Source organism: Pinus tabuliformis, chromosome 9 (assembly GCF_031772625.1).
Source record: "Pinus tabuliformis cultivar Carrire ecotype Pingquan chromosome 9, CPIR1, whole genome shotgun sequence".
NCBI classification, from domain to species: domain Eukaryota; kingdom Viridiplantae; phylum Streptophyta; class Pinopsida; order Pinales; family Pinaceae; genus Pinus; species Pinus tabuliformis.
This window is the reverse complement of record NC_142307.1, coordinates 783,351,016-783,423,104: the sequence shown is the minus strand read 5'-3', so window position 1 is coordinate 783,423,104 and position 72,089 is coordinate 783,351,016.

Below are 72,089 nucleotides of genomic sequence, written 5' to 3'. Positions count from 1 at the left end.
AGCTTTAAATAAATATTAAAAACTCAAATTGAAACCTTTTGCAAATTCAATTCAATTTTAAAGACTACAGATAAAGAATAAATATGAATCATAAATGCAAGTAAATGAAAGATAGTCGACTTCACTGCTTTGTGTTATGTTGATGCCTTGAAAAGTTAAACCATGGAAAAATGTCGATAGAGCTTTGGTGCGAGTCTTCCATGATTCGAGAGCAGAAGATTTTAAGTAGTGCCTATTGTTTGCCCATTCAATAACTGATTTGTAGTCTCCAAAAACAGAGAGGGACATGAGATCAAGACGGGCAGTATAGTGAAGGACTACACAAAGAGCAATAAGTTTGGCCTGAGTATTGGTACCCAAGCCACAATACCAATAGAATCTATAAAAGCGCTCAGGGTTGATGTGGATGGCCAAGCCACATCTACAAGGGTCAAAAGAGGAGGCTCCATAAAACAATCCCATGGAATAGGATGACAAAATGTCCTTAGGAGGAGAAGGACAAAGTTGTTTGGATGTCATAGAAGTTAGAAATTCATATTAGTAAGAGAGGATGCTACAACAAGTTCTCCAAATATTCGGCAAAATGCGTTCAAAGATTAAGGCATTTCTAGACATTCATATACCCCAAATGATAAAGAAATCCAATGTACGACCAGGTTTGTGGTCCAGTGTGCATCGACCATGGTAAGAGGGGACATCGAGACCCTCCTAATCAGCTTCATAGTTTATCATATGGAGCACCCCATTCCACACTAAAGAGGCAGAGGGGCATAGAAAAAAGAGGTGGAATGAATCTTCTCTAGAGGAGAGAAAATGACTACAGTGATGAGGGCCATGAAAACCTTTCTTACACAAGATTTCCCAAGTGAGGATGCGATTGTGGGCAACAAGCCATGAAAAAAATTTGAGTTTCAAAGGGAAATTCCATTTCCAGGCCCTAACCATTCACGAGTGAACCCTCATTTGTCTAGGGGGCGTAGGGATGAGATTATATGCTTCCTTTACATTTACTCTCCCCTGCATTGGCCCCGCATATCATATCAAGTTGTCATCTTTGAGGGATAGGACTATCCCAAAAAGTTTTAGATTGGAAATCTAAAGTTTCCATTCTGGAATCATTATCTCAGGAATCTCCAGCATTAGCTTATCTTTTGAGTGGGTATGAAAAGAAGAGGAGAGGGCAGCAATTGCTAAATATTTATTGCAAATAATCCCATGTTATTTAAGAAGATGACGAGATCAAGAGATAGTAGGTGTGGGCCATTCATACCTGCAAGTGAATCTAGGCCAATTTGTGGAATGGATCTGGCACCAACTACCCATCTGAGATTTCCAAAATACTAGTGTTTTGTGAACAAAAGGTTGCCCCAAGAGTGGGAGACATGTGAAGGATCAAGAGCCCCATCACAGATCCAGATAATGAAATCCCGTTTTTGTAAGTATTTTGCATGGATAACTTGTTGCCAGAGGCCTTCATTGGTGACTTCTCTCCATAAGGTTTTTAGTAAAAGAGCCAGGTTGAACAAGGAGATATCTTTTGTCACCTATCCACCCAAGGGAGTTGGAAGGCTAATCAGTTCCAAACTGAAGGGTGAATTGTTCGCTCTCTTTAAGTGCTCGCCAATAGAAAACAACATATGATTGAATTTAATTTCTTGATCACACACTTCGGGAGCTTGAAAATACACATATAGTATATGGCAATGCTATGTAGGATTGTTTTAATTAGAAAAAGAGCGCCCCCAAGTGAAATCCATGTGTGAGCCCAATGATTGAGCCGCTTCTTAATTTTCTTAGCGAGAAAACCCAAGTCCAGAGTTTTGTAACTATTTGATTTCAAAGTGAAGCCCAGGCATCTTAAACCAACATCCATGTGAAAAATTTTGACCACAAAAGTGGTAGCAATCTAAATATTCAATGTAGGGTCTAGGTAATCTCTAATGAGAATGGACTTGGATTTATTCATATATAGTCCCGGGGCAAGACAAAAGTCCTTTAGGATACAATAAAAGGTATTCCATTCTTTGGGGTCTGGTTTAACAATTTCCATCAGATCATCCACCAAAAACTGGTGAGAGAGGGTTATTGTTGACACTATTCTACAACCTGCTATCATGCCCTATGATCAAGTATCTTTGGTTTTCCTGTTGATTCCAACTATGATTAAGAGGAATAAAAGTGGGGGCATTGCACAACCCTATCTAATTCTTATAGATGCTGAGAAAAAATTCGTATGAAGGACATTGATCAAGATGGAAAAGGATGCAAACTTTATACATGCTTTGATCTAGTTAATCATTGTTCTGCCCAGACCAATATTCTCCAAAATCACCCACAGTTCCCAATCAACACAGTCAAAATATTTTGTTAATTCAATCTTCTTGAGACAAGCATCCATTTGGTTTCTTTTTACAGAATGATGGCTTCTTGGGTGATTTCAACCACATCATGAATCTACATGTGCTTAAGAAAACCAAATTGCTCCATAGAAATATATTTGGACAATAAGGGTTTAAGTCTATTTGCAATTGTTTTTAAAATCAATTTGTAAATAGTATTGCATAATGAAATCAGGTGATAGTCAGACAATGATACTCAATTTCTAATCTTTGGAATAAGGTAAATGAAGGTTGAATTTATGGCGGTAGATACCCAACCAAGTTCCTTGTATTTCTCAATCATCTTAGTCAGCTCATGAATTATTTTATCTTGAAAATGCAAGAAAACATCAATGGTTCATCTCTCTGGGCCCAGAATTTTAGCTCTCGCCAGATCGTTTAGAACTTGAAGGACTTCTTATTGTGTTACTGGGTAGTCCATTTGATTTATTTCCTCCAGATGCGCCCAAGACGGGAACATGTCACATACTTCAAGTTGTTTGCATAAATGAACCTCAGCTCAAGAGAAATATAGATTGTTGAAATAGCTTCTAGCCTCCTCTTTGATGTCTCATTGATTGGTCAAAGTCTCACCTGATTCCGATGTTATATACCAAATTGTGTTTTTTTGTCCTCTACAGGAAATCCGATTGTGAAAAAATATATTGTTATTATGACCAACTTGAACCCATAAGATTATGCTCTTTCATTATAATTCTTCGGCCTCACCAAGAAGAATTTTTGACCTACAGATTTCCAGCTGAAGGATTGCCTTTTTTTCTCATGTCAGAGAAGTATGTAGGAGAGCTCGTGCCCTCTAATATTTTCTCCTGTAAATCAATCATGACCAGTTATTGATATGAAAATGGGGCACTTAGGCTTCTTGTCTAACTTACAATAACTTCTCCCACTTGTAAAGCTTTAAATATTCCCAAGTCTTATTGATTAACCAATGCAAAATTGATAATATTCTTGACAATATAGTGTATCCTTATGTTTGTTTTAAATTGATTATATGCTTTAAAATCTATTGTCTGTGCTATAAGTTGATATGCTTAAACTAATATATAAATGCATATAACAGTAAACAATGCAGCAATAAACAATCACACAGAAACAACAATTTAATTAGGCATTCACCCACAACTCTTGCGCTACATCTCCATGAGCTCTAGTCAACTCAACTAGGCTCTCTCAGATTATGGTATAAGTCCTTTTTACAAGCTCTTGGCTCAACTCCTGCTGTTTTACACAAAAACAGTGGGTTCAAACACCATTTTATCGCCTGTCTCTTAAAGCTCTAGCTCTTGGCTCCTGGCTCTGACTCTAGCGCTTCAGCTCTAGCTTTGGCTCTTGCTCTTTGGCTCTGCCTCCTTTCTTCTCTCTGATAGTTTACAACCCTCTTGGCTTTTGACTTGACTTCCAAGTGACTCCCTCGGCTACTCTTTTTGCTTCTACGCTGCCTCCTTCACCTTAGCTTCCTGCTTTGGCTTCACTTTCAACAACAAACCCCCAACAACCAACAACCAACTACCCTCTCTATCTTTGACATTCATGTCTTTTTAAGCCAATTAGCATTGTCTGTTTGTTTTCCCTTTCGGGCTCTCTGTCTTCCAGCCTTGGCCTACTCAAATCCCCTCTCTGAGTGTTAGCAATCATTGCTAAATGCCCTAAGGGATGGTGGCCACCTATTCTGTAACAGAATGGAACCATCAGTGCTTGAAATCCCTAGAAATAGTCATTACATGTTTACACAGAGAAATGTTGTAAACCACGGGAAAAATCGCCAAATCTCTCTTTATCAGACTTCAAATCTTCATAAATGTGCACTATATTCCTATCGGGTCTCCCTAAAATCACTTATCGCATGTTGCCACTACCTTGTTTCGTGGCTTCCCCTTTGCATTTTAAAAATTCATTGAAACATGGAAAAATCTCGTAAATGGCTTTAGACGGATTTGAAATAATATGCATTTGCATTTTGGAACCCCTTCGGGTCTGGATTCATCACATCGATGCATCCCTTTGCTTTTTTTTTTATTAAATGAAATATGTGAAAATACATAGCAAAATGCCCTTTGGCAGATTTTAAAATATATCAACTATAGCCTATAGCCCTGTCGGGTCCGACCATCACATCGTAGATATATATATATATATATATATATATATATATATATCCCCACTCCTTTGGGTGGCTCCGATGCGATATTGTGATGTGACTTGTCGCAATCGTATATCACATAAGCCCCGGGCCGTTTGGTAAGCACTCCATAGTTATCGTCGATTGAGATATCGCAGTCGCAATAATCATATAACATGTTCTGATATCCTCCACCTACCACCGCTAATTGCGATTTGACGATCAGATTTGGACTGTTGATTGGCCAGATCCGACGGCTCCTGTTCATTGCTTTGTTGACTGTCAATAAGCTCGTTTTTCAATGTTTTCTCTATGGTTTTGCCTCCCGATAGTGTAATCTGATATTTCCAAAACTTCTCCTTTTGCAATGATTTTTTGACTTTTAGAAGACTTTGAAGACTTCGAGGGTTTTTAGGACTCATTCTTAGGGGATTTTGCCTCTTTTTCCAAAGGAAAAAGGGCAGCTTCATTTTGTTATAACTTATGCATCCTAAGTCAGTTTTTGCCCATTCAAGTTGCAGTAGATTCAGAATGTGGAGATCTTTGCAATGAGACTATTTCTGAGAGTAGCCTACAACTTTCATTTTCCTCTGATTTACAAATTATTTGTGCCATTTGACACCTTTTACCTCTTTTATGAAGTCTTTTAGACTTAGGGGTTTATCGAGGATACATTTTTGGGTCACGCCTTCCCACAAAGAGAACCTTAGGTCTGCAAAAGACTGATATACTGATCTAAATAGTACCTGAGAGTAACAACACCCTCTTCTTTCAGCCTCCATACACTTGCATTGCATAGTACCTTTAACCAAAGTTTCTGACAACTTCCCCTCTGGATGGGTTGGTCTTCCCGGGAAGAACTATCTTCCTCCTTGCCTTCCTGTAGAACTTCCGCTAAAATGGTCACAGAAGGTAGTTTGAATTTCCCTGCCTTGATCATTGATCCAAGGTGGCTCAAAGAAATGTGAATTACACCTGCTCCACAAACTCTCAATTGTACCTGTTTGGAAAACTATCAACAACAACTGTTAACAACAGCAGGCATATAGACAATAACTGGATGTACTAAACTCCTGCTTCAACAAAAGAAACATATTTCACATCATGTGAACACCTCCATGTGTTACATCTGCATACAAATGATGGAATAGACAACAAGCCCACAAAACATGCCTTTAAAACAAATGATTCTTCAAGTCAAGCATGTAGAAAAAGACCATTAGGACTCTTTTCAAAAGATGAAACATTTCATCACTATCTCCATCTTGGAGACCAAGTTAGCTTCTTTCAAGTCAACAATGCATGCATGTTCATATCAAAGAAATCAACCCTTCAGGTTCATTACCTACATATTCAAGGACAATGAAAAAATCAACATCCCTGTGTTCATGCATATCATGCTTATGCATGCATTTCATCCTTCAACTTTCACTTAAGTACACTATACTTTCGAAGCTGAAATGAAATATAATGTTGCAACAAAAAACTGAGTCCCCTACTCAACCTTTCTCCATTCACCGTCTTGGTAGAAACCTACAACTTGCATCTCACCAACAAAGAAATGCCAATATATGCATCAATAGACATGCAATCCTTAAATGGAAAAGAACTCTAACCATTTCTTACCAATCCAGTTCAAAGGGCTTGCCTTTGTCTACACATCAACATCAACATGTGAATCATTTTGACACACATCATTCATGGAAACTTCCTTTCCATTTCTGCCATCTTTTCTTTCCACTTTCTTCAACTTTTGTGGAAGCATCGCTGGATTCAAGGTCCAACATTTTGCAGCAAGATGTCCCTGCTTATGGCAGTAAGTACACTGCATGTGCATCCTCTTGACAGCATGATTTGCCTTATCCAATGGACCTTTGGCTCTTTGCTTATTTTCTTTGAAAAGTTTCCTGTATGTGGCCATTCTCTTCCAACATCTAGAAACATGATGGTTATCCAAACCACAAAAGGAACATGCAATTATTTTCCCATGCTTATGTGGAAATTTACCATGCTTTAAAAAATAAAAAGGAATATGATTAGAATCAGATTTATGCCTGCCTCTTTCACCTTTATTGCCTTCATCAGGAGGTGAAGCAAATGAAGAAGTGGCTCCCTTTGGAACACCATCAATCTCTTCAAGGCTGTCAGAGTTTCCACAACTCTCCGGTTCAAGTGTGTGCTTCTAAACACCTACATCCTGCAAGTGATGTTTCAAGTTATTGCATTCCTCTTGAATACAACCTTCACACTCTACAATGCAACCCCTTCTTGGAGTTGTTTCAATGGCCTTTATGGCAGCTTTAGAACTCTCTTCGTAAGACTGTCCATAGCCAAGACCCAAATACTTAGGCCTCTCCTCAACCATTATTGGTTCAACAATACCTTGTGCATGCTTTTCCAAGCCCTTTACTTCACAGCCCATCTTGGACATTAGCTTGGAACCTATGCCTCTAGTATGTTTTTCAAAAGAACCAATATAAGCATTCTTAGAAGAATTTTAAGACAAACTAGAATGGTTTACCTCTTCTTCAAGATGTTACTTGATTAAGGCTTCTTTGGAAACAAATAGCTATGACTCTAACTCATGCATCCTTTTTAGGTTCATATTTGCAAGATGAAGTTGCCTCTCCATTTCCTGTAGTCTGTCAGAAAGCAACTGCTTCTCTTCCTTCATGGAATTCAACTTCTCTCTAAGTATGCTACTCTTTCTTCCATCCTCATACATTTCTCTCACCTTGTCCGTGATGATAAACAAATCTTGCTTCAAGTTTCCATCAAAGAGTCTTGTGATGAAGAAGGGAGAATTCAAGGATACACATGAGGAAGTTGTCATTATGCCAATGAACAAAGAACTTCAAACAAGATTAATAAAGAGCTTATTTCAAAAACCTTTTGCAACAAACCTCTTGTGCTTTAAGGATTGCCTTGATGTCCTTGGGATAGGAGAATGCCTTTAGCCCTTCTTCCTATTTGTCCTTCCCACACTGAGCTATCAGTAGCTTCTCCTTTACCTCTGCAAACTCAGAAAGTAGTCAGTCTACAACACAAGCATATAATTAGCCTCTTGCTATTCAAACACCTTTCGGACAAGCAGTCTTTGCTTTGTCAATAAAGAATTCTGATATAACCTTCTTAAAGGTGTGGTTAAGAAAACTTAGGCTCTAATACCACCTGATATAAAAATGGGGCACTTAGGCTTCTTATCTAACTTACAAGAACTTCTCCCACTTCCAAAGCTTTAAATATTCACAAGTCTTATTGATTAACCAATACAGAATTGATAATATGCTTGACAATATAGTGTATGCTTATGTTTGTTTTACACTGATTATATGCTTTAAAATATATTGTCTTTGTTGTAAGTTGATGTTCTTAAACTGATATGTAAATGCATATAACAATAAACAATGCAGCAATAAACAATCACACAGAAACAACAATTTAATTAGGAGTTCACCCACAACTCTTGGGCTACATCTCCGTGAGCTCTAGTCAACTCAACTAGGCTCTCTGGGATTATGGTGTAAGTCCTTTTTACAAGCTCTTGGCTCAACTCCTACTGTTTTACACAGAAACAGTGGGTTCAGACACTATTTTATCCCATGGCTCTTCAAGATCTGGCTCTTGACTCTGTCTCTTAGCTCTGGCTCTTGGCTCTTGGTTTTGGCTCTTGGCTCTAGCTTTGGCTCTTCGGCTCTAGCTCTGGCTCTTGCTCTTTGACTCTGGCTCCTTTCTGCTCTATCAGTTTACAACCCTCTTGTTTTTTCAGTTGACTTCCAAGTGACTCCTTCAGTTGCTTTTTTTGCTTCTGCGATGCCTCCTTCACCTTATCTTCCTGCTTTGGCTTCACTTTCAGCAACAAATCCCCAACAACCAACAACCAACCCCCTCTCTTTCTTTGACATTCATGGCTTTTTAAGCCAATTGGCACTGTCTGTTTGTTTTCCCTTTTGTTCTCTCTGTCTTCCAGCCTTGGCCCTCTCAAATCCCCTCTCTGAGCATTAGTAATCATTGCTAAACACCCTTAGGGATGGTGGCCACCTATTCTATAATGGAATGGAACCATCGACGCTTGAAATCCCTAGAAATAGTCATTCCCTATTTACACAGAGAAACGATCTAAAACACAGGAAAAATCGCCAAATATATATTTATCAGACTTTAAATCTTCATAAATGTGCACTATATTCCTATCGAGTCTGCCTGAAATCGCTTATCACATGTCGCCACTACCCTATTCCATGGTTTCCCCTTTGAATTTTAAAAATACATTAAAACATGGAAAAATACCGTAAATGGCTTTAGACGGATTTGAAATAATATTCATTTGCATTTTGAAACCCCTTCGGGTTTGGATTCATCTCATCGGTGCATCCCTTCGATTTTTGTTTATGAAATGAAATATGCAAAAATACATAACAAAATGTCATTCGATGGATTTTAAAATATATCAACTATCGCCTATAGCCCTGTAAGGTCCGGCAATCGCATCGAATATATATATATATATATATAATATAATATATATAATATATATATATATATATATATATATATATATATAAATATATATATAAATATATATATATATATATATATCCTCGCTCCTCTGGGTGGCTCCGATGTGATATTGCGATGCGACTTGTCGCAATGGCATATCACATAAGCCCCGGGCCATTTGGTAAGTGTTGCATTGTTATTTCCAATTGTGATATCGCGGTCGCAATAATCATATAACATGTTTCGATATCTTCCACCTACCATCGCCGATTGCGATTTTCTGATCGGATCTGGACCGTTGATCAGCCAGATCCGACAACTCCTATTCATTTCTCTGTTGACCACCGATAAGCCCATTTTTCAATGTTTTATCTATGGTTTTGCCTCTCAATAGTGTAATCCTATATTTCCAAAACTTCTCCTTTTCGATGGATTTTGGAATTCTAGAAGACTTTGAAGACTTAGAGGGTTTTTAGGACCCATTCTTAGGGGATTTTGCCTCCTTTTTCAAAGGAAAAAGGGTAGCTTCATTTTGTTATACTTATGCATCCTAAGTCAGTTTTTTCCCATTCAAGTTGCAGTAGATTCAGAATGAGGAGATCTCTGTAATGAGACTATTTCCGATAGTAGCCTGTGACTTTTGTTTTCCTCTTATTTACAAAGGATTTGTGCCATTTGGCACATTTTACCTCTTATATGAAGTCTTTTAGACTTAGAGGTTTATCTAGGATCCATTTTTGGATTAGTTATTGGATTTTTTCCCACTTCTTTTTCTTATCCCACAGTCAGACCTTCTTTTTTAGCATACACAACTTGAGGTTGATTGGGTCCATCTTCTGACGAGTGAAGTCTTCACAAGGGAGCTGCCAATTTGAGTGAACCAGACCAAAAAAATTTGATCATTCAACCAAAAATGATTAAATTGAAATGGAGGTGCCTTATGGTTGAGCTAACTAGTCCAATTTAATAGGATGAGGAAGTGATCAAATATTTTGATTGGAAGGATGAACAAGTGCAGATCCTTTAGGAATTTTTCTAAAGGAACTTGTATATACAAATTATCAAGGTGTTTGTCTAGGCCCTACTCATCCTGCCTTCCATTCTGCCAAGTCAGTTCCTGTAGGAATTTACAGGGTAAGTTCCTTAGATAGAACAATAAAGGACACCACTCACAAATAGATCACAGATCAGTACACCAGTATTCTTGACATGGTTAAAACACTCAAAGAGGAAAACAATCCAAGGCTTGAGCCAACGCGACCACTTCAAGAAATTTATTAATGTAAAAGAAAGAAAATTTACATAATCTTCTCTCATGAATGGTCACCTTACAAATGACCCTCCATGCTCTTTAAATAGAGATCATGGACCGATCGGGTGTTAAGTGTTATGAAACCGGCTCACAAAAAGATAGAAAAGATAGATCAAATCCTTAGAAATAAGCCTCTTCGAGGGGGCAACCTCCTTTGCATTACACAAATGAAAATTCTTGGATGATACAAATGACACGACCTCTTTTTTGTATATAGGAGTCTAAGGGGTGATAATATAATTAGAGCCGACATAACAATAATAATGTAAGGCCACAAAAATAACAATAGTGGGCTTCTGGAATGGCTATGATAAGAAGTGCTTTCTTTAACTAGTCCTGAAAAATCACTGTCAAACCGGAGAGTGGAGCAAGAGACTAAGAAAATGGAGGGATGGGATTCGAGCACTAAATCTACTCTGTAGAAGATACCTCTGCTATCTACCACAGCAGGCCCCATGGATGGAGCTGCTTGGACCCAACGGCTGAAGGAAGAGTACCAATCCCTCATCAAATACATGGGTATGAACAAAGCCAACGATAATGACTGGTTCAGGATGTCAGCCAATGCAGATGGTACTCGATGGACTGGCAAGTGCTGGTACATTCACAATCTCCTCAAATATGAATTCGATCTGCAATTCTATATTCCTATCACATATCTAGCCACTGATCCCGAAATAAAACTACCAGAGCTCGATGGGAAAACTACCAAGGAGTGGCGAAGGTTTCTCTCTACGATGACAATGGATTTGATCCAATCTTCCTATGGCTGAAAAACGTCCGGTGAGTCCTTAAACCAGCAACCTGAATCCACACGACTATCATTGGTTAATAATGCGTCATCGAGAGTAGGGTTTTCTTATTCTCTGCTAAAGATAAGGTTTCTAAGTAGCTTGGAGGTGGAAACCCGGCCAGCTTTGTTGCATGTCGTGGCCCCTCTGTCGGAGCTTATAGCTAGTAAATCAATTGGCTTTAATAAGTTGGCTTTGCCTTTGAGACGCCTGCGGATCATGCCCTTGTCAGTGTGCACTGCGGTAGCTAATGATGGAGACAAAAACGTTGTCCCTTTGGGGATAACGAAGCCACTGCAGAGTTATGTAGATAAATACCCTGGCCCGATCATGGGTTTTTCCCTCTTTATGTGGTTTTCTAGACTAGAGATCGGTGTCATCAAAGCACTGGCAACCCAGGAAGGGGGATATAATGGAATAGAACAAAGCCTCCATGAGAAATTGAAAGATGGGCAGTTTGAATCTAAGTTGATATTAACAACAAGGCAACAACCTCCTTTCAGCCATGGATCGCAACATGTAGCACAACTTTGGGGATATATAACTGCCAAGATAGCCAAATGTGCTGAAGAAGAACAGAATGGTAAACAAAATGCAGTGAAAAATCTTAGAACCCCATTGACTAAATGGATTTGATGCTTAATAAACAGAACAGTCCATACCAAACCCAAATCTGGATGCTTGACAATAAAAGGTCTCCTTCCAGGTCTGGATCACAGGCCCAGATCACAGAACGGAGCGGGCAATGGAGAAACCCAAACAGTATGGGCGAAGACCGGATACAAATCTTCATCAAACTAATAGGGGGTAGACATCACTGCATGCGGCTCAGAAAGGGGCTGAATATTCTAGAATTAAAGAAGGAAATCTAGATTCAAATTGGAACCCCCACAAAATACCAAATTTGATATATACAGGATGCAGTCTACAAGATATCCATACACTTAAGGAATATGGTATCTGCAACGATTCTATTGCCATTCTTAATCTGATACTGTGAGGGGGATGCAATGGAGCCAATTCAAAAAATACAGGTACCTTTCACGATGCAGTCAAATGAAAGGAAAAAATACAATCTAAACCTACACCAGCATCAAAGCTTCCAGGTCCCTATATTGTGGAACAAAAACTGGAATCTCCAACGATCTAAATAACTTTGCGAGAGGTAACTAATCTACACACTGATCTATCCACAAATGCCGTTATCTGTAGATTTAATGGGTTTTGGCCAAAATCTGACGTCATGCATCAATGGATCCTCACAACATGGTCTCCTGACTATGAAATTCACCTATGCTCAAAAGGTTTTTTCATAGTTAGATTCAACACAGAACAACAACGTGAAAACATTATCAATCACGGGCCTTGGTTTTGGGGTAATGTTAGCCTCTTCACCACCCCCTGGTTTCCTAAGTTTGATGCAAATACTATGAAAATCTCAACAATGCCTGTTTGGGTGAGGCTACATAACCTCCCTCTACACTTCTGGCATCACAAAGTTTTAGCAGCCATTAGAAATTCCTTAAAATAGATAGAGATAGAGTCAAGCAGGGAATTTTCATATTTGCCAGAATATGTGTAGAAGTGGACCTAAGTCAGGAGCTACCTGATCATATTACACTGAACTATAACAATACACCGAGGACTCGACCACTTTACTATGAAAACACATCATTCAGATGCTATAGCTGCATGCAAATAGGGCATCTTCAAAACACCTATCCACTAGCCAGGAAGGACCCCAAAGGAATAAGAAACAACAAAAAATGCCCAAAGGATGGCAGCATACCGACTGGAGGGAAGAAGAGGACATGTAGACAAAACCTACAGTGTTAGAAAATTATATATTACGGAGCAATGGAACATATAAAATATTGCATAAATATAAACACAGAAAACGCATAAAACAAGAGAGACACAGATATATGTGGTTCACCCAGTTTGGGCTACATTCACCTCGAACAACCAGTCCTTCCTTTATATTATCCAACAAAATGAAGAGACACAACCTATAACAGATCCGCTGTAATATCCTCTATTTTCTCTCACAATCTCGCCTCTCTGTTTCTCGCTCACAGAATACACTTCTATTACACAGCCTCAAATACAATTCCCTCATACCAAGAGAGGGGGTTGCCTTCTAGGAAAAAAACCCTAAAATAAACATAAGTTCTACCATCAGATCATCCACCTAATGAACGGCCCAGATAGACTAGAAATTACTATACTTTTACAAGGCAATTTTACACCTGTTTTTAGCTTCGAGGGCGCTCCCCCCGAGCCCCCACCGCAGGACCACTGGCCCCCGGACCCCCCAGCCGGGGGGATCGGCCCCCCCAGACCCCTATAGGGGGGATAAGTCCCCCCCACACCCCCCCTGCGTGGATGGGTGTACAAACTTCCTAGCATATACATATGGCTGAAACAAAGACCTCTGAACAATCATGCTCCACACATAACAATCTCCCACTTGGAGAATGATTGTAGCAACTCCACTGCTGCTTCATTTGCTGGACAATGACTCCTCTTTGGACCTGGTTGTTTCTCATCTTCATCGTCATCCTTGAAGACTAATTGAAACTGAGCATGTTCTCAGTTTCTCCCTAGTTACAACTTTTGTTAGCATATCTGCAGGATTCTGGCTAGTGTGTATCTTTTCCAGCTTCAACTCTCCATCTTCCAACACTGATCGTATGAAATGGTACTTGAGATGTATGTGTTTAGTCCTGGAATGAAATGTTGAGTTCTTTGCAAGATGAATGGCACTTTGGCTATCATTGTATAACATGCCCATATCATGCTCCTTACCCAATTCACCCATAAACCTTTGTAGCCAAATCATTTCTTTACTAGCCTCTGTAGCAGCAACATACTCTGCTTCTGTTGTTGAAAGTGCAACAACACTTTGGATTTTTGAAACCCAACTGACAGTTGTTCCACCAATAGTAAATACATATCCTGTAGTGCTCCTCCTGTTATCTCTGTCACTTGCCATATCTTCATCAACATATCCCTGTAGGGAAATGTTTGAACCACCAAAGCATAATGCTTGAATTGTGGTACCTTTCAAATATCTGAGAATCCATTTCACTGCCATCCAATGTTCCTTTCCTGGATTGTTCATGTACCTGCTTACAACTCCCACTGCATGTGCAATATTAGGCCTTGTGCAAACCATTGCATACATTAAGCTTCCAACTTCTGATGCATATGGAACTTTAGACATATAACCCATGTCTTCTTGGGTCCTTGGGCACATTTCCTTACTAAGTTTGAAATGGCTAGCAAAAGGTGTACTAACTGGTTTTGCATTGTGCATGTTAAATATTTTGAACACCTTTTGTATGTACTCATTCTGACACAATGTTAATTTGTGATTTTTGCTATCTCTAGTTATTCTCATACCAAGGATTTGTTTTGCAGCTCCCAAATCCTTAATTGCAAATGAATTTGCCAATTTTCTTTCGAGCACACTTATTTCCTGCATGTTAGATCCCGCAACAAGCATGTCATCTACATACAATAACAATATAATATAGCTTCCATGATTTTGCTTTTTCAGATAAACACAATGATCAGAGTGACATCTAGTATAACCTTGTTCAGATATGAACTTGTCAAATTTTAGATACCACTACCTTGGAGCCTGTTTTAAGCCATACAAGCTCTTCTTCAACATTCACACTAGTTTCTCCTTCCCTTTCACTTCATATCCTTGTGGCTGCTGCATATATATCTCTTCCTCCAAATCCCCATGGAGAAAGGTTGTCTTTACATCTAACTGCTCAAGATGCAAATCTTCAACTTCCACTAGACTTAAAATAGTTCTGATTGAAATCATTTTAACAACAGGAGAAAATATTTCATCAAAATCAATACCTTTCTTCTGTGCAAACCCCTTCACCACAAGTCTAGCTTTGTACCTTTGTTTTCCTCCATCTTCTTCCTTCAGCCTGTAAACCCATTTATTCTGTAATGTAGTTTTACCTGCAAGCAACCTGACTATGTCCCAAGTCTGGTTATGCATTAAGGAGTCCATCTCTTCTTCCATGGCTACCTCCCACTTCTTCTTGCTTTCAACCTGCATTGCTTCTTCATAGCATTCGGGTTCACCGGAATCAGTCAACAATAAATAATATAATGAAGGAGAGTATCATTCAGGGCGTCTACTTATCCTGGTAGATCTTCTAACACCACTTACAGGTGTTGGTGCCTATTGCTGTTGTGGTGGTTGTTGCTATTGTGGTTGTTGATTATTATTATTTTTAGGCACCTTTACTTTTTCAGTGATTTCATCAAGAACTCCGTATTCCTTGTTTTCTTTTTCCTATTTCTTTTCCTGCAACTGATTCTTATACAAGACCTTTTCATTGAATATAACATCTCTGCTCCTAATGATTTTGTGATTTTCATAATCATATAAGTGATAACCAAAATCATTAACACCATATCTAATAAAGGTACATTTCTTTGACTTTGCCTCAAGCTTTGTTCTATTTTCTTTATCAATATGGACAAAGGCCTCATAACCAAAAGGCTTTAAAAAAGAGTAGTTTACCTTTTTACCTATCCATGCTTCCTCCAGAACACCACCATCCAAGGAACTTGAAGGCCCTCTGTTTATTAGATAAATAGCAGTATCTACAACATCTGCCCAAAACTATAAAGGAAATCCTGCATGCAATCTCATGCACCTTGCATGCTCCATGAACGTTCTGTTCATCCTTCCTGACACACCATTTTCTTGTGGTGTTCTTGGAACTGTCTTCTCTCTGCGAATTCCATGCTCTAAACAGTACCTATCAAACTCTTTGCTACAATATTCACCTCCATTTTCTGATCTAAGACACTTCAATTTCTTTCCTCTCTCAATCTCAACCAAATCTTTGAACTTCTTGAAAGTATCATATACATAATTCATTTAATCTTAAACAAGTTATTTAATTTTTCTAGTTTTAAAAGTAACAAAATAAAAAAAAAATCGAGAAAATGATGAGAACCAAGTCCCCCATATATCTGTAATACAAGATTAATTTTTTTTTTTCTTTTCTTTTCTCATTCTTCTAGAGAAATTTTTTCTTCTTTTCTCTTTCCAATATGAAAATTCAATTCTCACAGTTCATCAAACAAAATTAATTTTGAGTGAAAAACATTTTGATTGAAGATTCAATCCATTTGTCTTCATCATGAGCCTTATGATGCCATAATGCTGCATCTGCTCCTTTGGAAGTTAAAGCATTAACAGAGTTAGAAATACCATTGCATAAATACAATGTACCAACCTTTTCACTTTTTGCTATTACCAGGGCTCCTTTGGTGACCTTCCAAACTTAATCTGTGAAAGTTGTCACATAACCTTCACCGCCTAACTACCCTATTGCAATCAAATTTTTCTTTAGATCTAGAACATGCCTTACCTCCTTTAGTAGCCATTGGTTTCCATTCTGCAGTTTTACAAGAACCTTACCCATTCCAACAATTTTACAGGGTTTATCATCACCCAAATGAACTTGTCCAAAATCTCCTTGAACATAGTCATGAAAGTATTTCTTATCAGGTGTGGCATGGAATGAGGCCCCTGAGTCTACCAACCACAAATTAGTAATATTTTCAAAAGAAAGAATCAAAGCATCTTGTAACACCTCACCTGTCACATTTGTTTCATGATTGTTTTCTTGTTGTGAATCTCCTTCTTTTCCCTTTCGAGATCTATAGTCTTTCTTTAGGTGTCCTTTCTTTCCGCATTTCTAGCACACTATCCTCAATCTGGACTTGGATCTGCCTTTCCTTGATTTACTGTGATATCCTGAGCTCTTTCATCTTTCTGTTTTTCTTCCCCTAGACTCTACACTCAAAGCATTTCCCGATGTCTCACCAGAGCTTTTACGTCGCATTTCCTTGCTAAGGATAGCACCGACAACATCATCAAAATTTAAAGTACTAGATCCAAACACAGAGTTACTAATGGCCATTACTAAACCATTCCAACTTTCTGGCAATGAGCACAAGAATAACAGAGCTCTAACTTCATCATCAAAGTTTACCCCTACAGAACATAACTAACTTGTAATAGTATTAAAATCATTTAAATGATTTGCAACAGATCCACCTTTCGACATCTTCATATTAAATAATTGTTTCATAAGAAATACCTTGTTTAAGGCCAAGGGTTTTTCATATAGTTTCTCCAACATCTTAATCAAACCCTCTATCGTTGTTTCCTTCGAAATGTTGAAGGCGATCGACGCTGCAAGACACAACTGTATTGTTCTGAGTGCCTTTCTAGCGAGAAGGTTCCATTCTTCATCTTTCATACCTGTCGGCATCTTTGCTTTTCCGCCCAATGGTAAGTATAGATATTTCTGATACAAATAATCTTCCATCTGCATCTTCCACAGTGAGAAGTTTTGGCCGTTAAATTTCTCGACCCTAAACTTACCATCTTCCGCCATTGCTCCCACTTGAACGAGGAACCCTTCTTTCCTGCGTGTTTATCAGCCAAATAGACCTTCGGCTCTGATACCAGTTGTTAGAAAATTATATATTACGGAGCAATGGAATACATAAAATATTGTAGAAATATAAACACAGAAAATGCATAAAACAAGAGAGACACAGATATACGTGGTTCACCCAGTTTGGGCTACGTCCACCCTGAATAGCCAGTCCTTCCTTTCTATTATCCAATAAAATGAAGAGCACAACCTACAGCAGATTCGCTGTAATATCCTCTATTTTCTCTCACAGTCTCGCCTCTCTATTTCTCGCTCACAGAATACACATCTATTACACAGCCTCAAATACAATGCCCTCATACCAAGAGAGGGGGTTGCCTTCTAGGGTAAAGAACCCTATACTAAACATAAGTTCTACCGTCAGATCATTCGCCTAATGAACGGCCCAGATTGACTAGAAATTACTATAATTTTACAAGGCAATTCTACATTTGTTTTTAGCTTCGGGGATGCTACCCCCGAGTCCCCGCCGGGGGACCACTGGCCCCTGGACCCCCCAACCGAGGGGGATCGGCCCCCCCGGACCCCCGTGCGGGGGACAAGTTCCCCCTGCACCCCCCCCCCACGTCGAGGGGTGTACAAACTTCCTAGGGTATACATCCAGCTGAAACAAAGACCTCTGAACAATCATGCTCCACACACAACATACAGGGAACCAATCAGAACCTGACATACAAATGGTGCAGAAATATACACACAAAGAAAATACCCCAAATTCACATTTGGGGCCTGACAATATGAAACAACAACAAGAACCAACTGGAAGTAAGCGGCATCAAATGAACTCATGGATCTGAAGGATCGGAATCTGACAAAGAACAACTAATAAACACAATGGAAAACCAACTTGCTATAACTGCACCAACTTCCAACTCTGAAGGTTGGCGAAGGGTGGAGAAGAAGAAGGGTAGGAAAGTATAGGCGAATTTATTTTATTTATTTATTTATTTATAATTGTAATCTCTTTTCTCTTGTGATTATAGGGACAACCAACTGCATATGCTTAAGCATCTACAAAATGTAATTTTTTCATACGAATAAACTTACAACTTTTTCTACGGGGAAAAAACAATAGTGGGCTTCTATGGGGCATAATACAATATGGGGACTACATGGGCACAACAATATAATAAGGGGGGTGTACTAATAACAATAAGGGGTTACACTAGTAGTCTAGGGACCTAACATGCCCCTCTCCTTCAAAAAGTTTTTTCCTCAACGCTTGAGTGGTTATGGATGATTCTGTATAAAATTTTCATCCTCCCATGTGGAATCTTCAGCGCGTAAGTTCTTCCACTTGATGAGATACTCTGAAATTGATTGATTTTGTAGCTGTCGATTTCTTGTTTCTTTGACTGATTCAGGTTCCAATATGATTTTTCCTTCCTCGTCAAATTTTGAAAATATTATTTGAACTGGGATCTTCTGCAACTTTTGAATGAGTGGCCACACTTCTTCCCCATTATTCCCTTCATCCCTTACTTCATTTATCCAATCTAGTTTGATAATGGAAATAACACAAAACAACGCTTCCACATCCTCATCCTTTCTTGAGAGTGCATCTGCAACAACATTTTTCTTCCCTTTTTTGTAGATGATTTCAGAGTCATAACCCGACATCTTTGTGACCCATTTTTGTTTCTCTTCAGAGGATAATCTTTGTTCTAAAAATTATTTATGACTACCATGATGCGTTTTTACCTTGAAGTGTCTTCCCATTAGGTAGCGTCGCCATTTGTTAAGTGCATGTAGTATTGCAACTTTTGAATGAGTGGCCACACTTCTTCACCATTACTCCTTCATCCCTTACTTCATTTATCCGATCTAGTTGGATAGTAGAAATAACACAAATCAATGCTTCCACATCCTCATCCTTTCTTGAGAGTGCATCTGCAACAACATTTTGCCTCCCTCTTTTGTATATGATTTCAAAGTCATAACCCAGCATCTTTGTGACAAATTTTTATTTCTCTTAAGAGGATAATCTTTGTTCTAAAAAATATTTAAGACTACCATGATCTGCTTTTACCTAGAAGTGTCTTCCCATTAGGTAGGGTCACCATTTCTTAAGTGCATGTAGTATTGCCAACATTTCCTTCTCATAAATAACTTTGTGTAAATACTTTCCTTTCATTGGACAACTTCCGAAAGCAATGGGCTTTTCATATTGCATTAAAACATCACTAATTCCATTTCCTAAAGCATCACATTCCACAATAAAGGTTTTTGTGAAATCCAGCGTAGCTAAGACCAGTGCTTGGCACATTGCTTTTTTAAGATGTTCGAAGGCCTTTGTTGCTTTTGGAGTCCATGAAAATGCATATTTCTTCAATAATTTTGTTAGAGGTGCTGCTATTCTCCCATAATTCTTAACAAACTTGCAATAATACCCTGTCAACCCAAGAAATCCTCGCAAATTCTTTATGGCTGTGGGGATTTTCCATTCCTTAATGGCTTTAATTTTGCTAGGGTCTACCTTAATACCTTCATTAGATACAATATGACCAAGATATTCCACCTCTGGTACTCCAAAGAAAAATTTGGATCTTTTTGCATATAATTGTTTCTCCTCCAATAGTTTGAGCACGCTATCAACATGTTGAACATGATCCTTCCAAGACTTGCTGTAGATTAGGATATCATTGAAAAATACTAACACAAATTTTCTAAGGAAGGTTTTGAAAATGGAATTCATAAAACCTTGAAATGTATAAGGTGCATTGGTAAGGCCAAAAGGCATACCAAAAATCCATAATGACCCTCATGATTTCTAGATGATGTTTTCAGAATGTCTTCAGTCTTCATTCTGATTTGATGATATCCTGAACGAAGATCAAACTTGGTGAAGTAAATTGATCCATGCAATTCATCTAATAATTCATCAATGACGGGAATGGAAAATTTATCTTTAATAGTGAACTTGTTGAGCTCCCTATAATCCAGACACATGCGCCATGATCCATCCCTCTTGTGCACCAATAGTACTGGAGAAAAGAAAGAACTTTGACTATGTTGAATTATACCAGACTCTAGCATTTCTACAGCCATACATTCAATTTCACTCTTTTCTGCATAGGGATATTTGTACGACCTGATATTTAGAGGAACACTTACTAGAATCAAATGAATAGCATGATCATGGTCAAGAATAGGTGGGAGGCCTTTTGGAGTCTTAAATACCTTGGAATGATTGTCCAAGACTTTTTGGAGATCTAGAGAAATAGATGACTTCGATGTGGGAACCTCTAGCGAACAAAATTGTGCAATTACACCTCGTTGTTCCTTATTTAGAAGCTTTGTCATACCATTAGAGCTTATTATCTTTCCCGGTTTCCCTGCAATATCCTTTAATTCAACTTCCTTTCCTTCCGCACAAAATTTCGTGAAAAGTTCTTGAAAATTAAAAGCTATTGTACCCAAAGATTGTAGCCATTAGACTCCTAGTACAACATCAACACCACCCATTGGAACTGAAAGCATTGGGCTATTCAATACATATTCTCCCATGAATATCTTGATATTATGGCACTTTCGAGAGCAATTTATGGTTCCTCCACTTGCAACTATCACTTGACACTTTGGTGCTAGGTATAGGAAGCAATTCAATTCCTTGGCTATCTTACAATGAATAAACTTATGGGTATTGTCTGTATCAATCAACACTACTACCTTTTTCTTCTTGATATGTAATTCTATCTTGATAGTTTGAGGAGTGGTGATACTAGCCAATGCATTACAAGATATGGTCAGATTCAATTCCTCTTTCTCGATGTGATCTTTCATTTCTTGAACCCTTTTCTTCTTGATATGTCCTTCTATCTTGAGATTTTGAGGAGTGGTGATTATTGCCAATGCTTTACAAGATATGGTCGGATTCATTTCTTATTTCTCTAGGGTTGGTTCCTGTTGTATATGCTCTCTTTTGATGTTTCTTGATCATTTTCTTCCTCCTCTTCATAATCTAAGTAAAATAATTTCTTCTCAGCACACTTATGACCTTTAGTGTATTTGCTATCACAAATGTAACTAATTCAGGTCCAAGTGTGACGAAGGACCCTTCCAAGACCTTTTAATTTGATGATGTGTTAAATTGCATTTTTAAAAGAACATTAATGAATACATCTGCATGTTGTAAAGAAGAGGAGCATGTCAATCATCAGCAACATAAAAAACATAAGCATTGATAATGGAATTCTTCCAGGACGGACTACGTCTTCGGGCTCCAGTGTCAAGATGGTGTAGGCCACTGCATTAAGTGTTGTCAATAGTGATGATGTACATAGAAGTGATGTCGCTATCATACAAGGAAAATTCCCTCACGCAGGAGTGGCTCCAAGAGATGTTACACTACAGGAACTCTTAGTCAAAAGACTCCTATCAGTATGAAACAAACTCATGCATGATGAGCATCCCGCCAACATGGCATAAAAGGGATCTCAATGCAAACATCCATGATGACAACCTGAGTATCTCATCAACATACAAAAAATGGATCTCAAAACATGACATGATGAATCATGACACAAGTACATCACATAGACAATTCTATATCACATCAAGCATGAATCATGAAAACAAGTAATAAACAAGATCCATCATCGACACCAAACATGGATCTGTGCAGGAAAATGTATAGCAAAAGAAATACATGAACACACTACATATACCTCACAACCAGGGGCCATCTGAAGAAGTGGATGTCAAGTTGTTGAAGCTGCTCGTACCATCGATCTCATAGCATCGAATCACATGAAAATGGCTACTCGCATATGAATGTCGACACCTACATTCCACTTAGAAAAGTGGCTGGAGAAAAGAATGAGAAAATGAGAAATCTGAATGAACCATCAACTTTGTGACATCAAATAGTGCAAAATTGACTGTCCAATTTTTGAATTTTGAGAAATTGAGAATTTAGGGCTCAAGGAATCTTTTAGATTCTCCCTAGATTCCTCAAAGATTCTACTCCATGGGTGGACTCGAAATCCACAACTCCAAAAGAAAATCTGACCTCACCATTGTGATCCATACGGAAAACTATGAAAAACGACTATAAAGTTGACTATATTTCGACATGGAGAAAAATTACCTCCTCGGGAAAACTTCATGGATCATGGTTTTGTTCCCTATTTCTACAACAGTCATGGTTCCACCAGCATACTGAAAATGACCAAAAAATGCATAAATCTGATGGAGACACAAATAGCACCATTGCATTCGTGGCATCGAGAAGTGCTGAAACGATATAAAATTTGTCAAAATCTGAGCCTTGTAGGTTGTGGAAGGTTAGGAGAAACAACACTTCCATATTTATAGTTGTGAGTGGTGGGCTTCCTTATTTCCATAATTTCGCTTTCAATTTTTCTTGCCAACCTGAATCCTTCTCCAATGAATTAGGTTACCAAAGATGAACCTCATGTTGAATGTTATCCTTTAAAGTCCCTATGAAGACATCAATCCTTTGCTTCTCCGAAATATCACTTACCCTTATATTCAATTTTTGAAAGTCCTCAATGTGCTCTGCCATTGAGCCCTTTTGTTTGAGATTTATCAATTAGCTAAAGAAGGTGTTTCCTTTTGTATCCTTATAATGTGCTATCATTTCCTCCGTGCAAACTGACCACGTAACAAGTGGTTTACGAGAACAAATCCCTTTATACCATAAGAATTGATTCAGTTCTAAATAATTAGATGCAATACATACCTTGTTTAATAGTGGTAAACCATGTAGATCAAAATATTTCTCCAACTGTAGTATCCAATTTACCGGATATTTGCCATCAAACTTCCTCATCTTGCCTTTTCTTGATTTTAGGAGCTCGATGTTGAAACGACTATAACTCTGTAATTTTGGATCTTTAAGTTCTAAAATTTTGTCCTGTAATATCCCTCTACATCCTCTTTCTAACTCCGCAAATCTGATTTGTGAAAAAAGATTTATTTCCAATATCCCACGATGACCTAATTATAGGAACGATGTGCCACATGTCATTGTTTCAACCTTAGGTTTTGAAAATTATAACCAAACAAAACACAGTCCGTACACTTTCTGTAACTTCTTACGAAATTTCAATCTGATGCTCAGAGAGAAAGTTATGATGATTTTCCAAAAGTCACCTGGTTAGGATGTAATTTAGGAGTATTCAAAAACCCTAACTTCTTCAGATCATATATTTGAAAATGTAGCGAGACAAGTTCTGAAATTTGGACCTGAATTTTAGAACCATTTCTTCTCAAATGGATTTTTTCTTTAGCTTTTTAAACTTTGTAGAAAAAACGTTACAACGAAAATTCCACGATGACCTGTTTTAGATCAAATTTTGGAACTTGCAAAAACCCTAACTTCCACAGATCATATATCCCAAAATATAGCGAGACAAGATCTGAAATTTATACCCGAGGTTTAGCAAGATTTATTCTCAAATGTATTGTTTTTTTAGCTTCTAAAACATCGTAGAAACAAAGCTATAGAAAATTTCCACGATGACCTGTTTGGAGTAGCGAAACCATAGAATCCAAAGCTTTTATACCAAATGTTATGAATCCATCTCACAAAAGGATATAAAACATAGATCAACGCCTTATAAATAAGGCTCTTCGAAGGGGCAAACTCCTTTACATTACACAAATGAACAATTCTTAGATGATACAAATGACAAGACCTCCTTTCTATATATAGGAGTCTAAGGGGTCACAATATAATCATAGCTGACATAACAATAATAATGTAAGGGCACAATAATAACAATAGTGGGCTTCTATGGGGCACAATATAACAATATGGGGACTAAATGGGCACAACAATATAATAAGGGGGTTGTACTAATAACAATAAGGGGTTACATTAGTAGTATAGGGACCTAACATTAAGCCACAGATCAAGTGTCAGTAATACTGACGAGAGAATGAAATGTCGGATCACATCATATCTAGAACATATCATGACCATCATATTGTAAGTTACAAAAGTACATAGTAATGAAGCACACTTTACCTAACTCTACACTATACCAATTTATACTCAATTATTTCACATGTGTCAAAATATCCTAACAGTCCCAAAGGGTCATTCGTGATGTCTCGTAGGACCTTCTGTGTAAAGATAGATTTAAAGTAGCATCCTAAACGATCTGGACAACAAAGTGAAACCGATGTATCTTTAGAACCAACTGTGAAGTTTAGATCCGATTATCACTCAGAATGAACGTCAAGGCTGAAAAGAGGTCGTTCCGAGGTAACCACAAACCAAGCTTTTGATCTCGCATCTAGCCCTGCCAGAACAGAGAGGGCTCTCTCTTTACCGCCAAAATGTGGCTACATTGAGAAAATATTAGGCTAGTTATGGAGTGTGAAGATTTGTTTGTAAGGTTTTTGGTCGAAACAGCAAGAGAAAGGACGATTGGGCTATGGAGTCAATACCAGTTTTTGCCGAAAAACTTGGGGCAAATTAAGTGCCATGTTCAGCCATATCGAAGATTGCAAATGTGAGAAGAAGAGAGGGGAGAAATCATATTGCCCTGCATCCATCAAACAGGTGATGGATCTCTAGTAGTAGCATTAGATGAAAGAGAAACATGAGGTTGCTCAACAGGTCATCTGGCAAAGGATGAATTCTGAAAAGGAAACCATTACATCTAACAGCAAAATCATCATGAAAGGAGCACCATAGGGGATGGATTCCTAACACATCTCTTAGATAATGTTGTAACAAGGTAGAGAAAACAAAATATGTAAGTGAACTACAGGAAAAACATACTAAATAGTAAACACCATGATGGATCCCAGGTCCAAAGGGCAAAAACTACTTTATTAAAATGATATTTAGGAAAACTTTACACAGTGCCAAGCAACCTCTCTATTGCCAAAATCAAACCTCTATAATTTAAAAATAATCCTATATATACTAAATTGCAAATCTATTTTTATTTCCTCAACATAGGAAATAAAAAATAAAAAATAAAATCGTATCATAAAACTCTATTATAAACTAATTTGCAACTAAAATCCCAAACTATCTATAGAACCATGAGAAATAGTTTTTGAAGACCAAAATTATGTGAAGGTTTCCCAAGTGGATTAATATTACTATATCTTCTCCTTCAGGTGTGGAACTATATTCCACAAAATCTTCATTTCGACTACCAACTTGCACTTGGCTGCATGAATTTTGGAGTTGTTTGATCGATCTATTGTTCTTGCCCCTCCTTGGATGTTCTCTCACTGCCTTTTGTAATGCTCTTACTTTTATTTTCTCACCTTCTAGTGTTATATTGTTTCAATGATGAATATAGGTGTTCTGCTCTCATAATAATATTTTTGGAATTCCTTCACATCGACTTGTTTCAAATGCAAGACTTTCTCGACAAGCCCCATCTATCAATTTCCATGTTGGTTTTGTCTGCCCATTAATTTTTTCAGTTCCCATTGCTTTATATAAAATATCTCTTGCATTCAGTGACACATCTAAGAGGCCATGCAAATAAGTAGATATGATGCCTACGCAACCAATGGCATCAAGTTCCTCTATCATGCTTGCAACAATGCATGTCCCCTTTCGTATTTCTGTTCCTCGACAGATTTCATCTATCAATACAAGGTTTTTTTTGTAGCTTCACAAAGTATTGATCGCATTTCATACATTTCCATATGGAATGAGCTTTTTCTATCAGCTGGGCTTTCATATGAACCCATATGAAGCAGGATGGAATCAGAGGTTGGGATAGTAGGAATTTTTGCAAGAAGCATCAATCCATGAATGCCAAGCAATGTTGTTGAACCAACGGATCTAAGTAAACTGGAATTTCCACCACCATTTGGACCAGTAAGAAGAAATAGTGATCATATTTGAATCTTATTCTGAAAAAACAAATTTTATAAACTCAACAAACATTCCAGCACAGTTCAACAAACCTTGTTTAATAATCATTAATAAAACAACTTGTTTGTTGTCTGTTTGCTGAAGGTGTCATCGCTAGACATCTAAAACGTTTAACAGTTGTACTCTACCACCATTTAACCTCACAAATCCCCTATAACGGCTTCCAGATCGATCTTCGCCATATTCATATCCACCACCAGTGCTTGGCTCACTACTAGTTGCATTAAAGACCTTCTGCTCGATTTTGGGCACCTGCAGAACTTTTTTTTATAGGATGGACCTACGCGTAACGCCAAAGGGATACGCATAGCACCATAGTCTAGAAGCATAGCACCACAGCCAAGAGTGCAACGCTACACTCTAGATAGGCTTGATTTCAATTTTTGACATGTGTGTGTTTGTGGATGTAGGGGCACTGATTTGGGCCTTCAGCTCTCATCGTAAGCATGAAAAAAAAAACAAGAATCCTTGGAGCCAATATGAAAGTTTCAATGCCTACAATTTTTCTTTTTTCTTTCTCGATTTTTCTTCCTTCTCCTCTTCACGTGATAGGAAAGCTTCAAAAGAGACCGCTTCATGAGCTGCAACAAGGGTTGCAACTTTTACCATAACATTTGCAATAGAAGCATCATATTTCAGTATTTTTGGATCAACCAACCTCATAATAGATCCAGATGCACCTGAAATATCTCCAGACTATTGACGTGGCAAACAACCATCAAAAACAAATTTTGAACCAGAACCAGAGACTCTAGAATTCTTCCTAGCCTATAGAAAAGGCATAGCACCACTGCTTGAATTGAAGTGAGATGCATTACCATCTTGACTAGGACTCACACCAGCACTTCCAATCCCATCACTCTCTTCTGACATACCTTTCAGTATCTTGTGTAGAATCCCTCCACGTAAAGTTCCAGGTTCAGATGCTACTCCCTGTTGAGGCCTCTGTGAACCCCTGGTATGATCCATCACAATTACAACAGTTGTTTCAGCACTCATCTACCTTTCTTATCACTATCCTTAACTTCTGTGGTACCTTGAGAAAGACCAGGAAAATCTTATCGGCATCTTTGTAGCTGCTCTAACAGCTGAAGCAGTAGCTTTGGATGTCATACCAAGAGGCTTTCCACTCCCATGATCATATCCATCCTTCTTAGAGCCACCAACTACTATTTTGAATTTTGTATTTTTTATCTAGATTTGGTGTCTTTTCAGCATGAATAGGGTTGATATCTTTTGAAGAATAACGATGTGCAGCATGTAATGACTCATCGCCTGTTGAATTATTCATTTTCTTAGGTTGGCTAGTTTTTCAATTTTCACTGGTTCGAACATCTGTTGGAGAAGTTTGGTTTGACCTCAAACCCTTTTCATGCAACTTACCCTATTGTATTGCCTCAAGGAATTTGAGATAGTATGGATCATACTGATTTGTAGGCAAAAGAAATGGGAACTGTCCCTTCACTCTATCTTGAGTAACATTAATACCTTTGAATTCCTTTCCAATCCTTGCAATAAATTCAACCATCTTTTCTACTATACACTTCAAAAATGATGGTGGCTCCCATATTGGTGAACTTTCTCTATGTGCTTGATTTCCTGAAGTTTTAACTGACTCTTTGTTATTCTCACCAATTCATGTGAAGGAGAAGCATGGCTTCCTAAACTATCACCTGAAGGATGTTTAGAACCCTCTAAAATAGATGGCTGGTCTATGATAGAAGTATCATGCTCGATAGCTACATCTGGTTTAGTATTACAAATATCATTTTGAAGGTACTTTCCTTTTGAAGATTTAGCTATCTCTAAAGCCATGCTACTATCTGCACTACAAGCAGTGTTATCAATAGAATAATCTTGGATGGAGGATGCCCCTTCTTTTGAATCTATAGAGACTTGATCTGTTCCTTCATCTTCATCATCTCCAGTACCATACACTGATCCAAGAAGGGAGAGGCCCTCTCCTTGAACAGTGCCCTTCTCGACATGTTTCTTATCAACTTTGTTATCAGGATCCAAAAGTTCAGGATGATCCACTAGGAACCTGAAGTATATATGAATATGGTGATCAAGCATTAGGAAACCAAAAATTGGATTACTTCCCTGCTTCACCCTTAGAATAATTTCTGACTTCCCTCCATGCTCACTGACAAATTTTGTAGTTCTAGCCATTCTGTGATGTGTCTTCTCCATAGGTGGTTGCACAATACTTAGTCATGACTCATCAGCAGGATTAAGGCCTTGAGCTTCCCATTGAAAATCATTTCTTGACTGAAAACATTACTCCTATAAAGATTCCAGATTCATCCTTCAAAACTATAATTCTAACCGAAGAATTCTTGCAGGTGCTTTTCTTTAATGTTATCTGACACTTATGAAATTTCCATAATTCTTTTTTTTTTTTTACTATGTATAAGCATACAATGAGAGGGAGCGAAATTCTAATAACAATGATATTTTGATTAAATAGGACAATTTCATATTTCCCTTCACTTCAATTTGGCAAAACACTGGGAAAGCATCATTTCTAGTGCCATTATTCACACCAAAACACTAATGGTTTCCTGCTGCAATATTTTCAACATTTGAACACACTGATGCCGTAATAGAAGCCTCTGAATTTGAAACTTTTCTTTTGTTCTAGTATCATGAATTTCATGGAAGAATGATTTTTAGGGTTTCAATAAGCATGGAGCCATCTCACCAAAAGCTTTTAAAAATATCCATGTCTTCCTCATAGCCATGCACTCTGCAAAGTGATTACTTGCAGAAAGAACCCTAATGAAAAGATCTATTAGACCCTCTGACAAAGGGGGAGCTTTCCATTTGTTTGACATGTCAATTATTTTTTATTTGAAAAGCTTGGAAGAAATGTAGGTAAGGATAACAGCAAAAATTGTATGAGAATCTACAAATCTTCAAGTAATTCCTCTCTAGAACCATGAGACCAGCAGTTGTAAATCAACCTTTCACCAGCAATATCCCTGTCAACTATGTATAGTGCCCTCTGCACAAGATATCTCTTTTAATGAAAGAAAAAATTTCTCACCATATATTGAGATGAGGATTAGCAACATAACAATAGACCTCAAATGTTATGTTCTCTTCTTCTCTATCACAATCCAGCCACAAGACCATCCACTGACATATCCTAGCTTCCTATGGATCATTCAATACCTGAACTATTGCACGGGAGGCCTTTGAGTCAACCATTCGTTCTGTCATATCTTTTGATCTGGGAGTTGCTTTTGTGAGTGTGATATACAGTTGGAAAGTTATTTCAGAGTTCCTCTTGATCAACATGCTTATGACATGTTTTGCACTGAAGATCATGTGCAAAACATATAACCTAACCAAACCTAGTAAGAGGCTCATTTTGATCACTATAGTAAGGCCAAAGGACTAACTCTAATAGTGGCGCCATCAGGGATGGTAGTTCCTTGGAGGTGCCAAGAACCTCAAATCTCTGGGAAGATGTAGATTAGTGCCTTATCCATTGGACAATACGGTCAAATAGTTGCAAACTCAGAACATCTCTTACCAATCCAAAAAAACCATATACATACTGCAACCTGTACATTTGGAAACTAAAACAAATGCCAAAAATTGAAAAGCTTCTTTTAGTAGCTTATTTATTTACAAACCTATTCTACTTTGCAACAAAATCGATAGATCAAGTGATGTTGTAATGCCAGATCAACTAATCAAGTAATTGTGACAAGGATGCTGCTTGGAAGTGCTTCAACCAGGACAGAACTGGAAAGGCTGATAGCCATACAAGCACATAATGGGTTTGGTTGTGTAATAGGAAATCTGATCTATCATTCAAAATGATTTCTTTTTTCCATATATGCAACAATAGGATCGAAGAAACTAGACTTTGTTTTCTACCCCAACTCCTCAATACATGCTTCTAGTTGCAAATTATCAATGAAAATATCCACGGGAAGCCTTACCTTCTCTTCCTTCTGCTGAAAAAGGTCCCCAAATAATGGGACTCGATAGTCCAAATCCTGGGACTGTATTTGGGTCTCCAATTCAGTTAGATCTCCTTCAATTTTGATCGTAAAATCTTGCAAAAAATTGAGCTTAACTTCATGGCTACATTGACAAGACTTCAAATAAGAAGAAAGAGATGAAGCAAAGTTCTCATCTATCTCATCATCTGTGCACATATCTTCCCATTCTCTAAAGCCTTGAATAGAGGCCGCCTATATTTCAAATTATTCATCTTTCTCCATCCATGTTTCAAGAAAGATATGCCAAAAATTTGCAAAAGACTTAATAGATCTGATAGGAAAAAATTTGATCCATTGTCTACATTTCGCTTGAAACGAATCATAGAACAATCTGATAAAAACATCCTCTTTTTTTACTCTAAGAGATTCTATAAATGTTTTGAAATTTGCTACATGTTTGAGAGTCAAAGTCAGGTTTTCCCCATTGAATATAGGGCCATTACTCAAAATATATGCATCCTTCAGTAATTGATTAGGAAAACCAAGAAGATTAGAAGAATCAATACATGAATACCTTGAACAAATAGAAACAACATCTAAGTCCTGCATTTAGCCAGTGGAGCCACCATCAATACTTTGAAACTTGGAATCTCGAATAGTGGAGTCGTCAGGTAGATGATTTCAGCCTCCATATGTGTCTGACTGTTGTCCACCATCAGCAATCAGATTTGAAACTTGAATGATATTTCCCGGAGAAGATCTGTCACCTCGTCCCTGACAACGACACCAATAAGTTATCACTCAAAAAGAATCTTAAGGTTGAGAAGAGGTCGTTCCAAGGTAACCACATGCCAAGCTTTCGATTTGGCATCTAGCCCTACCTAACCAAAGAGGGCTCGCTCTTTGCCACCAAAATGTGGCTACAATGAGTGAATCTTAGGCTAGTTATGGAGTTCGGGGATTTGTTTGAAAGGCTTTGGGTCGAAACAACAAGAGAAAGGATGATTGGGCTATGGAGTCAATGTCATTTTCTGCCGACAAACTTGGGGCAAATTAAGTGCCATGTTTAGGCAGATAGAATATTGCAAATGCGAGAACAATAGGGGAGAAAGCCCACGTCCACGTAGGCATCAAATTAGGGATGGATCTCCAGTAGCAGCATTAGATGAAAGAGAAACACGAGGTTGCTCAACAGAGCATCTTGAAAATGATGAATTCTGCAAAGGAAACCATTACATCTAACAACAAAATCATCATGAAAGGAGCATCATAGGGGATGGATTCCTAATACATCTCTTAGATAATGCTATAACAAGGTAGAGAAAACAAAATATGTAAGTGAATTACAGTAAAAACATACTGAACAGTAAACACCGTGATGGATCCTGGGTCCAAAGGGCAAAAACTGCTTTAATAAAATGATATTTAGAAAAAATTTACACAGTGACAAGTAACCTCTCTGCTGCCAAAATCAATCCTCTATATTTTAAAAATAATCCTATATATATTAAATTGCAAATCTATTTTTTTTCCTCAACATAGGAAATAAAATTTTAAAAATAAAATCCTATCATAAAACTCTATTATAAACTAATTTGCAACTAAAATCCAAAACTATCTCAAGAACCACGAGAAATAGTTTTTGAAAACCCAAATTATGTGAAGGTTTTCCAAGTGGATTAATATTAGTATATCTGCTCCTTCAAGTGTGGAACTATATTCCAAAAAATCTTCCTTTTGACTATCACCTTGCACCTACCTGCACGAATTTTGGAGTTGTTTGATCGATCTATTGTTCTTGTCCCGCCTTGGATGTTCTCTGGCTGTATTTTTTAATGCTCTTACATTTATTTTCTTGCCTTCAAGTGTTATATTGTTTCAATGATGAATATAGGTGTTCCGCTCTCATAATAATATTTTCTCGAATTCCTTAACATCGACCTATTTCAAATGCAAGACTTTCTCGACAAGCCCCATCTATCAATTTCCATGTTGGTTTTGTCTGCCCATTAATTTTTTCAGTTCCCATTGCTTTACATAAAATATCTCTTGCATTCAGTGACACATCTAAGAGGCCATGCAAATAAGTAGATATGATTCCTACACAACCAATGGCATCAAGTTCCTCTATCATGCTTGCAACAATGCATGTTCCCTTTCGTATTTCTATTCCTCGACAGATTTCATCTATCAATACAAGGCTTCTATTTGTAGCTTCACAAAGTATTGATCGCATTAAATACATTTCCATCTAGAACGAGATTTTTCCATCGGCTGGGCTGTCATATCAACCCATATGAAACAGGATGGAATCAAAGGTCGGGATAGTAGCAATTTCTACAAGAAGCGTCAATCCACGAATGCCAAGCAATGTTGTTGAACAAATGGATCTAAGTAAACTGGACTTTCAACCACCATTTGGACCAGTAAGAAGAAACAGTGACTACATCTGAATCGTATTCTGAATTTTTTTTTATAAACTCAACAAACATTCCAGCGCAGTTCAACAAACCTTGTTTAATAATCATTGATAAAACAACTAGTTTGTTGTCGATTTGTTGAAGGTGTCATCACTGGAAATTTGGAACATTTAACAGTTGTACTTTGCAACCATTTTTCCTTCCAGATAACCTATAACATCTTCCAGATTGATGTTTGCCATATTCATATCCACCACCAGTGATTAGCTCACTACTAGTTGCATTAAAGACCTTTTGCTCAGTTCCGGGCACCTTTAGAACATTATTTTATAGAATGTCCCTATGCACAACGCCAAAGGGATACGTGTAGTGCCATACTCTAGAAGTGCAGCGCCACAGCCAGGAGTGCAGCGCTACACTTAAAATTGGTTTGATTTAAATTTTTGACTTGTGTGTGTTTGTGGATGCAGGGGCACTGAGATGGGCCTTCGGATCTCATCGTAAGCATGACAAAACAAGCAAGAAACCTTGGAACCAATACACAAGTTTCAATTCCTACAATTTTTCTTCTTTCTTTCTCAATTTCTCTACCTTTTCCTCTTCACGTGACATGCAAGCTTCAGAAGAGTCTGCTTCATGAGCTGCAACAAGGGCTGCACCTTTTACCATAACCTTTGCAACAGAAGCATCATCTTTTGGTGTTTTTGGATCGACCAACCTCATAATAGATCCAGATGCACCTGAAATGTCTCTAGACTGCTGACATGGCAAACAACCATAAAGAACAAATTTTGAACCAGAACCAGAGACTCCAAAATTCTTCCCAGCCTATAGAAAAGGCATACCACCGCTACTTGAATTGAAGTGAGATGCATTACCATCTCGACTAGGATTACGCCAGCACTTCCAATCCCATCACTCTCTTCTGACATACCTTTCAGTATCTTGTGTAGAATCCCTCCACGTAAAGTTCTAAGTTCAGATGCTGCTCCCTGTTGAGGCCTCCATGAACCCCTAGTAGCAGCCATCACAATTGCAGCAGTTGCATCAACACTCATCCACCTTTCTTATCACTATCCTTAACTTCTACGGTACCTTGAGAAAGACCACAAAAATATTTTCAGCATATTTGTAGCTGCTCTAATAGCCGAAGCAGCAGCTTCAGAAGTCATACCAAGAGGCTTTCCACTCCCATGATCGTATCCATCCTTCTTAGAGCCACCAAGTACTATTTTGAATTTTGTTTTTTTATCTAGATCTGGTGTCCTTTTAGCATGAATAGGGTTGATATCTTCTAAAGAAGAACCATGTATAACATGTAATGACTCATCACCCGTTGAATTATTCATTTTCTTAGGTTGGCTAGTTTTTCGATTTTCACTAGGTCGAACAATTGTTGGAGAAGTTTGGTTTGACCCCAAACCCTTGTCATGCAACTTACCCTGTTGTGTTGTCTCAAGCACTTTGAGATAGTATGGATGATACTGATTTGTAGGCAAAAGAAATGGTAATTGTCCCTTCGCTCTATCTTGATTAACAATAATACCTTCGAATTCCTTTCCATTCCTTGCAATAAATTCAACCATCTTTTCTACTACACACTTCAAAAATGATGGTGGCACCAATATTAGTGAACTTTCTTTATGAGCTTCATTTCCTGAAGTTTGAACTGACTCTCTATTATTTCTCACCAATTCATGTGAAGGTGAAGCATGACTTCCTAAACTGTCACCAGAAGTATGTCTAGAACCCTATAAAATAGATGGTTGGTCTATGATAGAAGTATCATGCTGAAGAGACACATCTGGTTTAGTGCTACAAATATCATTTTGAAGGTCCTTTCCTTTTGAAGATTCAGCTATCTCTAAAGCCATGTTGCTGTCTACACTACAAGAAGTGTTATCAATAGAACAATCTTGGATGGAGGATGCCCCTTCTTTTCAATCTACAAATACTTGAGCCATTCCTTCATCTTCATCATCTCCAGTACTATACACTTATCCAAGAAGGGAGAGGCCCTCTCCTTGAATAGTGCCCTTCTCAACATTGTTATCAGGATCCAAAAGTTCAGGATGATCCACCAGGAACCTGAAGTATATATGAAGATGGTGATCAGGCATTAGGAACCCAAAAATTGGATTACTCTGTTGCTTCACCCTGAGAACAATTTCTGATTACCCTCCATGCTCACTGACAAACTTTGCAATTCTAACCATTATGTGATGTGTCTTCTCCGTAGGTGGCTACACAATACTTAGTCATGATTCATCAGCAGGCTTAAGGCCTTGAGCTTCTCATTGAATATCATTTCTTGACCGAAAACATTACTGCTATAAAGATTCCAAATTGATCCTTCAAAACTATTATTCTGACTGAAGAATTCGTGTAGGTGCTTTTCTTCAATGTTCTCTGACACTTATGAAATTTCCATACTTATTTGTTTTTTTTACTATGTACAAGGGTGCAATGAGCTGGAGCGAAATTCTAATAACAATGATATTTAGATTAAATAGGACCATTTCATATTCCCCTTAACTTCAATTTGGCCAGATGTTGGGAAAGCATCAATTCTAGTGCCATCATTCGGACAAAAACACTAATGGTTGCCTGCTGCAATATTTTCAGCATCTGAACATACTGATGCCGTAATATAAGCCTTTGAATTTGCGACTTTTATTTTGTTCTAGTGTCATGAATTTCATGGAAGAATAATTTTTAGGGTTTCAATAAGCACAAAGCCATCTCGGCAAAAGCTTTTAAAAATATCCATGTCTTCCTCATAGCCATGTGCTCTGCAAAGTTATTACTTGTAGAAAGAACCCTAATGAAAAGATCTATCAAACCCTCTGGCAAAGGGGGAGCTTTCCATTTTTTTGACATGTCAAGTATTTTTGAGTTGAAAAGCTTGGAAGAAATGTAGGTAGGGATAACAACAAACACTGAATGAACATCTATAAATCTTCAAGTAATTCCTCTCTAGAACCATGAGACTAGCAACTATAAATCAACCTTTCACCAGTAATATCCCTATCAACAATGTACAGTGCCCTCTGCACAGGATATCTCTTTCAATCAAAGCATAACAAGCTCAACATATGTTAAGATGAGGATTAGAAACACGACAATAGAACTGAAATGCTATTTTCTCTCCTTCTCTATCACAATCCAGCCACAAGACTAACCACTGACATCTCCTAGCTTCCTCTGGATCATTCAATAACTGAACTACTACACAAGAGACCTTTGAGTCAACTATTCATTCAGTCATATCTTTTGATTTGGGAGCCGGTTTTGGGAGTGTGATATACTGCTAGACAAATTTTTTCAAGCTGTTCCTGATAAACATGCTTATGACATGTTTTGCACTAAAGATCATGTGAAAAACATCTAACCAAACCAAACCTAGTAAGAGGCCCATTTTGATCACTGTAGGAACGCCAAAGGACTCACTCTAACAAGTCCCCATCAAGGATGAGAAAGTAAAGGTTCCCATTAAATTTAAATGGAGGTGCCTTATGGCTGAGTAAACAAGTCCAATTTAATAAGATGGGGAAGTGATCAGAGATTTTGATTGGAAGGATTCATGAGTACAGATACTTCAGGATATTTTCTAAAGGAGCTTATATATACAAATGATAAAGGCATTTGGCCATGCCTTTCTCATCCTGCCTTCCATTCCACCAAATCAATACCAAAGGGTCATTCATGATGTCTCGTAGGGTCTTCTGCATGAAGAGATATTTAAAGTAGCCTCCTAAAGGTTCCAGACAACAGAGTGGAACCCATGTATCTATATAATAAATTGTGAAGTTTAGGTCCCCATCAACGATGAGAAAGTCAAGTTCCAAAATTCCATTATTATCAACACCGTTCTAGAAGACCTTTCTATTTATATATGCAGCATAAACATTAAAAATTCACATCCAATTCTTAGTGCCTCTTCAACCACCAGAGATAATAATGCCCATCATAGTGATGTATGCTTTGAAGTGGTATACCTCAAGGTTCACTTAACATCGAATCCCACAGAGAGGCCTTTGGCGCTAATGGCCAATACAATCCATTTTGGAAAGATCTGTAGCAAGTGTCCCCAAGCCTTAACCCTACTTGTCATTGTTTCCTATAATAGAACTATCCCATAATTGTAGATTTCAATTATGCTTTTCAAGAATTTTTTTGTAGGTTGATCCTAGGCCTCAACATTTAATGACAAGATTCAAATTATAGGAGATCAAATTCAAGTGGCTATTCTCTAAGGACCTGAGTTTGTGGGAAATTTACATCATGGTGACCCACCCTAAATAAAACAATTTTAGCTTGGGAAGGTGGAATATCTTTGGAATCATGGAAATGATCCATCAAGTTTGATGGGAGCACGGTATAGTTTGAAAAAGTTTTACGTTTAATCCCTTTCTATTTTTTGTTGGTTACATTCTTGTGCAAGGCCGGCAAGGGGATATTCTCATGTTCATCAAGGAAATATTTTTTTATAGTCAGGGGTTCCATGGTATTTTGTGAATCCCTGGCCAAGGTCTCCAGCTCCAAATCTTCTGAAAAACGTGAGGAAGTCCTATTAGATTGGGCCCCAAATTTAATTGGGGAGCCACCAGGTACCTATCCATTTTTTCATCTATACGCTATTGTATTGTTGAAATCGTAATTTCAACGCAGAGGCCAGAAACCGTCGGGCAAACCCGCCGGAGAGTTCTCGGGCTAGTTTCCGGCGAAGGGAATCTCCGTACTCTTCAACCCGAGAAAATTTGGAGCCGCCACGTGTTTCTGACCTGACGTAACGCAACGTCACGTTCTCGGGAGGTAAACTTCAGCAATTGTATGGTTTCCGATATTCATTACCGCCGTCCGATTTGCTTCTTCATCCTCCACCGTTGATCTCTGAAGCTGCATACGGCCTGCGGCAAATCAATGGTTTGCGTGGCGTGTGAGGATTCCCGTTGACCGCCGTAGAAGAGAATTAATGAAACTGGTGGTTGTTCGTATTATTTTGGTGGAGGCTCTTTAATAAGGTAATGGGCATACGTAGAATTTGGTGAAGGCCCTTTTAATATGGGCATGGGGCACGTTTTAATTTTTATATGTATGTTTTTTATATATGCTATGTAAGCCAGTGTGTGGTAATGCGTTTTTTTTTTAATGGTGTATTATGGTTGTGGGAGCGTATAGTGATGTGCGCGTTTATGGTGATGAGTAATGTGCCTGCGCACAACTCTTTTATGTAATGGTATTATGTGGTGGCTACGCACAGTGTGTGTGATTTTTGTAAATGCACAGCAGTGCATAAAAACCAGTTGCCAGTTGCTCATTGTAATAAAGAGGGTGTAGTGTGAAAGAAGAAAATGCACAGTAGTGCATGAAGAAAAGAAACGAAGTGGAGCGCATGTGTTTTGAGTAAGTTTTTTTTTGGATTGGATTTGCATTGAAATGCAAATGAAAAGAGTGCTCAGGTATTTTTTGAGATTGTGAATGTAATGTAAAGATTACTGTATGTGTAAAATATTTTTACAGCAGTATGTGTAAAAATAGTTTTACACCAGCAAATGTAAAAATGGGTTTTACAGCAGTAAACCCAACACAGTAATTTCTCAGGTGAAAACAGAGTTTTGATGGGTGAAAGTATTTTTTGTAAATCCCTCTGAGTGAAAGAGGATGAAGTTTGTATCAGGCGTTATATTTTAATTAATAGAAATGCTTTTATGGTGTGTAATACTCTGTTCAGTCAATTTTTATTAAAAGCTTCCCTGTGCAAAAGGGTCCTGGAAGAAATGAAACAGAGCATTGGCTCTGTGGCGTTAATGGTTTTGGTTTTTGGTATTTTCCCACTGAAAAATACCCAATAGTGGTATCAGAGCTAGTCCAGGCTCTTTGAAGACTCAAAGAAGCTGAAGGAATGAGTTGTTGCAGCTGTAAAGTTTCTCCAGCAGTGTGAAGCCACAGCCAAAAGGGTTAAGGTATTTCTCCAGCAGTGTGAAGTTTCAGCCAAAGGGATTCAGGTATTTCTCAAGTTTCTGAGTTATTATTAAAGACAGCCAGTTGTTTTAAAAAAAAACACAGTCAAGTATTTGAAGCCTAGATAAGAATGGCAAGGTCAAAGAAGAAAGCATCCAAGCCTGCTAAAAATGTGTTTCCCTCCTCTACTAAACTAGAAGGCAATCTGTTTGAAAGCATTGTATTTGAGGTTCCAAGGTTTGATGGAAACTTTGATGTATGGGAAATAATGATGAGGGCTTTCCTAATGTCTGAGGGGATTGAAGTCTGGGAGTCAGTGATTAATGACAGCAAGATGGATGAAGAATCCATGGAGTATGATGCACAAGCAGTAAAACTAATCTTGGATGGACTCCCTGATTCTGTGAAGAGGAATCTAGGAAAATATACATCAGCAAAGGATATTTGGGACAGACTGCATGACCTTCATGCAAAGGGAGCACTGACCATGACAATGAGTCAAGAAGAACCCATCATAGAAGCTGAGAATGAAAAGCTTGACCTCATCAAGCTTCAAGTAAAGGAAAGGGATGAAGAGCTAGCCAAGCTTAAGAAGGAGCTTGACCAATGCAAGAAGAAACATCATGAAGAAGTCATATCCATGACAAATCAGCTGAACAAAACAAAGAAGCAGGAAGATGCCTTGACAAGTCAACTTGAACAAAGGCACATGAGAATGAATAAGCTTGTGGAAGAGATTGGACAGTACAAGGTAGAGGTCTCCTCCCTTAAGTCCGAACTACAAGAAGCCAAGAAGCAGGCACAAGGAGCTGAAAAGAAAATGAAGAGCAGTCAAGCAAAAGATGAAGAAATTTCCAAAATGAAGACAGATATTATCTCCTTCAAAATAGTAGCAGCTGAAGCTACTCGTAGCAAGGAAGAAACTGAGGGACAACTAGCAAAGAAAAATAATGAATGTGAAAAGTTAGAAGAAGAGATTGTCCTCCTCAGGAAGAAGGTTGAAGGGCTGAACAAAATAATGAAGAGCTCTCAAGCTCTGGATGACATGCTCAGCTATCATAGATCTCCATTTGATAAATCAGGACTTGGGTATGTAGCTGAACCCTCAAATAAGGATGAGCATGATTTAAGCAAAGGAGATGTGAAGAAGCCAGAAAGAGATGGTGATGCTCCTAGTTCCAGCAAAGGAAAGGAGAAAAATGAAGGCAGCAATAGTAGAAAATCAGCTCCAAGAAGAAATGTAGCTGATGGCAAAAAGGCAAGAGGCAATGATGATCTTCAAAGGATCTCAAGGCAGCAAGGCTTCAGAAGTACATCAAGAAAACCTCCATTTCCCAGGTACCAAAGTTCATTTTATGGTTATTGTTATGCTTGCTCAAACTTTGGTCATATGGCAAAAGACTATAGAGCATTTCATAAAGATAAATGTTGTGGTCTCCGAAAATCTCCAAGAAACAATTTTAGAAGAAATCATGAATTCTTATTCATGAATAATGTTGAATGCTTCAAGTGTCATAACATTGGGCATATGGCACGAGACTGTAACTTGACATGGGCTCTTACACAAGCTAGACCCATGCAAAAGAAGAAAGTTACACAAGTATGGAGAAGAAAAGAAATACAGTGTGAAAGCCCCTTAAGCAACGCAGCTGATCTAAATTTATTTTGAGAAGAGTCAGCCAAAAGAAGACAAGCATACATTAAAGGGGAGCTTGTAATTTTTTTGTTGTTGTTTGCTGAACTGTATTAACAGTCAGTTGTTGATGGAGGATGTATTGCAGCACAGCAGTTGCAAATGAAATTTTTGTTAATCCCTCTAAAAGGTAATATGCAGTAGTGATGAAATCAGCAATGTTTTTGCTTTGTTTTTATGCAATATACACAGAAATGCATAAAAAAAAGAAAAGATGGCAGCGCTCAAATGTAAAGTGCAGCAGCGCAATAAGAAAAGCATGCAAAGCATGGAGACCCTCACAGCAGTGGGAAGATAGAGCATAAGACAGCAATTTGAAAAAAAATTTGAGCACATGGATTAGAATGAACAGCAGTTTAATTTTTTTATGCAATGCAGCATGCAAAGAAGTGCATAAAGAAAAACAAGGACAACAGATTTTTAATGCACACTAGATGTATTAGAATGTGTGTGGCAGCAGAAAGCCAAAGGAATTACACAGTAGTGCATTGTGTAAAAAAAATGAAGACTAAGATTGTGTGAAGCAAGGGTGCATAAGAAAAGGCAGCAGCCTGTGTTTTTTTTTTGTGGAGAATGAAGTGCCAAGAGTATGGGCACAGCAGTATGATGAAACAAAAGGCAGCGACAGTGCAAATTGCAGCAGCAACACAACAGAAAGTGTATGGACAGCAGCAGCTTGAAGAAAAGTTTTTCCCATCGTGAAGAAGGAGAAGCACACAGCAATGCAAATGTGAAAAATGCAGCAACAAGAAGTTTTGAACAGCAGCACATGCAAAAGAAATTTTCCTTACAGCAGTAAAGGTAAATGTAATGAATTTGTTGTTCATTGAGTTGAAATGCAATATATGCAACAGCAGTGAATGTTTACACACAGCAGTGTAAATTTGTAAATTGGGACAGTGTAATTGTTCCAGAAAAGACAGAGTATTTTGTCTTTGAAAAGTGCACAAGCAGGGCAAGTGTAGACACAGCAGTGTGGGGTAGACACAGCAAAGAAGATGGCACAACAGTGCAGCAGAGAATATGCATCAGCATAAGAGAACATTGTAATGAGTTTGCACACACAGCAGTGCAACGATTGTTTGTTTTGGAACTGCATGTAAAGCAGTGTCTGTTTGTAATCCCTCTGTTAATGAGGAAGGTGCTTTTCAGCACAGTCATTTGGTGAAACCCTCTATTAAAGAGGAAGGTGCTTTTCATCACAGTGTCGTGGTGAATCCCTCTATTAAGAGGATGATGCTTTTCAGCATAGTCACAGGTGAATCCCTCTGTCAAGAGGAAGGTGCTCTTCAGCACATTGTTATGGTGAATCCCTCTGTCATGAGGAAGGTGCTCTTAAGCACAGTTTCAGGTTAATCCCTCTATTAAGAGGAAGACAACTTTGTTGTTTGTGGAACTGCGTCAGAAGCAGTTGGTGAACCCCTCTATGTGAGGAAGATATTTTTGTAACAGCAGTTAGTGAATCCCTCTATGTGAGGAAGTGTTTGGGTAAAATTGAATGCCCAGCTGTTGAAATTAAAGGGGAGTGTTGAAATCGTAATTTCAACGCAGAGGCCAGAAACCGTCGGGCAAACCCGCCGGAGAGTTCTCGGGCCAGTTTCCGGCGAAGGGAATCTCCGTACTCTTCAACCCGAGAAAATTTGGAGCCGCCACGTGTTTCTGACCTGACGTAACGCAACGTCACGTTCTCGGGAGGTAAACTTCAGCAATTGTATGGTTTCCGATATTCATTACCGCCGTCCGATTTGCTTCTTCATCCTCCACCGTTGATCTCTGAAGCTGCATACGGCCTGCGGCAAATCAATGGTTTGCGTGGCGTGTGAGGATTCCCGTTGACCGCCGTAGAAGAGAATTAATGAAACTGGTGGTTGTTCGTATTATTTTGGTGGAGGCTCTTTAATAAGGTAATGGGCATACGTAGAATTTGGTGAAGGCCCTTTTAATATGGGCATGGGGCACGTTTTAATTTTTTTATATATGTTTTTTATATATGCTATGTAAGCGAGTGTGTGGTAAGGAGTTTTTTTTATGGTGTATTGTGGCTGTGGGAGCGTATAGTGATGTGCGCGTTTATGGTGATGAGTAATGTGCCTGCGCACAACTCTTTTATGTAATGGTGTTATGTGGTGGCTACGCACAGTGTGTGCGATTTTTGTAAATGCACAGCAGTGCATAAAAACCAGTTGCCAGTTGCTCATTGTAATAAAGAGGGTGTAGTGTGAAAGAAGAAAATGCACAGTAGTGCATGAAGAAAAGAAACGAAGTGGAGCGCATGTGTTTTGAGTAAGTTTTTTTTTAGGTTGGATTTGCATTGAAATGCAAATGAAAAGAGCGCTCAGGTATTTTTTGAGATTGTGAATGTAATGTAAAGATTACTGTATGTGTAAAATATTTTTACAGCAGTATGTGTAAAAATAGTTTTACACCAGCAAATGTAAAAATGGGTTTTACTGCAGTAAACCCAACACAGTAATTTCTCAGGTGAAAACAGAGTTTTGATGGGTGAGTATTTTTTGTAAATCCCTCTGAGTGAAAGAGGATGAAGTTTGTATCAGGCGTTATATTTTAATTAATAGAAATGCTTTTATGGTGTGTAATACTCTGTTCAGTCAATTTTTATTAAAAGCTTCCCTGTGCAAAAGGGTCCTGGAAGAAATGAAACAGAGCATTGGCTCTGTGGCGTTAATGGTTTTGGTTTTTGGTATTTTCCCACTGAAAAATACCCAATATGTATCACCCGAATATCTATCGACCAATAAGGGCTTGGGATTTTAATTTAATGCATTCATCAGTGTCCATTGGCCTGAAGAACTAAACTTTGTGAGAAAATCATAGCTTTGATGACCTTCGGTTTGTGTTCCAGAAAAACAGGCTTCTTAGTCATCCTTCGACATTCCACGACCCAAACCTATGTGAGAGATCATGTGTATTTTTCTTTTGCCTGGACTATAATGTCTATCAATGATGTAGCATTTATACATGAAGGAGTATTTAAAATGTCTTCCATTTTGCCAGCCAATCAAAAAAATAGTCAAAGAGCTAGCTAGACCAAAAAGAGGAGCGTTCACGAGGGTCGAGCTTATCTTGATTGCAGGTTTCTAAAGCTCCTTGATGTGGCCAGTGGGATCCTTATGCTTCTGTTTCCGGTTCCCGTCGACATCCGGACTCGCTATTAAAGTCGAAAAAGCCTGAGGAATACCATCACTGAGATGTCTTTTCACTGTACTTACATGGTTTAATGTATGGGATCAGATTGATGATTTTTTTTTCTCCCACCAATTACACCTTACAGCTCATCCTAATGGATATATGGATGCGAAATGACATAATTAATCTTGATGGATGCCATATGTACGCATGCCCATTGCCCAATTTTAATTATAATTTTGAATTTTCCCGCTTGCTAGGTGTGTGATTTCTGGTTGGACTTCGAAAGAGAGATGCCACGAAGGCACTGTGGTAGAAAAAGTCATTGCTCCCATTCTCATTCCCAAATAGAAAGGGTACTAGATATAACAGAATGAACTCCTTATGGCTTCAGACCCAGTTAGAAATTTTTTCAATTTTTTTAGTGGAGGAGAGTGCAAGTTCCTTTCCAATTTTTTTAGTGGATGACGGCGTGGGTGGAATTATCATGGATCATGTGACTGTGAAGAGTAGCTATTGGAATCCTCCAAAAATCAGTGGTGGAAATGGTGCAACATTTCATCGGTGAAGAAAATGCATTAGGCGGAAATCTAATTACTAGAGGACTTGAAATGAAGTGTTCGAAGTATGATAATGGCGGAATGGATTAATAAGGATCACCAATTACCAGGTTTTGCCCGAGACCACTCTGCTTCTGCTTCTGCTTTCACCTTCGCTAATTACCTGGTTTTGGTTGAGACCACTCTACCTTATTTTTTTTATTTTTATAGGGGAGTGTGATATATTCAGACATGAGGCAAAGACATGCTACAAAATTCTTGCCAAATAATGTAAAGTAGTGAGGTGTCTTGGAATATTTTCACACATTGCCCACTCTATCTATGTCAATAATTGACTAAACTCTATGGGATTATTGGTTTACATTTGAAATTAATTTATGTTTATTTTTTATTTGAAAGAGTTTGGCGCCCGCCTGGATAATCTATAAATATTAGAGTTTTGTCCAATCTGTTAAGGTCAACAGATAGATTGTATACGATTTTTAATTGATTTAGTTTGACATAGTTTCTCATTGGAACAAAAAAAAATAGGATGCAATTTGATGTTAGAGATTTTGAACAAAAAAATTTAATATTGACATTTTTATTCGCTTTAAATCAAATTAGATAAAAATGTTATCTAATTTGCGATTATAATTCTTGTGTAGAATGATAATTTTTTATTGAATCATTGACATCTTTTAGTACAACGTTTAGTGAAGTGATATTGATTTATATCTTTGAGTTACAATTTTTAATGAAGTGATATTGATTTATTTTATTGAAATCACATTTCACATTGTATGTACAATGTAGTTATTATACCTGCCGCTAGCATGATATAATGTATTCTGTTTTTTTATTGGCTTGTTATTAGTTTTTCTTTGCCAAAAAAAATTAAAATCTATCCAAAGTTTAACCTTCTGATATTTAATTTATTATTTTTAAATAAAATTTATTTCTATTTATCTCAAATATGATTGGTTGAAATGTCTCCCCTCTTATTGTGTAATGATGGAAAAAATTGACTTTTTTGTACTCTATTATTAATTACTATGTACTATATTACTAATTACTGTGTACAATAAATATAAATAACTTGCAAAATAACATTATATATTAATTACTATGTACCATAAACACAAATGGTTTGTAATTAAATTTAAAAATTCTATTTTTCATTGGTGTACAGTATTGAATAGACAATTTTTATGGGTTTTATTTTTTAATTTACAAAAAATCATTTAAAAAATATAAATTTGAAATATGTAAAAATAACATGTGTACAATTTGTACAACTCTCACTATATCAATCTATACTCTAATGGCATGACATGTGTATTATAATGTGAGCATTATATAAAATATTTACCATCATTCAATATTAAATAAATAATTATTAACTTGTTATTATTCTCTTCAATACCACACACACACACACATAACCTTTATCAACAAAGAAATGTTTAATTATTTAAAAAATATTCATATAACTCATTTTACAATTTTATTATTGTTTGGAGTACATACAACACATCATGACATTAAAATATTTTATTAAACTAACCAAGCTATGTGGCCTTGTTTTCACTCACTTTAATGGAATTAGATTTCACAATACAATATATAATATAATATAAATTTTGATATTATGAAATGAGAAGTTTTTAATATACTATATTTAATATATTGTAAACTTTAGTGTCATGGAATGAGTTAAGTTGTAATATATTATTATTTAGTTTCACTAATAAAATATTTGTTATAATTTGTTATTTTTTAAATACTAAGAAATAAAATTAATTATGTAAATTTTAACTTTGGAAGTTGTTATCCTTGGGTCAAATAGGTATAAAAATATGGTGGGATATGAAGGAGACCATTGTATAAGATTTTGTAACCATTTGAAAATCCATCTCTACTAACTTCAAAAGTACACCAACAATTCTATAACCAATGTATATGGTCCCACCATCCAAGAAGAAAAAATGGCCTTTCTCAAAAATATCAAAAACGTGTAATCATAGTTGGAAGCATAAATTTGGTTAATAGTAGGTAATTTAATTTTAATAAAACCATTATACGGAAAAGAAATGAGGATTACGTAGATTGGATGAAGAATCACAACATTTCAAAGAATTAATTGAAGAGCTAAAACTTGTAAATATAAAAACACCAAATGGAAACTATGCTTGGAATAGATAGATGTTAATTGAACTATTCAATGGATGCAACTGGAGCACGTGGAAGACATGATGGAGGGTGATAGAGAAGTTGTTGGTACAGTGCTTACACGTGGGGCTAGGGTAGTTAGTGGTGAAGAAAGTGTAACTAGGTTTGGTCTTCATAAATGTAATATTGATCTCTGCACTTGTAAAGAAAAAGAAATATTATTTTTGTTATTTATAACACTGAGTTTCTTACTCATTGATTAGGTCAAGCACATATTTAAGGGCTTCTTGGAAGTCAAAGAGTCAATGTATTTATTAAAGACCCTTATGGGCTTGTTACACTATGTAATAATATGTATTAGATTCGTAAGAAGACCTCCAAGCAAAGTCATAAACCTCCTCGAAGTTTTGGCACCATCAAAAGAAGCAATATGAATTATATAGAGAAAGTTGGCTTCAAGTCGGCCTAAAAGAAGGAGACAAACTCCTATATAAGGAGCCATTCGACCTCCTCAAAGTATTATCAAATCATCTTTGAAATCATTGAGAAAGAGAACGAATAAAGGGTACAAAGAATTCAAGTAAAAATGTCTCCAACTGCAGAGAAGAAGGAAGGAATTAAAGAGAGATTTTCAGAACTAATCTAGGGCTAATTGTAGTCGCAAATGCGAGAGAAAGAAGGCTATTATGTTTTCATATCAAGCTCTCTTATTGCATATATAAAGGATAAGTGTTTGGGATAGAAAAGTGTGCCTATAAGACCTCTCATTCAAGCGAGAAAGAAGGCTACACAAGTGAAGGAAGAAGAAGGAATCTAACATAGTTTTTGTGAAGGTATCCCCTCAAATTCGCAAAGAATTAGGGTTGTATTACTGCTGCCCTAAGTCTGAGATCTTCATGAAGAAAAGAAGGCCCAATTGGGAGGTGACAAGTTCATCTTCTTAAGTTAGAAAGACTCCATCTCAAGTGAAGGAACAAAAGGGACAAGGATCACTCTATGGTATACCATCTAGGGTTTCTATAGTTGTCAGAAGAAGAAGAACAAAATGCTAGAAGGAGGAAGAGGGAGGACGAAGTGTTGCAAGGGGAAGTGATCGTGAAAGGGCTTGACTTGTGCTTGGAGGATCTTCTTGTCAAGGATCTAGGGTTTGGAATGATAAATATAAGCTTTAATAAGAGAAATTTACGAAACGGTTTTCCTTTCTAAGAGAGAGAGGTTTTTCCCTTGTAGAGAGCCAGCACCTTATGCTCTTGTTTCTTGTGTTTTAGTAGAAGCTTGATAAAGTAAACACGCACACTAATAATAAGAAGAAGAATATCAAGCTAACAAAGATAAATTGGAAAAGTGCTTCACAAATTGTTATCAAGTCTAAAATAATCCTACCATACATAACTCCCCTTTATTCTTCAACAGTCAAGACTTGTAGACCCAATTCAAGCCCTTTCCAATGTGTTTTTCAGTGCCTAATCTCCTAGCTCAACCATATTTATACACTAAAACTATTTCCTCATGGCAGCAAGGTCAGATCTAGTCAACAGGAATAAGATCAATTCGAAGGGTAAATGTTTTTTAACCAATAATAATATGCTATTCAAGATAGACAGGGTTGAGATGGAGCCTAATCCTTTGTATATTCATTCAATCTGGAGGTTGGAACCCAACAAGAAAAATATAGAAAGATTGAAACCATCGGCAACCTCTCCACTTGCTAACATGCACATAATACTAATGATTCAGATGACGTGAGGGTTGACAACTAAGCACATCACCAACATGATAGGCGATGTGGCACTGAGATTGAGTCAAAGCGGAAATCCTAGTATAAAAGCAATTCTTTTTTTTTGATCTATTATAGAAAGGAGCGAGGCCTTGGCTAAATAAACTGTAAGTGATCTGGACACGGAAATCATAGTCCAAAAGCATTTCCTTTTTTCGTGATATGTTATAGAAAGGAGCTAGGCCTTGGCTAAATAAACTATAAGTGATCTGGACTGCTCTCTCATTGATATAGTAGTTCTCGAAGAAATAGATTTTACTATAGGGTTAGAGGACGTAGTGAAGAGTTCCGGGCTTAGGGTGACCAGTGGAGGTTATCCCTTGGGAATATTTGGTTTATAGGACATTGGAGGCATACGGGCCTTGCAAAGTAAGGAGGGAGCATCTCAAGTACTACTTGGAACTGTTGGAGTTGGAGATTGTAATGAAAAAGGGGAAAGCTCAAACCCTAAAGAAGTAGGTGTCATAATTTTTGGAGGTTTAATGGTAGGATAGGGGAGGCAGGGTAAAAGAAATTCCACTCAAGAAAGGGAAAGGGAGGAACATAATAAAGAAAGGGAAAGGGGGAGAAGGAATTTGTAATATTAAATTGGGAGGACTCCCCAAGAGTCTAATTGGCACCCAACTACAAATCCAAGGCCATCTAGAGCTTCGAATGAAAGGGAACATTGTATAGGTGGAATGGGGGGTCTTGGGAGGTGACTTCCATGATTTGGAGGATATCTTGGAGACAATATGCAATTTTATGATGGTCGAGGACATGAAGTAGAGGAACAACCTAGAGAACAAGATGGAGAAGTTCCACTACAAACTAATTCTAAGAGAAAAGAGGGTAAAGGAATCACGTGCAAGTCAAAGGATAACAATTTGTTTATAGGAGAAAAAAAAAAAATTGACACCTTAATAGAAGCTTATCAACAGACTTTAGTGGGACACACAAAATGGAAGTACTTCACAACTTTGGAAATTAGTGACTAGGTGAAGCAAAATTGGGACAATTCCTCGAATGGTGAAGCAAAGGTGATGGTTCTGACTCGAGGTTGGTTCACATTTCAATTCAATAATGTTGAAGATGTGACCTGGGTCTTAGCAAGAAATTGGAGCATCACATCCTCATCCCTATTACTTAAAATATGGACTCTGTTATTTGATGCAAATAAAGAAAAGTTGGGGGAATTACTAGTTTCGGTAAGATTACCTACACTCCCACCTTTACTGTGGACCAAGGATGTAATTAAGGCAATAGGAGGGGAAATTGGGGAATTATTGGAGGCATATATTTCCTTCTTGTCCACCAGAACTAGAAGGGTAGCTAAAATATTGGTGAGGCTAGATCTGAGAGATGGTCTTTTCAAAATTTTGAAAATTTCTTTTGAGAGGTAGTCCCATTTGCAAAATTTCGACTATGGAGAGTTATAATTTTGCTGCTGACATTTTCATAAACTTGGGCACATGGTAAAGGATTTCCCATTGTGATTTAGAGACAAGAGGAGACAAAACTAGGTAGGGTTTGAGACAGTTGGAGGATGGGGTGTTTGTAACGACATTAGGAAAAGGGCATCAAAACACAAGGTTCCTCCCTCGAGTGCTCAAGAGGACAGGAGTACAACTCGGTGTTGGGTGTGTGTTATATTATTTCCACAACTAGCCCCACACGCTTGGATTTACCTACCTATGGTTTTGTGCATGGATTTCACACATGGTTTTGGGCATCATGGTTTTTTGCCCATAGTATTTTGTAGTTTTTGTCAAGGGAACTATGGTTATGTTCTAATCCATGATCAATGGATTTGGGTTTATGGATGCTTCAACATGTATATATATTTATTGTAACATTGAAAGGAATATAATGAAAAATAATTCTGGTAGTCCCGGTGTTTTGGATCCAGGGGAAACTCTCTATGTATATCTATTTTATGTTTTATGCTCTCGCCATTTTTTATTTTCTGTTTTTAAGAATTCGTTCGTAGGTAATTTTTGTATAGTGTTAATACCTACATTTGGTATTGGAGTTGTTTCAACTTCAAGGGGATGCCTTTTCCTATTGAGGGTTTTTTCTTAGGCCTATGGTAGACCTTGTTTAGTGGGAGATCAATGGGATCGATTCTTGTGGTGAAAGAAGATGGTGAACGGTGTAAAGATGGAGATCGAGAAATTTAATGGTGAGAGTTTTGAGTTGTGGAAACTCAAGATGGAGGATTTGCTGGTGAATAAAGATCAGTGGATCATGATAGATCTGGGTACTGAACCAATGACAATGTTAGATGAAGATTGGACGAAGTTGGATCAAAAATAAAATAGCACAATATGGTTGTGTATTTTAGATTCAGTCTTGTTGAATGTATCAGGGAAAACTACGTTGAAGGCTTTATGTGATAAGTTAGGGACTTTGTACCAATCTAAGTTTGTGGTGAACAAACTATTCCTATGGAAAATGTTGTATAACCCGAGGATGAAGGATACAGACTCAATGATAGTGCATCTGAATGCCTTTAATATTGTGGTAAGTTAGTTGTTATCTATTGATATTGAAGCCTACGTTCAGTAGTGTAACACTGGTATTGATGTGGGGATTTAGGATTCGAACTCTATACAAGATTCTAGATAGTTTTGTTATTGATGGGTGCAACAGTTATGTGGTTCTTGAAAGTGGAGCATAAAACATTATGGTGTCTGGAGAAAATACCATGCTATGGCATTAAAGTCTTGGACATATTGGAGAGAAGGGCCTTTTAATACTTCATGGTAATCGTATGGTAGAAGGTATGTCTAGTTTCTCTCTGGATTTTGATTTCTGTGAACAATGCATATATGGGAAGCAAAATCGAGTGAGTTACCCCTTTGGTGATAAAAGGGAGAAAGGGATATTAGAGCTTGTGCATAGTGATGTGTTTGGACCTGTGTCGTTCCATCACTAGGTAAGTATGTGTACTATGTGTAATTTATAAATGACTTCTCAAGGAATACATGGATATATTTCCTCAGGAAGATATCTGAATTCTTTGAAAGGTTTAAATAATTTAAGGCTCTGGTGGAAAACGATACATAGAAGAGGATAAAGGTGCTGAGGACAGATAATGGTGGAGTGTTCTGCAAGAAGGAATTTTAATAATTATGTAAGAAGTGTGGTATAGGACGACAGAAAACTACTGCATACACACCTCAGAAAAACGAAGTTGTAGAAAGAATGAATAGGACGTTGATGTTAAAGGCAAGAAGCATGCTCAGTCATGTTAAGTTAGGACATGAATTCTAGGTAGAGGCAGTGCAGACTAAAAGTTACCTAGTTAATAGATCACCTTCATTAGCATTGGAGGATAAGTTTCCACAAGAGGTATGGACTGGTAAGAAACCATATCTTTCACATCAAAGGGTATTTATCTATGATGCATATTTATATGTTCCAAAGGAGAAAAGAACCAAGTTGGATGGTAAATCTGAAAGGTGCAACTTTATTGGGTATAAGGATGGTTTAAAAGGTTATAATCTTTGGAACCAAGAAGCAAGGAACACGGTGTACAACTATGATGTGGTGTTTAGAGAGGTGACATATGTTATTAAACATGAAGTCCTACAGAAGGAACGTGAGAAGAGACAGTTTGAGCTAAAGGAGGAAGAATAAGACTCTACAGTAGAAGAGGAATTAGAAGATGAAGAGCCACAAACTCCAGCTGTGAGAAGATCAATTCGAGAAAGAGGTAAGCTAGAAAGGTATAGTCCAATTGATTTCTGTTCAAAATTTTCTTTATCTATATGATGATGATCCCAGAACTATGATGGAAGCAATAGATTCAGAGGATGGAAAACTTTGGAAAGAGGCCATGGTTGATGAAATGGAATCTTTGCACAAAGATGAGGCTTAGGATCTGGTGGATTTTTCGGTTGGAAGGAAACCTGTTGGCAACAAATGGGTGTTTAAGAAGAAGATGAGTGTAGTCAGTAGCCTCATGTACGCATTGGTTTGTACTAGACCATACGTTGCATATGCAGTTGGAGTATTGAGCGGGTTTATGTCAAAACTAGGGAAGGAGCATTGGAAAATAGTGAAGCAGGTTTTCGAGTATTTGTGTGGCACTAGTGATTATGGTCTATGCAACCAAGGAAGACCAAGATTAGACAGAGTTTTGGATATATGTGGCTTTGATGATGCAGACTAGGTTGGAGATCAAGGTCAAAGAAGAACTACAAGTGGGTATGTGTTTAACCTATTTGAAGGTATAGTCATCTGGATGAGTGAGAATTGGTTCGTAGTGGCACTTTCAACTATAGAGGCAAAATACATGGTAGCCACTCATGCAAGAAAGGAAACAATTTGGTTGTAGAGATTATGTTCAAGTATGGGGTTAGCACAACGACATATAAAGATAGACTGTGATAGCCAAAGCAAATTTTTTTTAGCAAAGAACCCTACTTATCATTCAAAGAAAAAGAACATTAAGGTTCAGTATCACTTTGTAAGGGATATGGTTGAGGAAAAAAAAGGTGTTGTTGGTAAAGGTGGACACCTTGAAGAATTTTGCAAATGGATTGATAAATTCTGTGAGAACTGAGAAGTTCCCTTGGTCTAGAGAAAAAATGGCCATTGTAGGGCTGGACTAATGACTAATCTTTCCTGTGACCCCTTGTGTGGAAAATAAAACAACAAGTGGGAGAATGTTTGGTGGGTTCACAAATTGTATCCCAAGCTTTAAGTGCACATTTTTTTTTCATGTTTAACTTCTACCCATAAAATATTCCTTTGAAAATTCTTAATATTTTTATGATGATTTAGGGTGTTGCTAAGGCTGATAAAAAATATAATGAAATAGACTAAAGCACTAATTTGAGTAAAAGAAATCTTCCCACATATTATATCTAAAATTCGAGCTTCATAGTTTGACTTCAAGTTTACTTATGAGTTCCACCCAACCAAAGTATATAAGTGAGACTTCAATTATAGGAGGCCCTAGATATTTGAACAAAATGGAAATCCTTTGGATTTGAATTTTTATGGAAATATGAGTTTGCACAACACATCATTGTCTTGAAGAAAAAAAACTGGGACTTACTAAATTTAATTTCAATTCCTAGAGTGGCTTTGAAATTTTCTAGAATGAGCTTAAGTGCCTTAGCTTCTATAGCAGAATGGTGGTCTAATAGATGAGTTTCATCTATAAATTATTGATGCGTAGTAGGTAAATCAATATTATAATGAGGCCCTTAATTTTACCCTTGTTGACTGCATTTTTTAGAGCATATCCTGACCCTTAAACGATTAAGAGAAATAGAAAATGGGAGGGAGTGTCCCCTTGTCTTATTCCTCTAAATGGGGTAAAATTTTGTGAAGGAGTTCCATTGATAGCTATAACAAAGAATGCTTTGGAAGGAAGGAATAGGATCTTATGAACCCATTTTTCAGTAAATCGATAGGCTAGAAGTAGGTGAAACATATTTCTAGTTAAATTGATAAAAAAACTTTAGAGAGGTATAAATTTATCAGTATACCAAGCTTCTTGGTGATATTTGGAGAGTAAATCAAGTCACGGGAAAAGAGGATTCCATCAAGAATTTGTGTACCCTCAATATATCCCATTTGTTTTAGGGAGATCATTTTGAGAAGAATAGGTTTATGTCCATTAGTTATTAGTATTAAGACAATTTTTTATATTGTATTACAAAGTTCTATGGCCCTAAATATTTGCAGGGATCCACCTTTTTTACCTTTTGCGGCTGACACTATAAATGTAATTTTTAAGGAAAAGTAAATTGAGGTTTCTCTTCACAAGTTTTCCACTAGCTCCCATATGTCTTCTCCAATTATTGGCCAACAAGCCTAGAAGAAATATATTATAAATCCATTATGTCTTGGAAATTTTCATTTACTCATTTCCATTACTACTTGTTAGACCTACGTTTTTGAGATTTTGTTGAGCTAGAAGGTTTTTTGTTTGCATGTTGTAAAATTTGAAATGTGTGGTCCAATCTTTCTTATGGTAGGACACCTATCTAGAGCTACTTTAGTTAGCCATTATTTTTTGAAGGAAATGAAATATTTTGTATTTTTATGATCTTCCATTCTATTTCCCTGTGAACCTTTGATGCAGGTGATCCTATTATGATGTCTATATTGAATCTTTGATTTATGGAAAAACTTTGTATATTTTCCCCTTATATGACCCATTAGACCAATGATTTTTTTTTCCAAAGGATCTCCTCTTATTGATATATTTTCTCTAGTTGTGTTTATATTTTTGTCTCCTTTTTACTAAATTCCCTATTCTCCCTTCTTTCATTATTTGATATTCAATTTCTATCATTTGTTGATTAAGAAGGGTTTTGGTCTCTTGCATGTTTCAAACTCTTTTTTGTTCTAGTCTTTTAGATGATTTTCAAATTTTTTTAGGTGCTATTGAAATTTTTGTGTAATTGTTCCTTGAATGATTAGTGCTTCACTCCACCATTTTACATCGTTGTCTTTCAATGAGAGATATCTTAACCCAAATGCTTCACACTTGATGGATTTGTATAATGGGCTACTTTTCTAGTCTATTGATAAACATATTGGCCAATGGTCTAATTTTTGGCTTGGAATAACTTGTGATTTCATTTGTATACGTTTAAAAACCTACAACTGTGATATGAGAAACCTATCTAGTCTTGAAGCAATTTGAGCATTGCCTCATCTTATATTGTTCCAAGCATAGTTTCTATTTGGTGTTTTTATACTTTACTAGTTTTAGTTCTTCAATTAATTCTTTGAAATGTCATGATTTCCCATCCAACCTACATATTTCTCCTATTTTTCCCTACAACAATTTTATTAAATTGAGATTTCTATTAACCAAATTTATGCTTCCAACTATGATTACAAGTTTATTATTGGATAGTAAGGCCATGTAATTTGGTTATACGATTGTTTATGTCCTTTTGGACTTATAGAGATGGATTTAGAAGTGGTTGGATAGTAGGACCATATACTTTAGTTATGTAGTTGTTGATAACCTTTTGAACTTAGCAGAGATGGATTTAGAAGTGGCTGCAAAATCCTATACAATCGTCTCCTTACATTCCACCAAATAACTACACTATTTGATCCACCCTGAGCATCAAAATATCCTATAACAACCTTTTAAAATTTAAAATTTTATATCTTAGTTATCTTTATTTTTTAATCTCTAATAAATAGAAAATTATTTTTTTTATTATTTAAACTAAATAATACTATATTAAAACTTAACTCATTTCATAATAATAAATTTTATAATCTATTAAATAAAAATATATTAAAAACTTCTAATTTTATAATACAAAATTTTATAATCTATTAAATAATAATATATATTGAAAACTTAATTCATTTTATAATATCAAAAATTATATTATATTATACATGTATTGTGAAATCTAGTTCCATTAAAGTACAATATGATTCTATTAAAATAAATCAAAATAATTTTATTAAACATTGTGTTGAAGATGTCACTGATTCAATTCCTTTTCACATTTAAAATTTGTGATTATGTTGATTAGATTATGATAAAGATAAAATAATTAAATTAAAGAATAATGTAATAATAAGAATCAATTTAATTAAAAAATATCAATGATATTTTTTTTTGTAAGCTTGGGAGGACTACCAGTGACTTTATATGAAGGAGTGCCTTAACAACCTTCTATCCAAGTCCCCTTGGACTAATAACAATCAGAATCTAATAATATAATGAAAACAAAATTAATTTCAAAATATCATTTTATATATTCATCTTAAAATCTAATTCCAATTAAAGTGAATAAAATGTTCCTATTAAAATTTTGGTTAAAAAATTAATTTTAAATTGGATACCATTTTACCTAATTCAAATTAAAATAAATAAAAACATCTTATTAAAACTTTTTCCAAAGCCTTTAACCCCAAGGGAATCATGTCAAATTAAATTAATTAAAGAAAATAAAAAATCTATCTTATTCCATTTAAGAATATCTGCCATCTATCCATCATAACATATAGGACAAACTCATTAAAATAACAAAATTTAAAAAACCAATCTTTTTCAATATAAAATTAAAATTTATATATTCACATGGTGGGTGCCAAACTTTCTTTCAAGTAATATTAAATAAAAAGATAGTTACAAACTAATTTCAAATGTAGATTAATAATGCCATAGAGATGATTTAACTATTGCCTTGAAGAGAGAAGACAATGTGTTGAATATATGCCACAATACTCTTTGCATCCTATTTCAAAACATATAAATCATAGTTCTATTCAAACAATAGTCTTAGCCACTTTACTGCTTTACAATATTTGACAAGAATTTGGTAGGATGAATTTTCCCGATCTTTGAGTATATCACACTCCCCTGTAACAATCAAAAGTAAAGTGGTGTCAACCACAGTTAGGTAATTGTGGGAGGTGGAGGCAGAGGCGGAGTTGTCTTGGCCAAAGCCTAGTAATTGATGGAGGCAGTGATAATATTGCAAAAAGGGTGATCCTTATCAACCCAGTCCGTCATTATCATACTTCGAGCACATCGTTTCAAGTCTAGTAATAAAATTTCTAGCTAATGCATTTTCTCCACCATTGAAAGGTTGCACCATTTCCACCACTAATTTTTGGAGGATTCTAATCACTACTCTTTACAGTCACATGATCCATAATAATTCCACCCACACTCTCCTCCACTAAAAAAATTACAAATAAATCTAAGTGGGACTGAAGCCACAAGGAGTTCATTCTGTTATATCTAGTACCCTTTCTATTTTGGAATGAGAATGGCAGTAATGACTTTTTTTGCCACGATGCCTTTGTGGCATCTCTTACTCCTTGACTTACAATTGGATTTAAGATTAATATCTCGAAGTCCAGCTGGAAATCATAGACATGGGAGGCAGGCAAATTCAAAATTTAAAACTCAAACTAGGCAATGGGAATGTGTACATATGGCATCCATCAAGATTGTTTATGGCATTTAACATCCATATATCCCTCAGGATGAGATACAAGGTGTAATAGGTGGGTACAACAAAATCATCAATCTGATCCCATACATTAAACCGTGTAAGTATAGTGAAAAGACATGTCAGTGATGGTATTCCTCAAGTTCTTCTAACTTTAACATCGAGTCTTGCTATCAACGGGAATGGAACTGACAACGTAAGCGTAAGGGGCCCACTGACCATGTCAAGGAGCTTGAGAAACCTGTAATCGAGATAAGCTCGACCATTCACTAGCAACATTTTGATAGGGGACCCATAGTCTAGAGTGATGTAGAGGCTCGCTCAAAGACACCTCAATAGATGGTCATGGTCCAAAATAAAGAGCTCGTGAGAATAGTCCAATAGGATAGTGCTAGGTGGAAGACCAATCATATTTAAGAAAGAGAGGAAATATCTTCACAATGATTGGTTGGTCTAAAAAAAAGGTGGCAAATGGAATCCCCAATTGCTTGATTGGATCATCAAAACCACCACCTAAAAAACCCCCAATATTACTTTTGTCAAGTGTCTAGGGGAGGTAGGCCATTTATGAACCCAAAACATAACTCAAATTTTGAAACCGCCTAGGTCTGGTCGCTGCCAATACACTCACCAAAGATAGTTGTCAAAAAATAATATGCCTATATAGACAATCAAATCCTAGTGAAAGAGCTATCATTCCAATGGGAGGGGAATGTGTGGTGCTCCATGCTATTGGAGGAGAAGAAACCCCTTGACCTTCTGCTCTAAGGTAAAAATAATACTTATGAGGGAGGATCTGAACAAATATGAAGTTTTCACTCCATAATTTCTTTGTTGATTAAGGATACCAACCACCAACTGCCAAATTAATGCAATCTTTATGCCAATTTGAGATTGAAGGATCTGCAGGATAATGTGGAACAACATCAGTCTAGGGTTCAATACTTCGGGAAGAAAACTGAGACCCTGATATGAAATACTTCAAGGATTAATAGCCTTCCACAGGGTTTTCAACACACCATGTACAAAAATGACACCAATTGATATTTAACCATATCCATCAAAATCAACAATTTCAACCAACATTGTCTTTTAGGATTTCTTCTTGATTTTTTGGCACCTCTGTCCCCTAAGTGCAAAACATTTTTCTCCACAGTCACCTTATAGGTGTTATGAATCATATTTATATTTCCCGCATGCAGGCATCCTTTGTCTGGAGTAAGTTCAATGATATACCTCCACTATTATTTGGTACAGAAACATTCATAGAGCTATATTTCTTTTTTCTTATACGAAGAAATGCCTTGATGTGGGACAGTTCATGCTGCTTCATTTCCCATATGTTCTACAAAAAACTTCGGTGGAAGGGGATGCTTTGATGTTGCTCATCAACATTTTGCAAATTACATATTCATTTGACCACTAAGCTCAGTAAGGACCAATGAATTCTCTGCAGCTGGCCTCTTCTGGATTCACTCATGATCCATATAAATTCTCCCCTTTTATCTACCAATCCACATGACAAAAACTTCTAACTTAATTTTTTATTCTCTAGTTTAGCGACAACTCCCTCTACACCATCTCAGAAAATCTCATAGTTACATTTGGGGCTCTGATTCAACAGCCCGACAGTCTCAATATCACATGCTTTCCTCTCATTCGCAAGAACATGTATACCATAACATGAAGCCACATAATGCACACCTAATATTTAAAATATGCTTAAACACACACTCCACAACATCAAACATCAGTAGAAACTAACATACACTGCACCAACACCATCTGAGACAACTCCTCCATTGCTCCATTTTTCAACATGCTTTCAAGTTGAGTTTTTTCTACATTTACATTGTGCACATTTGAGATGGCCTAAGTTACCATGTTCAAAAATTTAGCCTCTGGTTCACTTGGTTCATTATCAGCTCCCTCTACACCATCTCATGAGATCTCAACCACTTACAAATGTATAATACAAAATTTGAATCTCTCTCATGGTTCAAACTGAATTCATTATGAAAGAGTCATTATGAAACGATGTTGCATCACTGCTCATTTGTAACACTTTATTTTTTAATCTATACCTGTAATATAATTGTGACATGTACTGCTAAAAGAATTCAATATGGATATTTTATTAAAACCTATAATGATATAATTATGTTTTTTCTTTTAATAAAAATCATTTAAAATTTAATAGAATGGGTGGAGCACCTACATTGAGTGGGAGATGGAAAGGTGGGAATTGTTTCATGTTGAAATAACCCTTACCCATACTTTTTTGACAAGCTACAATTTAAACCAAAATATAGCCCATCTCCATTTATTTCATTGTTTACTAAGAGAATTTGGGTATTGGTACCTTGAGTTGTTATTTCATCGAATTTCTATTTTAATAAGGGAGGGGGGTGGGTCAGAAAGAATAATGGCTAAAAATAAAGAGTGTGGCACAAATTTCATTGGCTAATCCAATTGTAAATTGATTTTCCAATTTGCACATATATGAGGGAATGATAATAGAGATTTGATGATGGAGTTGTTTGATGAGATTTATTGAGTTGATTAGTCTTTAGTTTTAGCAAATTTTGAGAGATAAGGATCCATAGAGGAGATTAGTAATCAATCAAATAATAAGATGACAAAAATTGAGGGTGGTGATAGAAAATTATATATTACAGAGAAATGGAACACATAAAATATTGTAGAAATATAAACACAGAAAAACACATAAAACAAGAGAGATAAAGATATATGTGGTTCACCTAATTTGGGCTAGGTCCACAGAGAAACAACCAATCCTTCCTTTTATATTATCTAGAAAAATGAAGAGATACGACCTACAACAAATCTCTTGTAATTCCCTCTTCTCTCTTGCACAATTTCCTCTCTCTTTCTTGCTCAGAATACACATATACATAGCCACAATACAGTTACCTCATATATAGCAAGGGGTTTCCTTATAGGAAAAAAACCCTAAATTAAACATAGCTTCTACCTTCCAATTTTTGCCTAATGAATGACCTAGATTGTCTACGAAATTACAACATTTTACAAGGAAATTTTACCTCTATTTTTAGCTTCGGAGGTGCTGCCCCCAAACCCCCGCCAGGGGGTGCTCTAAAGAATCTTCGTCACCCCCCTTGGTGGTGCGCAAAAATGGGTGACATTGCCACCCCATTACGAACCGATGTCCAATGCGGTGATACCTTTAAATAAATAAGATAATTCAACTCCACACTCAATAATCTCCCACCTGGAGACTAATTATAACAACTCCACCGCTGCTTCATTTGTTGGACAATGGCTCCATTTTGGACTTTTTTGTTTCTCATCTTCATCATCATACTTGAAGACCAATTGAAACCGAGCAGAATCTTTTTTTCTCCTTGGTTACAACTTTTGTTAACATATCTACAGGATGCTATCTAGTGTGTATCTTTTCTAGCTTTAGTTGTCCATCTTCCAACACTAACCATATGAAATGGTACTTGACCTATATATGTTTAGTCTTCGAGTGAAATACAAAGTTCTTTGTAAGATGAATGGCACTATGTTTGTCACTATATAACCTGCCAAACTCTCTCTTCTTACCCAATTCATCCAACAACCTTTGCAACCAAATCATTTCTTTACTAACGTCTGTAGCGGAAACATACTCTTCTTCCGTTTTTGAGAGTGCAACAACACTTTGCAATTTTGAAACCCAACTGATAGTTGTTCCACCTACAGTAAACACATACCCTATGGTGCTATTGTAGTGGCTACAATCACCGTCCAAAATTTTGGCTCGCATGCAAATTTCGGAGCCTACTTTGGATCCTGCGATCGATCATCCTTGGTCATTTGCTAGTAAGCTGATGATTTACAGTTCCCCTCGTCGATCCTAAATAGTTTTCCACTATCTCATCTTTTTGCAGCATATGTCATTTTCGGGCATAGAGGTTGTTGTGTGTGAACACTTCTACTTTCACAAAGCATTTATTTATCCAAGGCATTGAGAAATTTGCAGTGGGTTTTGTTATTTGATTATTTTCATGCTTTGGATTTGAATGGATTGCATTAGCTGCAACATCATCTATCATTGTTTCAAATGGTAAGTCACCAATATCGTTCTTCAATCCAATAAAATACATTATTTCAGTGATCTAGCACCAAAATCAACAACACGCTACAACACAAGTGGCATAGAAAGGGAGCTTTTCTCAAAAAAATACCTTAAACATAAATATAAAAATAAATAAAAAAATATTTCTTATTTACAAATAATAGTAAATATTTCTATATTAAAATAAGATTTCTAAAATTTTAATTTAATTATCAATCATTATTAAATAAACTTTAAAGAGTTAAATTCTATAAATTACTTTATAATATTTTTGAATAATTATAATATATCAAATATTAAAATTTATTTAAAAAATATATGGTTTCTATTTTTAAATTAAATTTAATTTAAAATATATCATTTAAATATAAATTATATAAATACCAATACCATTTATTGTTTATGGGCCTGTAATATTATTAATATATGGCATTCAAGAATGTTCTTGCAATAAACTTTATTTAAAAGTTAATTTTTTTTAATGAGAAAGTGGGGATTGAAATTTCATGAATAAAAATGTTGTTACTGGAATTTTATAATGAATAATAATAAAAATCTTGTTCCATGAATTTTATAAGTAATAATACTAATATAGCTAATATGAAAAATATTGTGACACCTGTTGATGGATTAACGGCAATTTAATTATAGGACGCTATCAAAGTAGCAGCGTAACACAACTTAACTTTGATCACTTAACTTTAGTTTTTAATACTATGACCCGAGATCTTTCATTCAATTATCTATTTTCTTACGAGATTTGGTGGGTGAATTCACCATTCAAATAAAACGAATTGCTAACATTTCGTTTTCGTTTGTTTTTCTTTTCTTTGTTTTGTTAACGAATTGCTCTTTTTAATGGACGCATATATTCAGTTAGAGTTAAATTGGTTTGTTTTTCTTTTCTTTGTTTTTTTTTCAACTAAAGCAACTAACAAGTACAGAATATTCATAGTGAGAATATTCATAATCATTTTATTAAACATTTCACATTTTATAGAAGATTCCCATCAAAATCCTCTTAGAAGGTGCTTATGTGTTTATAGTGTTACTTTTAATATTACGCTTATTTAGGGTGGTCAATGTGTTTGCTATAGGTAGTTCAATATATTGAGTATAAAAATAATTTTTTTTTTTTATTAAAATAAAAAAAATAAATCGATAAATAACTTCTTTTTTTTTAATCTTAAGCTAAATTCATTAGTTATAAATGAGATAGGTAATGTATCCAAGTATTATCTTATAATAAGATGTGATTTTTAGAAAATTGAATTAATATTTCATTTACATTAACGGAGATGAAACCACCCAATTTTAAAGAATATAATAATATATATAATGTAATGATCACAAAATAAGATGCGTTATAAAGACATGCGTGTTATACATGTATTATGAGAGAATTAAAATATAAAATGTATATGTTATGCTTAAACATAGTCACCACTATTAAACGTGTATGACCTATAGACATTTTATGTTGCTACTTGAAATCATAATGATAGTTCAAAGTGCATATGTGACGTGTATTAATGTTTGCATGTTATATTGTTTTAACAATAAAATATTAATAGCTCTAAAATTTTCTCTTTTTATTATTTTTCTTAGAGTAAAAAATTGGAATGTGACTTTATATTAGAAGTGGTAAGAGAGTTTCTAACATCAATGCCATATTACGTGTCACGCCTCTACATCTGCGGTAGCCTTTCAACCGCTTTTAGCAACGTGCCGCACTACAAATTGTTTTCTGTTCACCAATACTTACGATTGTAGACTATGCTTAACATTCCATACTTAGTTTTATTTTTCATTACCAAGTATTATCTTTGTCCTTTATACAGTGAAAGCCCATAACATTCACATAAACAACATTATACAATAGAAATGCACAACAGTATAAAGGGAGAGACAACTCTCTGCAATATGAGTCTGCCCGAATCAATATATATAATCTTATTTTACAAGTACAAGTTAAATCTTGGGAAACCCCAAATTTACACTTAGCTAATTTTCCAACTTCGGCAAACTCAGTTGCCCAGCTCGTCGGTGCTTCCGCACAGTCACCACATGACTCACCAACCCTTTTTTCACCTCGTCTCACGATCGTGTTGGTTGCCCAACTTGGGCGTGCCTCATCGTAACCAAGTCGCCACACACGGGCGCCTCCACACGAGTCACACCTTCGTTCAAAATCTCAACACTTCACCGTTTCCACCATTTCGTCATGCACGACGTGCCCTCAACCAGCCGCTCGTCCTCACAACCTCACTGTGTCGACCAACTCACCTCCGTGCACGACGTGCCCTACCCGGGTCACCCGTTCAGCACCTCAGTTCGTTCGTTCAGCGGATGCTCTACTTGGGCCGCCCAACGTGCACACCTGCATGGACGCCCTAACCGGCTGCCCGTCGTGCACGTCTACCTGGACACCCTCACCGGTCACCCGCACACCATCGTTCAACCGGCGCCCACGCCTTCACCCGTGCACGCCTTTGTCTAAATGGCGGGCGCCTTCACCCGCACCCTCGCCTTTCACCCAAGTCTGTGTGCTACCGCGTGCCTTCGCCCAAGAGTGGGCACATCAACTTCTGCACCTCCTTGCGACCTACACTTCGCACTACACTTGATCACCGAAAGACATCGCTTGAATTCGTGTCCTCAAATGCCTTCATCGCATGTTTTATTTATATGGTGCATTGGGCAAGTCGCGCTGCCTAAGCTGACTTGCCAACGCCCTCACATATAGTTCGTTCCCCTTGTTTGGTGTTGGTCGGCCAACACTTCTATGCACAAGCTACCACAATATGTAAGGTCGAGGGTTGAGCCATCACTCCCCACACTATAAACACTTTGCTCCCTCCTCTAATGCGCATTACTAACTTGTTCCTTCGCACGTTTTGGTCATGGAAGTAGCTCGCACTTTGTTTCCCAACTTTCTCCTTTGCCAAACGAGTCGCATGTCGCGTGGCGGTCATGCCTTGGATCACAGGTCCTTACATCCTCCCCCACTTGAAATCATTGTCGTCCTCGACAATATCGCGCCCCGGCAACCATCTGTCACCAAGATCACCATACCAAGGTATACACCCCATCGTTATGTCATACATCGGAAATCATCTCAATCCATGACCATCAACCACCCTGTCACAATCTCCACATGCTGCTCCCCATCATGGAAGGCTGGTCCTTCCATCCAAGCTACATGCTTCCTGCAACCTCTCGTGTTGACCTTATCATGTGTTGTCCTTGTGTGAACTACTGCCATGATACTCCAACACAATGCTAACACATCTTTGTACACTGACGTCCCCCATGTCTGAACTAGTTGGGTAGCTAATCCAACTGTCATGCTCAAAACATGAGAATGCACATCCTCATGCCACCATCAGTCGTTTCTCAGAACATCCCGTCATGTCATCAACTCGATCAAGAATTCATCTCCATATAAGCCATGCCCAGGTCCATGAAGTAGTCCTCATCTTGTCTGCAACATGTTGTCCATGATGTTTTCTGTCCAACATCATCATCCATCTGCAAAACATCCATCTCCCCAAGGTGAAGAGATCATCTCTCGACTCTCGATGTGCCACATCCAGGTCCATGAAGCAACCTCCATCATATCTGTAATTTGCCATCCCTCATGTCTACCATAGAAACAAGTATACACTTGTCTCATCTATCCATGTGCTGCCCATGATCATAGATCAGTCAACTCCGATGTGTCAAAGTGGTTAAGTCTCGGCTAAACCCATGCCCAAGTGTTTCCACCAAGGCATCATCATCGTTGTAACTACATCACTCGAAAGTGTCTCATATCGATCCTCCACATCAAGTCACTCTTCCAAGCCACACCCATACATGTACTCAAAAGTATGCACCCCATCCTGCATCAAAGTATCTTACCTCAGCTCCTCAATGCGTTAGATCCTCCAAGTCCACCATATATGAAGTCCCAAAAGTGACAACAATATCATGTCATTATGAGCTCCATGAGTCATCTCCAACCAAAATCCTAGAAAGAATACAAGTCTTGGCCCAAAGGTCTCTGCAAGATGCCTTAGCTCTCCATGTAGTAGGAATGCTCCATAGTCTGCTCATAACTCCATCCAAGTCCATGGCCTTGTTGTACATGAGTGCACAACCTCTCCATCGGCTCATAAGTAAAACATCTCCATGTCACACCAGAAAATCTACCTGCACAACATCCCTGCATTGGCACTCCTCATTGGATGCCCATAAGTGACACCTCTACAAGTTCTCCTGCATAATGTCCCTGCATAGACTGCCATGCTCCAAGTATCCAACCTGATGTCCATGACTAAGTTGCCCATGTAGTCCTACTAAGTAGACCCATCACAACAATCGGTCATCCTAATCCAAGTCTGCAATCTTTGGTCTAGTGAACTCGGTCACCCAACCATATCATCATCATCACAAGTCCCTTCCATCATAGCTCCCCCACTAAAGGTTCCACCAAGACTATCTCTTGGTCTCGGCCATGAGAAGTCCACCCAAGTATCATCATATCTCAAGTGTGTGCCCTCTTCAATCTATCCATGAGTCATGCCGGGCACTTAGCTAATTCTCCATATGGCTAAAGCATGACCCATTCCTTCACAACGATCATCATGTTCCTCCATTGTCACGGGCCTTTGCACCTTCTACCATAAGGTCACAAACAACCCCAACAAGTCCTGCAATAGTCAACAATCCTTGCTTCTCCATACAAGGTCTCATCATAGACATCCATGGTAAGATCCTCCCTAGCATCGACAAATTGATTCTTCTCCTCCCTGCATACAGTTCATCTCCCAAATGCTCAAGTGAAACACAAGTATGAATACTTACTTCATCATCATGATGTTTCTCCATATTAGTATCCTCATCCATCCATGTTTGCAAACTGCACGATCCTTATCCAACTTGATCAATCTCAAGTTCATCCTCCATCGTTGTCACATCTACAACATCCTCGATCATCACGGCTTCCTCTTCCTTGTTAGCACAATCTGCAACTTCATCTTGCTTCATTGTCCAACCAAGTTGAACAAGTTCTTCTTCAACATTCTTTTCCAAGACTTCAAGCTTATCTCAAATCCGGGGGTTCTCTTCTTTCATACGCTTCAACCTGTATAAGGTAAGAAAGAGCTTCCTTTCGCATTCTTCCAAACCTGCCATGTCTTGTTGTTCAGCCTGGCCCAAGCACTAAGCTTCACCTCTGCTAAACCTATTTCACCATTCACCTGAATCACCCTGATATTCCACCTGTCACCTGCAAAACTTGAACTTCCTTCCAAGTCTTCAGTCTTCGTAGAATCAGCTCCTTGATTCAGTTCACCAAGTTTCCTTCAAAACTTGGACCAGCTCTGATACCACCTGTCACACCCCTACACCTGCGGTAGTCTTTCAACCACTTATAGCGAGGTGCAACACTACAAATCGTTTTCTTTTCACCAATACTTATGATTGTAGACAACGCCTAACATTCCATACTTAGTTTTATTTTTCATACTCATGGTATTGTATAAATCCTTAAGAAGTCTAAGTTTCTTATCAAGATCCGACGGGCAGCTTACGAGAAGAACAATATCGTCAGCATAGTGAAGAAGGATGATGACTATCCCAACTAAGATCGTGCCAGCGCAACCTACTTCCTCTAAGCAACCTTCTAGCTTGTCGATGTAAATGCCAAATAGGGTAGGGTAGAGGGAGAAAACTTGTTTAACTCCGATATTACTTAATATCTTTCGACCACCCCTCATTGCTCTTTAACTTGGAAATTACATTCTTGTATAATGTTATAGCGACAACTTTCAACTCGAAAGGAACCTTTAGCTCTTCTAATCTATTCCATAGGTTGTTTCTAGTAACCATATCAAAAGCCTTTCTAAAGTCCACAAAGCAACAAAAGAGATTGGATTTATCATTGTGGCATTCCTCCACAATGATCCTAAGCGTAACGAGGTGGTCCATTGTTGAGTGATGCCTTCTAAAACTAGCTTGGCCTTTAACCTACTTACCTTCACTTTCAAGCCATATGCTCAACTTGATTTCAAAAATAATACCATATAACTTCGCTAAGAGAGGGTTGATCATAACTGTCTAATAATTAAAGGGGATATTTGTATCCCAACATTTAAAAATAGGGATAATGAGGCTCTCAGTCCATGGCTTAGGGAACCCTTGCTTGACCGCTTGATTGAAAAGCGTGTGGATGTGGGGGATGACGACAAGACCTCCAATTTTTAAGATTTTCGCCTTGTAACCTTCAATGTCCTTAGCTTTCCCATTTGCGAGGCGTTTAACCCCAAATCAATATCTTCTAATGAGAAAACTTCTTTCATTGTGAGCAGGGTTTCAAAGTTATCCATGACATTTGAAGATTCATAAAGCTTTTTAAGATAGGAATTCAAGTCGTGTAAAGAAATTTTATTATTATCCATAGTATTCCTAGTTAGAATCTGCCTCCAGAATTTTTTAGGACCTACCGTAGAGATGTGTAAGAGATTCTCTTGTCTTTTACGAATATACTACCTTTTTTCCCTCCTATTTAGGGCTTTGTATATTTTTATCTCGCCAATTTTAAGAGATTCACCAACAACTTCATTAATTGCTCTCCTAGCACTTTTAAATAATAATAATAATAATATAATTTATAAAATAATAATTATTTTTATAGTATTATTATTATAGTTATACATTTATGAATATTAATACTAATAATAAATCCATACTATCTATGTCTATAAGATTATTAATATTAATAATCCCTAGATTTATTAATATTTTTACTATTAACATTTTACATGAATAATATTCACAACATTAAAAATATTATGTTTGATAATATGTATATCAAACAAGAATTAAATATAATAATTATCTATCTAATAATATTATTATAATTAAACAATATTATGAAATATAATATTAGTCCCTGTACTTATGCCTTAGTCCACTATAGTGGGCTAGTCAAATATAGTCATTGGTCAAGTCTAGTTGCGAGTCTAACATATTAGTTTCCCAGTCAAATATAGCAGTTGGAAGATCTACTCTCCTTATTTAACCAACAAACATGACCTGGTTCTTCAACTTCCCTGGAGTTTCCGAGTCAAATATAGCCATTGGAAGATCTGCTCTCCTTATTTAACCTAAAACCATGACCTGGTTCTTCAACTTGCCTTCCGAGTCAAATATAACAGTTGGAAGATCTGCTCTCCTTATTTAACCTACACCCATGACCTGGTTCTTCAACTTTCCCTGATGATGAACCACACTTGTTGGTGTCTAGTCCGATAGCGCAGTTTCTAAGTCAAATATATTCGTTGGAAGATTTGCTCTCCTTAGCAGTTTCCGAGTCAAATATAGCCATTGTAAGATCTTCTCTCCTTATTTAACCTACAACCATGACCTGATTCTTCAACTTTCCCTCACGATTAACCACACTCATTGGTTCGAAAAATGTCAACAAATATACTCTAATGTGATTAAAGCCAAAAAAAATCTTTAACTTCATATTGTTGAAGTCGTAATTCCAACTGTGCACGAAACCACGTATGTATTGGGCCCAACACCACAGTAGCGAAACCAGAAACCACCCTAACGCATTTCGGACCGCTTTTGCGGTGAAAGCAGTTTCCGTATAATCGACTCCGATCCAACAAATTTCAGCCACGCGTCCTCAGCCATTTTTGCTTCCGTACTGGTTTATCGGACGCTAACGTTCAGCACAAAGGAGCCTCCCGATATTCATTCCAGCCGTCCAATTGCCTTCATCGATCTCCGTCGTCCATCAGTGAAACCTGCGTACCTGCATACGAGCATACATTAATTACATTGTGTGGAGTGAAAAATTAAGTTTGGTTGACTGCAGTTTTTTTTAATGCATTGTCATAGGTGTAGGTAATGTATTTAAGTTTTTATATACGACATATATTAACATACATAAAAACGAGTTATATCTTTTGTTTTTTTTGTTGCGTTGACCATTGTAAAAAAAAAAACGGAGGAATAGCGAAAAACCAAGTAATTTTTTTTGCACAGTAGTGCATAAAGGAAAAACAGGGGAGCACATATGTGTGTGTGAATTTTTTTTAACCAGCGTGAAGCAGGGAAGATATTGCACAACAGTGCATAAGAGAAGATGCATGGGAGTTTAGTTTTGTGAATGCACAACAGTGCAACATAAAAATAACTAGGTTGAAATGTAAGTTTTTTTATAGTCCAAACGAAGTGGAGCACATAATATTTTTGAGGAAGCATATGTAAATTTTTTTTTACAGCAGTATATGTAAAAGGGTTTTACAACAATAAATGTAAAAGGGATTTTTACACACCAGCAGTGTAAATTCTCAGGAGGAGACAAAGTTTTGTTTTTGTTGGTTGAATGTATTTTTGGTGAATCCCTCTTAGTAAAAGAGGATGAATATGTATCAGGCATTATATTTTAATGAATAGAAATCATTTTCTGGGTATGTAATACTCTGTTCTTAGTCATTTTTTTTAAAGCTTCCCTGTGCAAAAGATTCTGTGGAGAGAAGGAAACAGAGCATTGCCTCTGTGTGTCTTTAGTTTTTTTTTTTTTTGGGATTTTACCAGAAAAATCCCCAACAGTGGTATCAAAGCAGGTTCAGGCTCTTTGAAGGTGTTCAAGAAGCTGAAGGGAGGAGTATTTTGTTGCAGCAGTAAAGCTTCTCCAGCAGAGTGAAGACTCAGTCAACAAAAGATTCAGGTATTCCTCAAAGTTTTCTTTTTGTTACTGCTGAAACAGTCAGTGTTTTAAAATACACAGTCAAGAAATTGAAGCATAGTTGAGGATGCAAGGAATGGCTAGCACCAGCACTAGCATGGGTATGTTTAACACCCAGTTCCCACAGTTTAATGGTAAAAACTATGACTACTGGGCCTTAACCATGAGAGCCCTATTTGTCTCACAAGATCTATGGGAACTTGTTGAATATGGGTTTGAAGAACCAGCAGATGAAGAAGAGTTTAATTGTTTGACACAGGCAGAGAGAGATCTGCTGAAGAGCAATAGGAAGAAGGATGCAAAAGCCATTGTTTTGTTGTATCAAGCAGTGGACCAGAGTGTGTTTCCAAGGATAGCAGCAGCTAAGACATCCAACGAAGCATGGCAAACCCTCAAAACAGCCTATCAAGGCATGGAGAAAGTGAAGACAACAAAACTACAATTGCTGAGGAGAGATTTTGAAAATCTGAGCATGAAGGAGTCAGACAATATTGACTCATTCTTCACACATATGATTGGTCTGGTCACACAGATGAGGACTCATGGAGAAACCCTTGAGGAAAGGAGAATTGTGGAGAAACTGTTGAGGGTCCTACCCTCAAAGTTTGATGTGATAGTCACCACCATAAAAGAGACAAAGGATCTCTCAAATTTTTCAATTGATGAGCTTCATGCATCACTGATAACACATGAGCAGAGGTTGAGTAGAAATGAAAACTCATCTCTAGAGCAAGCCTTCAAGACTCAGATGTCTTTTGGAAGAGGAAGAGGTCAAGGCAGAGGAAACAAAAGAGGAAGAGGCAGAAGCCAAAACAGAGGTGGAAGGAACAATCCAGCAAATGCTCAAGGAAGAGGCAGCAACCCAAATCAGAACCAAGGCCAAGGCAACAGCCAACAAAGAGGACAACATCATGCTCAAGGACAAAGGTATGAAAAATCCAATGTCCAATGCTATTATTGTAAAAAATATGGGCATTATGCCAGTGAATGTAGGAAGAAGCAACATGATATGAGTAATAGACAAAATGCAAATATCACTAGAGAAAACATCAGCCAAGATAATGTGTTGTTAGCTTGTAACATGGCTGAAACAAACAGTGAGGACACATGGTTTTTAGACTCAGGTTGCAGCAACCATATGACAGGAAACATAGCCCTCTTTTCTGCCCTAGATAAAAATGTGAAATCAGAAGTCACACTAGGAACTGATAGCAAAATTTCTGTTATGGGAAAAGGAGAGGTAAAAATATTTACAAAGAAAGGTGAAAGGAAAACCATAGCAGATGTCTATTATGTTCCTGGCATGAGATGTAACCTCTTGAGTATTGGACAACTTTTTCAAAAGGGTTACAATGTTTTCTTTGAAAACGATGTATGTACCATCATGGATATAGCACCCAGCAAAAGATGCATTGCTGAAGTGAAGATGACAAGGAACATGATGTTCCCTCTTAGAATAAGGGCATATTTGAAAAACAAAGGAGAAACTGCAGTAGTCACCCAAGAGGATTTCCAAAGCGTGCCAAAGGATGAAAATTGGTTGTGGCACTTGAGATTTGGACATCTCAACTTTGGAGGTCTTAATTTATTGAGCAGAAAAGGAATGGTAAGAGGATTACCATTGATAGAGAAACCGGACAGCCTTTGTGAAGGTTGTATTTTGGGGAAACAACATAGAGAAATTTTTCCATCAGGTAAAAGCATAAGGGCAAAGGCACCCTTAGAGATCATCCCCTCAGATTTATGTGGACCGATGCAAGCTCCATCATTAGCAGGCAGCCAATATTTCCTAACATTCATTGATGATTTTACAAGAAAAACTTGGGTATATTTCCTTAAAAACAAAAGGGAAGTGTTTGAGAAATTTCCAAATTTCAAAGCACTTGTGGAAAACCAAAGTGGGCTGCATATAAAAGTTTTAAGAACTGACAGAGGAGGTGAGTATATCTCCAAGGAATTCCTACGGTTTTGTAGAGAAAATGGGATTCATAAGCAATTTACAGCTAGGTACACCCCACAGCAAAATGGAGTTGTTGAAAGGAAGAACAGGACCATCATGGATATGGCGAGAAGCATGCTAAAGGCAAAACATTTGCCAAATGATTATT